General features: G+C 37.8%; 6 protein-coding genes and 1 long non-coding RNA gene across 10 annotated transcripts; 4 read left to right on the top strand and 3 right to left on the bottom strand.

Moving 5' to 3' along the window:
* The first annotated feature begins 1,145 nt into the window (after positions 1-1,145).
* LOC111787539 (aspartic proteinase PCS1-like) lies at positions 1,146-2,665 on the top strand. Of its 2 annotated transcripts, XM_087121087.1 has the most exons (2): positions 1,146-1,728; positions 1,792-2,665. In XM_087121087.1, exons 1-2 carry the CDS (start codon positions 1,307-1,309, stop codon positions 2,567-2,569), a joined length of 1,200 nt encoding a protein of 399 aa, XP_086977213.1. In that variant the 5' UTR covers positions 1,146-1,306; the 3' UTR covers positions 2,570-2,665. The 2 variants fall into 2 exon arrangements, with proteins under 2 accessions (XP_086977213.1, XP_086977212.1); XM_087121086.1 differs by having other exon boundaries at positions 1,146-2,665.
* A 13,881-nt stretch (positions 2,666-16,546) lies between these two features.
* LOC147793611 (aspartic proteinase PCS1-like) lies at positions 16,547-16,954 on the top strand. Its single transcript, XM_087121368.1, has one exon. The coding sequence runs from the start codon at positions 16,547-16,549 to the stop codon at positions 16,952-16,954; it is 408 nt and encodes a 135-aa protein (XP_086977494.1).
* Positions 16,955-28,359: 11,405 nt separating this feature from the next.
* LOC111788367 (uncharacterized) lies at positions 28,360-30,270 on the top strand. The gene is made up of 3 exons (XR_015420039.1): positions 28,360-29,025; positions 29,146-29,203; positions 29,541-30,270. It is a non-coding gene; the product is annotated as an uncharacterized LOC111788367 (long non-coding RNA).
* Positions 30,271-31,725: 1,455 nt separating this feature from the next.
* On the bottom strand, positions 31,726-46,905 carry MLH1 (MUTL-homolog 1). Of its 2 annotated transcripts, none has more exons than XM_023668682.2 (16): positions 46,519-46,905; positions 45,975-46,147; positions 45,729-45,801; positions 45,319-45,453; positions 44,987-45,197; positions 43,876-44,024; positions 42,589-42,687; positions 42,280-42,358; positions 42,041-42,170; positions 39,943-40,037; positions 39,749-39,857; positions 38,937-39,102; positions 38,674-38,835; positions 32,966-33,125; positions 32,189-32,355; positions 31,726-32,005 (listed from the first exon to the last, which is right to left on the bottom strand). In XM_023668682.2, exons 1-16 carry the CDS (start codon positions 46,783-46,785, stop codon positions 31,961-31,963), a joined length of 2,220 nt encoding a protein of 739 aa, XP_023524450.2. In that variant the 5' UTR covers positions 46,786-46,905; the 3' UTR covers positions 31,726-31,960. The 2 variants fall into 2 exon arrangements, with proteins under 2 accessions (XP_023524450.2, XP_023524451.2); XM_023668683.2 differs by having other exon boundaries at positions 42,289-42,358.
* A 762-nt stretch (positions 46,906-47,667) lies between these two features.
* Positions 47,668-57,063, bottom strand: LOC111788366 (uncharacterized). The gene is made up of 6 exons (XM_023668684.2): positions 56,785-57,063; positions 55,581-55,780; positions 50,467-50,568; positions 50,144-50,195; positions 49,888-50,026; positions 47,668-47,861 (listed from the first exon to the last, which is right to left on the bottom strand). The coding sequence occupies exons 1-5, from the start codon at positions 56,873-56,875 to the stop codon at positions 49,914-49,916; spliced, it is 558 nt and encodes a 185-aa protein (XP_023524452.1). The 5' UTR covers positions 56,876-57,063; the 3' UTR covers positions 47,668-47,861; positions 49,888-49,913.
* Positions 57,064-66,893: 9,830 nt separating this feature from the next.
* Positions 66,894-69,015, top strand: LOC111787606 (mitotic-spindle organizing protein 1A). 2 transcript variants are annotated; one of them, XM_023667621.2, is made up of 3 exons: positions 66,907-67,050; positions 67,315-67,344; positions 68,586-69,015. In XM_023667621.2, exon 3 carries the CDS (start codon positions 68,595-68,597, stop codon positions 68,826-68,828), a length of 234 nt encoding a protein of 77 aa, XP_023523389.1. In that variant the 5' UTR covers positions 66,907-67,050; positions 67,315-67,344; positions 68,586-68,594; the 3' UTR covers positions 68,829-69,015. The 2 variants fall into 2 exon arrangements, with proteins under 2 accessions (XP_086977256.1, XP_023523389.1); XM_087121130.1 differs by lacking the exon at positions 67,315-67,344 and having other exon boundaries at positions 66,894-67,050.
* Positions 69,016-70,412: 1,397 nt separating this feature from the next.
* Positions 70,413-71,387, bottom strand: LOC111789420 (ATP synthase subunit delta, chloroplastic). Its single transcript, XM_023670188.2, has one exon. It carries the CDS (start codon positions 71,309-71,311, stop codon positions 70,589-70,591), a length of 723 nt encoding a protein of 240 aa, XP_023525956.1. The 5' UTR covers positions 71,312-71,387; the 3' UTR covers positions 70,413-70,588.
* Between the last annotated feature and the right edge of the window lie 702 nt (positions 71,388-72,089).

The raw sequence follows: 72,089 nt of genomic DNA, 5'->3' as shown, positions 1-72,089 counted from the left end.
GTTATTATGCACACTTTTCTTGACAATACACCGTCTAGTTCTCCTATGCTTAAACTAATAATATTTATTTTACAAAAAAAAGCAAGGTTATTAATGTAATATTGAACAATATATTAGTTGACATGCCAGAAGATCATATTCAATAAATAACCTGATAGGTCGACAAATATTTGTTTTGCCATCATTGTGTGTTTTGACGTGAAAAATGTGAGTCAATAAACTCGACTTGGTTAAAATCATGGATGTGGGAACCATGCATTGAGAAGTTAGTAAGTCAATAAGCTCAACTTGGTTAAAATCATGGGATGTTGAGAAATTAGTAATCATGGAACATTTCGGGGCAATCACGAGATAACTCGGACCAACCTCAGCCCACGATTTCGTGCAAATTTGTTAGAGGCATCATAAACCTGAAGATCATATAGTGGGCATGGCATAACGTATATATAGAGACATCATGCATCATAGAACATGAAAGTAATCACAAGATACATAACATAACATCATATATATGTCTCCTGGGATCCCAAGTAACATAACATAACATCATATATATGTCTCATGGGATCCCAAGTAACATAACATAAATTTAGTTATAACATAACACCATACACATCAAACAGTCGCAAGTACGACACGTGTAAGGGGCATAGAGCACAAGTCGTTCATACTTTGTACAATTCATCTCACCAATCCAATAGTAAAACCACTTATTTGGTTGACCCAAACCGTCACTAAATTTTCTAAGTTGCTATTCGTTTGTTCCTGCTCACGGAGGTTTTGTTTCGAAACTGACTCCCAACCTCATTAAGGGTTGATCCTACTTATCGAGGTTAAATCTACTACATATTATTGTTAAACAAAGATTTCACTCGTTTATCACTATGAACTTAATTCAATTCATTTAATATCATAGTTTTGAACTAAAAAATTACATATTATAATTCTATCACATATAGTCAAACTAAAAACAAATCATTTTATTCTGGGCTACCAGACATTTGTTCAAACTAAAACTAAAACTAAAATCAGTTGATAATACTTCCTTGAAATAGGATTTTTGAATTCTCCACCGTACATTTAATTATGCTCTCTCTCTCTCTTCTATTTTTACTCTCTATATAATCCCAAGAACAGCTCCATCCAAAAACGCGTTGGATATGACCCACTAACAAAATATATCGAGACAACAACAAAGAAAATAGAAAAAGATTTCTTTTTTAGTTGTTTTTTTATTTATTTGTTTCGGTGTATTTAGACGGTGGGTCATATCCAACGTCATCAAAACCGTCACAAACCCATAATCATGCCTCTCTCTCTCCTACTGCTCTCCCTATTCGGTCTCTTATTCTCCCCATCAAACTCCCTCTCCCTCTCCTTCCCTCTGACCTCCCATTCTGTCTCCTCCCAAGAAGCCTCCCTTTCCCTCTCCTCCAAAACCAAATCCCATGGGAAGTTCCCCTTCCAGTACTCCAACGCCCTTGTGGTGTCTGTTCCCATTGGATCGCCGCCGCAGCAGATGGACATGGTCGTAGACACCGGCAGCCAACTATCCTGGATTCAATGCCACGGCAAAGTAAGGAGAAAATCAGTGAAGCCCATGATTAATGTGTTTGACCCTTATCTCTCCTCCTCTTTCTCTTTCCTTCCCTGTAACACCACTCTGTGCAGACCCCGAATTCCCGATTTTACCCTTCCTACTTCTTGTGACCCAACTCGCCACTGCCACTACTCCTACTTCTACGCGGATGGGACCCTGGCCGAGGGTAATCTCGTCACTGAAAAATTCACCTTCTCCAATTCCTTAACTACCCGCTCCCTCCTTCTGGGCTGCGCTTTGGCCTCCACCCAAAACAGGGGTATGTTGGGAATGAATATTGGACGCCTCTCCTTCATCTCCCAGGCCAAAATATCCAAGTTTTCCTATTGCGTTCCGGATCGAACTGGGTCGGATCTAACCGGCTTGTTCTACCTTGGAGACAACCCCAACTCCGCTAAATTCAAATACGTCAACATGTTGACTTTCCCCAAAAGTCGACGCTCCCCGAATCTTGACAAGTTGGCCTACACCCTCCCGATGAAGGGGATAAGAATAGGCAACAACAAACTCAACATCTCGCCCGCCGTTTTCAAACCGGACCCATCTGGGGCCGGTCAGACCATGATCGACTCCGGCTCCGATTTGACGTATTTGGTAGATGAGGCCTACAACAAGGTCAAAGAAGAGATGGTCAGATTAGTGGGGCCCATGATGAAGAAAGGATATGAATACGCCGCTGTCGCCGACATGTGTTTCGACGGCGTTGTGGCGGCGGCGGTGGGTCGGAGGATCGGCGACATGTGGTTCCAGTTTGAGAATGGGGTGGAGATATTGGTCGGGAAAGGGGAAGGGTTATTGACGGAAGTGGAGAAAGGGGTGAAGTGCGTGGGGATCGGACGGTCAGATAGACTTGTGACTGAGAGTAATATAATCGGGAACGTTCATCAGCAGAATATGTGGGTGGAGTACGATCTGAGCAATAAGAGAATTGGGTTTGGTGTTGCTAAGTGTAGTGGATTGAAGGCATGATCATGGACGGTGGAGATTCATACTATTCTTTTGTGTATCTATTTATATTACCAAATTTTATTTTTAACAAAATTTGTTGTAATATCAATACTTATTGATCATTCATTTTATTGGTGAAGTATATGACTATAAAAAAAAAAATAAAACATTAATATCCACATCTTAAATTAAATCATAGGTCATCATAATTTACATGATTAAATGTATACATTTTGTAAGCGGGCTCTCTTTTCACCTTTGGGAGTGGAGAAAATAACTAACCTTGCTCCCCCACAGGCATAACTAACCTTGCCTAGTTTTAGTTGTGCCTAGTGCCTAGTGGGACAGGAGAGATGGACCTTGTCGTGGTTCGCATGGACGACTTCGACGTAGTACTTGGGATGGACTTCCTCCTAGAACACAAAGTTATCCCAATGCCACTGGCGAAATGCTTGGTGATCATCGCCACAAGCCCACAGTAATACCTGCAAGCATCAAGCAACCAGGTAATCTTAGAATGATTTCGGCCATATAATTGAAAAGAAAACTCGCACGAGAGGAACCTACATTTATGGCTATACCTCTGATGGAAGAAATCACCACTAAGGAAACCATTTCCAAGTGAAACCAAGGATGTACTAGACAGTTATGCTGACATAATGCCAGAGAGCTTACCACAAATATTACCACCCCGTCGAGACATTGATCACGAAATTGAACTCCTCCCGGGGTTAAACCCCCAGCGAAGAATGCATACCGGATGGCTCCCCCTGAGCTAGCCGAATTGAGGAAACAACTAAATGGGTTGTTGGTGGCATGATTCATCCGCCCGACAAAGGCACCTTACGAAGCCCTCGTACTATTTCAGAAAAAGAAAGACGTTACGTTGCGTCTGTACACCTGAAGCTAGTGTTTGACAAGCTGCGACAGAATCAGTTATACATCAAGAAAGAAAAATTTGCCTTCGCACAAACATGTATCAACCTCCTTGGACAAGTCGAAAAATTTGCCTTCGCACAAACATGTATCAACTTCCTTGGACAAGTCATCAATTGTGGCCAGATCGGTATGGATAGCGATAAGATAAAAGCTATCCAATAGTGAAAAATTCCTACTTCCATATTCGATGTGTGATCCTTCCTAGGATTGGCAAACTACTATAGGCGGTTCGTTGAAGGGTTTTCACGACGAGCCGCCCCATTAAATGAACTCCTGAAGAAAGACCACCCTTGGTCGTGGTCAAATGAATGTCAAATGGCATTTGAAGATCTGAAAGCAACCATGACGAGGGGTTCTGTCCTCGAATCAATAGATGTTACTAAACCATTTGAAATAGAGACAGATGCTTCCAACTTTGCCCTAGGCGGTGTCTTTATCCAAGAAGGCCACCCCATCGCTTATGAAAGTCGAAAGCTCAATGATGCTGAAAAGAGGTACACTGTCTCCGAAAAAGAAATGTTGGCTGTGGTCCATTGCCTACGAGTCTGGAGACAGTACCTCTTGGGATCACAATTCGTACCTCTTGGGATCACAATTCGTAGTGAAGACGGATAATAGCGCCATTTATCACATTTTTGATAAACCTAAATTGACAGCAAACAAGCCCGGTGGCAGGAGTCGTTGGCTGAATTTGACTTCAAATTTGAACACAAGGCAGGAAAGAGTAACCAAGTAGCCGACGCATTGAGTCGGAAGGGCGAACATGCAGCCCTGTACATGTTAGCCCATATTCACTCAAGTAAGATCTATGGATCGATGCACGACATCATCAAAGAACATTTACATAAAGACCCATCGGCCAAAGCTGTCGTTGAACTAGCCAAAGCTAGGAAGACACGACAATGTTGGGTCGAGGGAGACCTTCTAATGACAAAGGGAAACAGATTATACGTTCCAAGAACAGGAAAACTGAGTTAAAAGCTCATTCAGAAATGTCATAATACTTTGGGCCGGACACCCTAGGTGGCAACAAACATATGCCTTAATAAAAAAGGGGTACTTCTAGCCAAATATGCAGGACGACATCATGCAGTACACCAAGATGTGCCTCATCTGCCAACAGGACAAAGTCGAGAAAGCCAAAGTCTCAGGACTCCTGGAACCTCTACCCCTGCCAACAAGACCTTGGGAAAGCGTGTCTATGGACTTCATAACACACCTCCCAAAAGTCGGGAAATATGACGTCATCTTATTTATCATAGACCAATTCTCGGAATACGCGACGTTCGTTCCCACCCCTAAATTATGCTCAGCTGAACTAACAGCCCAACTATTTTTCAACCACATTGTAAAGTTAAGGGGCATTCCATCGAGCATCATCAGCGATAAGGATGGTAGATTCATTGGCACATTCTGGACCGAGTTATTCGCCTTCTTGGGAACGACTTTAAACATATCCTCGAGCTATCATCCTTAAACTGATGGACAGACGGAATGGTTCAGCTACTTACTTGAAGAATACTTACGTCACTTCGTCGACGCTCGCCAGAAGAACTGGATACAACTGCTAGATGTCGGCCAATTCTATTTCAATTGTCAAACGAGTTTGTCTATGGGAAAGAGCCCCTTCAAAATTGTAAGTGGACGACAGCCAGCCTTGCCCCATATTATTGATCATCCTTATGCAGGAAAAAATCCTCAAGCTCAAAACTTCACCAGAGAATGGAAGCAGACAACAGATATAGCCCGGGCATATTTGGAGAAAGCTTCCAAGCATATGAAAAAGTTGGCGGACAAGAAGCGTCGCCCCCTCCAATTTCGAGCAGGAGACCAAATCCTCATCAAGTTGAGACCAGAACAGATCAGATTCTGCAACCAAAAGGACCAGAGACTAGTTCAAAAATATGAAGGCTCAGTTAAAGTTCTTAAAAAGATCGGGGTTACTTCCTATAGAGTTGCGCTACCCACATAGATGAAAATTCACCCAGTAATTCATGTGAGCAACTTGAAACCCTATCACCCTAACCCAGACGACGATCAGTGAAATGTAATCACTAGACCGAGCATCAATCTGAAACAGAGAGACATGAAAGAAATAGAGGAGATCATAGTCGACAGGGTTAGGAAGATAGTAAGACCTGTACGGAAGATTCGTGAATTCCTTGTCAAATGGAATAATCTCCCTATGTTGGAAACCAACTGAAAACGCGTCGAAGATCTGGACTTCGCCACCACCCACATTGCTAGGTTTGAAAGTAGTCGGTTGATAGAGACGTCAACAAATTAGGTGGGGGAGGATGTCACGGTCATGCTCGTCCAAGGCGTGTTGGCCATGGCGCATGCCCATGACAAGCCAAACCCTTTATGTCTTTTCATGTTCTAGTGTTTTACTTTTGTATTTCTAGAAAGTATGACGTTTCGAAAAAATCATGTCTAGGCCTGCCACACATGAAATGCCTCAGAATGTACTATAGGGGATATGACTAGTTGTCAACTTCTCCCTACCAATAGTTATATATTGTGAGTCGTTGTTGTTACTCTCTTACTTGCATTAACGTCTCTTTCAAAATCTCTCTTTCGAAAATCTCTCTCTACCCTCGTTTTCTAAAACCTTCTTCTTAAACTAAGGCCAGAGGCTCAAGCATACGTCGCTTGGCCGTAGGCAGCGTAAGAACGAATTGGCTTAGCTCACTTGTCGTTGGAAAGTGAGTGCCGCACAATCGCAAGAACACTGCCATCAAGAGTGTGATTGTGACACCCAACTCCTCCCCTACATACGGAGTACAAAGCTTATGGGCTACCTCGATGACATCATTGTCGCACCTGCCAAGCTAGTCCCTTCCTCAACTGCTACTGGTGCTGACCTGGTCTCTAACTGGCCTATGATCGGTGGTATGATCAAGATAAACAGATCCTTAGCGGCCTTTTCTCCTCCATGTCTAAGGAGATTTTTCATGTTGTGGTTGATGCTACTATGTCCAAGGAGGCGTGGGATACCCTGCAACGGATGTTTTCATCGTCAACTCGAACTCGCACTGTTTAGATCCATGTTGAGCTCATCATGTCCAAGAAACGCGATCTGTCTGCTGCAGATTATTTTCGCAATATCAAAGGGCTGGCCACCGAGCTAGCCGCCGCCAGTCCTGCCTTGTGGGATGATGACGTGATCGCGTATCTCCTGCTGGTCTTGGCTCTGACTATGATCTCTTCGTCACCTCGATGACTACTAAGAGTGAAGCCCTCACGCTTGATGATGTGTTTGCATATCTAATAGTGTGTGAAGCTCGAAAACTACAACACCAAGCTGGACTTTAGTTAAATCCTAGATCTTCGGCCAATTATGCTGGTCGTGGTGGTCAGCAGAAGAACCATGAGCGTAGGGATGGTGGTCGTGGCTGTTCTTGAGGTGGCGTGCCCTCTCGTCCTGCTGGTGATCATCGTGATTCTTCTGCTCATCCTTCCTGCCAGATCTGCCACAAAGTGGGGCATACTGTCTTTCGCTGCTAGCATAGGATGAATGAGTCCTATCAAGATAAAACTCGTTCTCTGGCACTAGCGGCTACTTCCTCTTACAAGATTGATCCAAATTGGTATAGCGACACAGGCACCACTGATCATATCACCAGAACTTGGATCGTCTCACTGTGTGTGAACGCTATCATGGAGGTGAACAAGTTTAAGTCGGCAATGAAGCAGGTTTGCAAATTTTGCATACAAGTTATTCTGCAATTAATACTGCTGCTCGTCCTCTTGCATTGTGTAAACCCAAAGGAGATTCTCTTACTATGAATAAATATGACATTTTCTACGTTTCACACAAAGAACATGGTAAACCCAAAGGAGATAGTGGGGCCTGTAACTAGGTTCTAGTACGTTGGTAACGTAAAACAATAGTTCATATTTTATAACCAGCATAACATACACTTTAGGACACTTACCAATTGTCAAACGCATAACTGAGTAAAAATATTTGCTGGATCGCTAGAAAACAAACTATTTTAGAAAAAGGAAATCATGTGAACTGCCATATTTTAGTGTCTAAAGGTCTGTAGCGCTAAAAAGAAAAAAACGGTCAAAGTCAGAGGGGGAAAATGGGCATTTTGCTTCTCAACCCATTATAGGAGACTTAAGGATTTCCCACAATGCACCTGCAAAAGAGAAAAGAGAAAGAAAGAAAGTTGAGAGAAAAACTTGAGAGGAGAAAAGTAACTAGCTGAACTTCTTATCGAAAAACCATCATCGAAATTCACTCTCGACCAAGACTTACACGCAGGAACTTCTTCTTAAAGAAATGGAGGACTTGTGTAGTTGAAGTTACGTTTTCCGTCAAGATCTGAGAGGAATCCGCAAGGTAAGATCTCGAATGTTCCTCTTCATATCTGAGATCTTCCTTTGTGAATAAAGTACTAAAGTTTGATATCATCATCTAGGGAAGATCTGTCGCTGATTTTGTGAAGAAAATCGACCGGAAACGTTGAGATCTGAGAATTCTTACAAGAACGGTAAGGGTGCTAACTGTCAGAAACACTTATACAACTAAGAGAGACAATAATTTTAAAATAAACAAAACCAACTTACTCATATTATTCAACTTGTTACACAGTACATATATAGACAGAATAGCGACACATTAATAACTGCTAATAACTTCCCTTAACCGCTAATAACTTCCCTTAACTGCTAATAACTTCCCTTAACTGACATAATTTGAAATACAAACAGTAAATACAAATGAATTACAGTTAATACAAAATTAAATAAAGTAAGAAATCATCCCCTTAATCTTGTATTTCGATCTTCACATTCTTACATTCTTCAAACCAATTCTTTCAGTAAACGTCCTAACCATATTCTTTGACAAGCAGCTGACGTTGCCGCAATATACTCCGCTTCACAGGATGAAAGTGCCACCATCTTTTGTTTCTTTGAAGTCCATGTAATTGGATTCCCATGCAATTGTTTCTTTCTACTTGCTTTGCTTTCACATAATGACATCCAATATCAATAGTTCATTTCACCAGTTTGATTACTTGTTCAACGCTGCCGCTGCCACTATTATCGCCGCCTTCCTTCTTCTCTGTCTTCGTTTCAATGGGCAACTGCTTTCCATCGACAGTTTTAATTACCTGTTCTACTTGTCTGGCCAACAGCTTTTCCTCAACAGGTTTAATTACCTGTGCTACTTCAATTGCACTGCCGGAAACAATGGCCTCCTTCTCCTTCTCCTTCTTTGCTTTCGTTTCTCCGGTGACCTATTTTTCAATAGCACTGCCATTGTTTCCGTCCTCCTTCTCCTTCTTCTCACCGTCACAGTCCTTCTCTTTTATCTCATTTGCTTTTGCTACCTCCGTTGCCACATTCTGGACCTCCGCCACAACGCCATCGCTCTTTTCCTCGGATTCAAACTTCACAGCGCCAACGATTTTCTCGCCATCGCTCTTCTTCTCTTCTCGCTTCTCTGTTTTTTTCTCCGATTCAATCTTCACAGAGCCATCGATTTTCTCCTTATCGATCATTTTCTCTGTTTTCTTCACAGATGCAGCCTTCACATCTCCACGTCCTTTTATCTCTACAAGTATCCATCTCCGAACTTCACCGTGCTGGTCACTGACTCGTTCAATTCCGAGAACCAACTTCGACAACCAGTCATATGATTGCTGGCTCCCGTATCTAGGCACCAAGTGTTGCTTTTCTTCTCAATTTCTTTCGGGACAACCTTCTTTTCATAAAGAGTCATCTCCGTCAACTCTGGTGAACCGAGAGTTCGGAGTCACAAACTTGTGCTGTAAGTGAGGCTGGCTCATCCTCATCACTTTACGTCTCAGCCAAGTGCGCCTGATCCTCCCATTTCTTCGATCTACAGTCGGATGCATAATGGCCAATCTTTTGACAATTATAACACTTCACCTTTCGACATTCTAAGGCATAGTGGCCTAGGCCTTGACAATTGTAGCATCTTACCTTGCTCTTGTCAACCTTCTTCTCTTGATGAAACGAGTCGTTTCCACGTCCATGACCTCTCCCTCTCCAGCGACTACTGCGACCTCGCCCTCGGCAATGGACTCCATTGTCGCTACGTTCTTTTTCTTTCCACTCTCGTTGAGTCAATAAGACATGCTCAGCATTCTCTTTGTTCCCACCGATCCGTTTCTCGTATGCTTTAAGACGACCGATGACTTCCTCCATGGTCATCACCTTTAAATCGGCAAATTGCTCTATTGCCGATGCGATATGAAGAAACTTAGAAGGTACTAGCGGAGAATTTTTTTCACCAAGTATGCCTCTTCAAACTTGTCTCCAAAAGTACGTATTTTATTAACAACTCCTGTCAACCTTGCTGCATAATCATCAATAGTCTCGGACTCCTTCATATTCATAATTTTGAACTCAATCTTCAGAGTTTGGATCTTTGCCTCCTTTATACGTTCAGCACCTACATGAATAGTTTTTAACGTCTGCCATGCTTCTTTTGCTGTCTCTTTCTCTGCTAACAAAAACATCTCCTCAGGGATTGCTTGATAGATAGCTGCTAAGGCCATTTGATCCTTCCTTTCATCAAGACTATTCAGAGACTCAGTTGATTCGATTGCGTCCCACACCCCTTGAGCATGCAAATAGACCTTCATCTTCATAGCCCATGTTGAGTAGTTGGTTCTCGATAACGTCGGGTATTGGAGTGATACCAAACCTTCCTTTGTTGCAGACTTCGACAACATGATCTTTGGCATGTAACCACGCTCTGATACCAATTGTCAGAAACACTCATACAACTAAGAGAGGCAATCATTTTAAAATAAACAAAATCAACTTACACATATTATTCAACTTGTTACACAGTAAATATATAGACAGAATAGCCACACATTAATAACTGCTAATAACTTCCCTTAACGCTAATAACTTCCCTTAATTGCTAATAACTTTCCTTAACTGCTAAACTTCCCATAACTGACATAATTTGAAATACAAACAGTAAATACAAATGAATTACGGTTAATACAAGATTAAATAAACTAACACTAACGAACCTCCTTCCGACGCTCATAACTCGTCGTATGATTTTAGCAAAAAAAAAAAAAAAAGAAATACTAGCACATAGTTTGTAGTACGATCTAAAACTTTAATGAAGAAATCATTTCGATTTGGATTAAAAATCGAGAGATAAATAAATGAGAATAACGTCAAAAAAGTAATCGGAAATCTCATTTTTTCTGTTAGGAGGAGAGAGAAGGCGACGATGTGCCACGTGTTAACTGGAAAGCGGTTTCCCGTGCGTCGATAGCCACTAGACACGCGTCGAACGCCCCCTGAAGCGACGTGGTTCTATTCTTCCAGGTCATGTGTCTACGGCAGTGCCAACCCGACTCGCGTTCCTCAGCCGACCCGATACCCGCACGATGAACCAAACTGCAGCGACTCGCGGTCCAACCCAACCACCAACGACCTGCAATTGCAGAAAAGTGTGCGCTCGTGGCACTCACGCGTGGAATCTACGATTGGGCTTTTCTTGACGAGTGGCTGCGTGTAAGCATGTTTTGGCCTGTTCGACTTTTGTTTGCCTGATTTTCAACCCGATTCCTATTCTAGCCCAATCTTTATGTGATTTAGGACCTAGTTGCAAAATCGGTATTTTGGACACTCTACTTGCTTAGGAACCCTAACATAAGGGCACACGTCAACCAAGTCACCACACGGTATTTAGGAAGAGATGCTTGTAGGATTCGGGTTAGCACTGTTGAGCATGTTTGTTTATTTTTGCATGAATTATGTAGGATGATGCTAGATACAGTTGCATGCACACTCAGTTAGCTTTCATGAACCAATGTAATGATAAGTTTAGGGTTTTGTGGTTAGAGTGACAAGTCACTAAGTAAATACCTAATCCTTCCCCTATGAGCCTAACAAACCACCACGGCATACAAACCACCACTAGAGTACCCTAGGCTACATGTGTGTGATTGGTGTCATAGCTTTGTGGGGGACCAGGAGGTTCCTGATCAGGACTCAACTTCTCCTAGCCGTTTTAGCATGGGAAACATGAGACCCATGTTGTACAAACCATTTAACTGGATGGGTTAAGGGGCGTAGCTCTCCTCGAAGGGGGGGGGGGGGGGGACTATTATGGACCTAGGGGGTTGCAGCTCACTTCCTAGGTAAGATACTAGGTAGCCTCAGAGCCATGTCGAAGTAGCTACTCGCAAGGCGCCAGTCAAACACAGGCTAATATAAGGGAACTCTTAGGGTTTAAATGAAAGGACGAAGAACCAAAGAAGCCCAAAGGAGCTAAGACCAGAACTAGAAATCCTAGAATCAAAGAAAAATCCATGGAAATTTGTTAAGCTTAAGATGTGATAAGAGACTACAAGTAGGTGACTTACTGAGTATAACTTTTCTACTCATCCTTGTTATATCTTCCTTTTTCAGGTACGTGAGGCATTGGGTCAAGAGAGGGCGTGATGAGGGATGTGGATTGTCACTAAGGAAAGCATATCCCAGGGCGTCAGTCTGGTCTTACCTTTTAGTACACTTTCTCCTTCATGTTATCTTTCATTGTAAAAAACTAGTCACATATAGATTCTTTGTATTGAAACGCTCTTCTTATGAAATATACGATTGATTTTTTGAAATGATGTTTTCTTTTGAATTTTATGCATACACACTACACATCATTTTCATTTTTAGTCACGACTCGTAGTAAATATTGGGTCGTGATAGTGATAATAATGTGGTGTCACACATCATCTTAACTTTATTTTCTTAACCTCTGTCTACTATTTAGATCGATTCACCTATTTTTATATCCGTTCTTATAATGATTTTTTTACTTTCAAGAAAATAGACTAAATTTGAGACCTACGTAAGAAATTTTAGGAAGAAATAGCTATAGAAAGGTCCTCAAAAGTGATCCCCGAACATAGGTTAAATGGTAAATCACCGAATTTGATGACCTTTACTCAATATTCAGATTGTTTTAACACCTATTTAGACTAGTTCTCATAAATATTTTTGTTGGTAAAGAAATTAGACACTATTTGCAACATACCCTAGAAATTTGATAGAAAAGGAACTTTAGGAAGACTGTGAACCAAGCACCCGAACATACTCAAACAAGTAAGTAGCAATATGGAACAAGCTTCAAATAGTACTTGTAGGAGTCGATTAGGACAAGTTTCATATGATTACAAATCATATCTATGGACGAAATTGATATATTGTCATGATAGTTAAACCTAGAAACGTGTATTGTTTACAGTTTAGCATAGTTTACAGCTTTATAGTTTTTGCTTGCATGTTTAGAATTCAAATATTCTTAACATGTTTATGAGCTCTCCAGCATGCTTTGGTTGATTTTATTCCCTATATTGTGCCTTCTGAGTATGATGTATGTTGTGATTGTCATTAGATGCATGTCATAGGAGTTCGGAAACCTGTTTATGCCCAATTATAAGTTGGACAATCGATAAGTGCCCTAGAGTATCTGTTATGCTGGTTATAGATTATGAACCGCTATTTTACGTTACTAAGGTACTAGAACCTAGTTACAGGCCCCACTGTCTCCTTTGGATGTACTTTGTGAGAACGGACCACAAAAGGGTCAAATTTTATGAATAACTAAGGAGGGGCATAAAATTAGGCTAATGTGGTCAATTGAGTTCAACTGGCCACCTCATCATCTTTTTCCTCCCACACGGGAAGAAGACACACGTGCCACTGCTCCTCCATCTGAAAACAGACTTCGCCAGCTCATTCTAGGGTGTTTCTCGTCTCGATTTCTTTATGAAATGTAAAGATGGAGTGTCATGGAAGAGATTGGGATTCGTATCTCACTAGTTCACGACTTCAACTCAAGTTATGGACGTCCAAAGTTGAGAGGAAACTTAGTTTGTCGCCAAAGCAAACCTAGAGGGTGTGGTTATTGGGCAGGACGATACAGGTACTATCAGGCCACACTTTCATCACCAAAATTCTTTCTTATACTTCACTTAAGCTAGAGGAATGGGATTGAGAACACGACTTGACATTTTGGCTAAAGTCTCTGAAAATCGAAAAATTTCTTCCCCACGTCTAAGCTAATCCTTTAAGACTTGTCTGTACATATTCATGGAAAGAAGAAAAAATACTTTGATGAACGAAACAAAGGTTGAAAGTCGCCAGATGCAAAGAAACCATAGGTTGTCCATCGGTAAGCTTTCGAGTTTAGAATTTTAGAATTTTTATTCTAAAATTCGACCTCTATTGTACAAATCGCGACATGGGTCTCATCATACCTTTAGATTTAGGAAAAAATATAAACAATTTTGGTGAACGAATTGAGAGAGAGAAGATCTAAATCAGCTAAACCAAGAACATGAAACAACCTAAAATTTTGGATAAGTACAACGTTGAGTACCCAATTTTGACCCTTATAACTTGCTCGATTACAAATCAATTTAAGTAGAATTTATCTTAATTGAACTGTGATATGTAGGACTATAAATTTTGTGAAGAACTCATGTAGAAATATTCGTTGAATCGCTGGAAGGCGAACGAATATTCAGAGGAAGAAAATCACGTTGACTGCCTTGTTTCAGCATCTTAAGTTCAGAGACGATGATGTTGCAGTCTATGAGATAGATACACCTATTTTGAGATCGGTTCTTATAATGATTTTTTATGTTTCAGAAACTAGACTCAATTTAGGACCTACTTAAGAGATTTGAAGAAGAAATAGCTATACAAAGGGCGTCAAAAGGGATCCCCGAACACAGGTTAAGAGGTTAAGCACTAAATTTGATGACCTTTACCCGACTGTTCACTCTTGTTGTTCTTCCAGACACTAGACACAATTTGCATCCTGCCCTAGAAATTTGGAAGAAAAGCAGCTTCAGGAAGACTCTAAGCCTAGTATCTAAACACACCGGAACAAGTAAGTAGCCATATGGAACAAACATCGAATAGTACTTGTAGAAGTCGATTAGGACAAGCACATATGATTAGAAATCATATCTAGAAACCTAATTGACCTAGTATCATAATAGATAAATTAGAAATGTGTATGATTTACGGTTTAGCATAGTTTACAGCTCTATAGTTTCCGCTTGCATGTTTGAGAATTCTAATATTTTTACCATGTTTATAAGTTTTTCAACATGTCTAGATTGATTTTATTCCTTATATTGAGCATGTTGAGCATGATGTATGTTATGAGTGTCCTTGGATGCATGCCAAAGGGTATGCAAAACCCGTTTGTGACTAGTTTTGCTTTAGACGATCCATATGTGTCCTATAGTCTCAATAAGTTGGTTATTGATTATGAACCATTGTTTTACGTTACTAAGGTACTAGACCTAGCTACAGGTCCCACTTTCTCCTTTGGGTTGACCTTGTACCTTGTAGGGATGATTAGGGTGCAACCCCTGTTCATGAACTAGCTAAGGGGTGTTAGGGTCTATGTAGTATATATAGTCGAGTTGTCACCCTTAGTGAGTTACAGGAGTCATAGAGGGTATGTTATTCAGGTAGTTTCAGTTGTGCTTAGTGGGGGAGCCAGATTAGTTATTATCTTTACTTAGAAGGGTGGTCGATAGGTAATTTACTGTTCTAGCACAAGATGGGGTGCGAACAAGTAAGTTACTATCTCCATTCGAAAGGGCGATGCGACAAGTCAGTGACTGTTTTAGCCTAAAAAGGTGATGCAACAGATAGTTATAGCCTAGCACCACTAGGGGAAATCATCTGGTATGAGCTTCGTATATAGTCAGGTGTGAAGTATGTATAGTACATTAAAGCAAAAGGGCTCCTCCATACTTACTAGACTTACCCTAGGCCCGACCTTTTCAGTTATAACCCAGAGTACTCCTTAGAGGAGGTATGTATAGGGTTTTGGTGTGTAGAGACCTAAAAATGTCAATGCATGTATTTTCAGCCTCACTTTGGCTAACTCTAGGGGTAGTATGAGCACATAGCTTAAGATTCCATGTACAGGAATAAGTTTGATAAGAGACTATAAGTTGGTTCCATACTGAGTATTTTTATACTCGTTCTTACTACATTTCATGTTTTTAGGTGAGTAATAGATCACGGGTTACTGTGGGGGGGCTCTGTGGCTGTGGAAGGGACCTCGTTGACCTAAGTCTTTTGGATCATATATTTATTTATATGTCTTTTGTATCAGTTTCCAACCGTAACTAATCTTTGTATTTAAAATAGCACGCCCACAGATGTATGCATTTAACTTCTTATAATTTAATGTATTACTTTATTTGTTTTATGTCTGTATTTAAAAAAAATAATAAAAAAAAATTATATGACCTATTTCATTAGGATGGTTCAATGCTAAAATGAGTTGAAAATAGAGTCATTACCTATGATAAAATATGATAAAATATGATGAATATTTTTAAAAAAATGGAGAGTGGACTAAAGTATAGAGATTTATGGGTAAAGAAACTATGAGTGGAAAGATTTTAGGGTGGTCTCACTTTCCAGTTCAGGCTGATTCGATGTGTATTACTTCTTTACACATTGTATGCACACATGGACATGGACCCCAAGGTAAACTCATATATGTAACCCTAGACCAGGTTATTGACTAGCACACTTTTGCGCTATCGAAAAAGTCATGGAGGAAAAGAGCGGGCATAATACCGTGGTGTACACAATATTGTATTGAATGCATTCGTACTCATCATAAGGGAGAACTATCCCGATACACATGAAAGTAATCACAAGATACATAACATAACATCATATATATGTCTCATGGGATCCCAAGTAACATAACATAACATCATATATATGTCTCATGGGATCCCAAGTAACATAACATAACATCATATATATGTCTCATGGGATCCCAAGTAACATAACATAAATTTAGTTATAACATAACACCATACACATCAAACAGTCGCAAGTACGACACGTGTAAGGGGCATAGAGCACAAGTCGTTCATACTTTGTACAATTCATCTCACCAATCCAATAGTAAAACCACTTATTTGGTTGACCCAAACAGTCACTAAACTCAACATCTCGCCCGCCGTTTTCAGACCGGACCCATCTGGGGCCGGTCAGACCATGATCGACTCCGGCTCTAATTTGACGTATTTGGTAGATGAGGCCTACAGCAAGGTCAGAGAAGAGATGATCAGATTAGTGGGGCCCATGATGAAGAAAGGATATGAATACGCCGCCGTCGCCGACATGTGTTTCGACGGCGCTGTGGCGGCGGCGGTGGGTCGGAGGATCGGCGACATGTGGTTCCAGTTTGAGAATGGGGTGGAGATATTGGTCGGGAAAGGGGAAGGGTTATTGACGGAAGTGGAGAAAGGGGTGAAGTGCGTGGGGATCGGACGGTCAGATAGACTTGTGATTGAGAGTAATATAATCGGGAACGTTCATCAGCAGAATATGTGGGTGGAGTACGATCTGAGCAATAAGAGAATTGGGTTTGGTGTTGCTAAGTGTAGTGGATTGAAGGCATGATCATGGACGGTGAAGATTCATACTATTCTTTTGTGTATCTATTTATATTACCAAATTTTGTTTTTAACAAAATTTGTTGTAATATCAATACTTATTGATCATTCATTTTATTGGTGAAGTATATGACTTTTTTTAAGTTTCATACTTCCTAAATATAATTTAATGGGTTAATTTATAAAATAAATAAATAAATAAAACATTAATATCCACGTCTTAAATTAAATCATGGGTCATCATAATTTACATGATTAAATGTATACATCTTGTAAGCGGGCTCTCTTTTCACCTCTGGGTGCGAAGAAAATAACTAACCTTGCTCTCCCACTAGACACAACTAAAACCAACCTTGCTCCCCCACTAGGCACAACTAAAACTTTCTCAGTAAAGTACCCTTTATGACTCATGAACCTTAACATGCTTCGTTCGTCGATGAAAGATTGGATTGGCAGACAAATAGGTGGCACCATTGTCACATCATAGGCTAGGCACTCGCACTTACGAAATCTCGAGCTCATGCAAGAGGACTTGGATCCAGATTAATTCGGCCAGTGCCATCAACAACCGCCTTGTATTTGGCCTCGATACTAGAACGAAAAACTGTCGATTGTTTCCTTGAAGTCCAAGAGATAAGATTACCACCAAAGAAGAGATTCATAACCTAAATCTTGAAAATAAAGTCATTAGAGAGGGTTACCAAAATCAAGTCTTAAACTTAGCTGTTATTAGAAACTTCATGTGACAAACAAATCAAGAGTTTCGAAATGTATATATGTCAAACAAAAAGTGATGGCCTCCTCACCAAGGTCTGTGTAGAGGCAAACCCCATCATACACACAAGACGAGAGTGTGTGATATGAACCAAGAGACATCAATCATACAATATATTTCATTGAAGATGTGAAGAAAATGTTTCATTCATGCCACATTGAATAAGAATCAAGTTTCACACATGGTATGAGAATGAAGTTTCATTGTTATAAATTTTGGGTGATATGAACCAAGAGACATCAATCATACAATATATTTCAAGATGGGTGGATCATAATTTAGAGTTATACCTTTCTTTAAGGATTATTTTCACCCTTTATTAAGATATTATTAAAATATTTTTTGATAAGCGTCTACAAATGCTGGAATTTGCAAAGCTAGAGGTCCTTCTAAAATCCTTGCAAAACGTTCACAGAGAAAGCTAACTTAACGGATTGATTCCAACCAAGAGTTGGTTAGAAGATGAATGACTTTTAGATCGAACTTGGAATCTATGATGATCACTCTTAGATACCAAGAAAATTTAGTGTTTGTATTCAAACATGAATATTACATGTCTCTAAATGGGCCCAAAAGATAACCCTGACATAATACAAAAGATAACCCTGACACAATAAAGTTCAGCCACCAACTACACATCACTAATAAATGCATTAATGAATGCTATTAAATGCAAAATGAATGCTATTAAATGCAAATTGAAGAAAATAAGGCATACATACAAACTATTAATAAATGCTATTAAATATAAATTGAAGAAAATGAGGCATTCATAAATACTAATGGCAAGTCTTCTAATCATTTTCCAATCTCAGCCACTCCATTATTTTCTTGATTTGATTCTTGCATCTTCTTTGTATTACTTCTTGTAATTGCTCGTTCGGGTACATGAAAGTGATCAGTGGTTGGATTCATATCATCCCCCATTTATTTAAAAGGATTTGTCCTCAAATCAAATTCTTCGTTCTTTCCGGACAACAACTGAATATTGTTTTTTTTTTTCACTTTTTTTTTCCTCATCTTTACCTTAGTTTCTTCTCTCCACTGCTGTTCTTCATATTCTCTTCTTTTCTTCTCTAATTTCAATTGGTCACAATGTATTTCATATGGAGACAATGGAAGTAAAGTAAATTTCTTCCCACACAAAGTAAAAGTATACTTGTTCATCAAACCATCAAATGTTACCTTTCTATCATATTGTCAAGGTCAGCCGAACAAGATGTCCCCCGCATGCATTGGTACGACATCACAAAGAACTTCATCTTTATATCTTTCAAGAGTAAAAGAAATAAGAGCTTGGGAGTTTACCTTAATTTCTTCATTGTTTGTCAACCATTGAAGTTTGTACGGTTTTGGATGGGGATGGACAGAAAGTTGAAGTCTTTTTACAAGGAAGTCGCTTACCACATTTTTGCAACTTCCACTATCAATCACCAAGCTGCATGGGTTTCCTTTGATCAAACATCTTGTGTGGAACAAGTTTTCCCTTTGATTTTCAAATTTCTCTTCCTTGATTTGAACATTGAGTACCCTTCTTGTGATCAAAGATATGGAATTACCTTCTTCAACATACTCATCATCATATGCTACGATTTCTTCCACAAGCTGTGAATCATGATCCTCACATTCATCATCTGAATCAAGTATGCCATTCCTTATCACCATAACTTTTTTATTAACACACTCTTTGCTCATGTGTCCAAACCCTTTGCACTTCCAACTAATAGAACTAGACTTCTCCTTTACCGTCTTTGAAGCTTCATTCTTTTTACCATTGGAACTCTCAGCCTCCACTCTTTTAGCAGCCACAAACTTTTCTTTTGGTGACATTGATTCATTTCTATTCACAAAACTATCCTTGTTCCAAGTTTTAGAATTTGAAAATGTGTTAGTTCGTGATGTGTACCTTATTGAATGCTCTTTTTCTTCCTTCAATTGGTCTTCAATTTTGAGAGCATAATAATACATGTCTTCGAGATATGGTGGTGGATTTCTGTCAACAAGATGAGCAATTTCTCGATTCAAACCTCCAAGGAATCTAGACATGGTATCTTCTTCTTCTTCTCTAACATTTGCTCTTTCCATCATAGTTTCCATCTCTTGATAATATTCCGCCACACTTTTTGTTCCTTGCCTCAAACCTTGCAATTTAGTTTTCAAATTTCTTTCATAATGTTTTGGAACATACCTTTTTCTCATGGCTTCTTTAAGTTCTTCTCATGCCTCTATTGGATCCTCCTCTTTTCTTCTTCTCTCAGATTTGAGATGTTGGTACCAATCACAAGCATGATTGGTAAATTCAGCAATAGCAAGTCTCATCTTCTTATTTTCACTATAGGTGTTGCAATCAAACACATGTTCTATCTTTCTTTCTCATTGCAAGTATGCCTCAGAATCTGTCGTTCCACAAAATGGTGGGATTTTCAATTTAACTCCTTCATCTCTATCTTCATGTACTCTTTCCATCCTTCTAGGTTGCATAATAGTTGCATGGTTATTTCTTCCTCTCCATCTACCATCAACTTGTCTTTCTTGTACTACTATACCTTCATCTTCTTGTAATGTTCGTTCTTGTCTTTGTTGTTGCGCCCTTCTTTCTTGTCTATCTTCCATCATCATTTCCATCATACCTTGAATTGCTTGAAGAATGGTTGTATTAAGATCTAGTACTGGTGGTACTGCTTCTCCATTATGTGATATTTTGTTATCAAGGGACCTCTCCACACTTCTCACAAAAATTTCACTCAGGGACACTCGTGTTTAACACTCAAAGGTAGGATTTTGGTACTAGGTCAAGAATGTAAAGGCTGGCTTTTTTTTTTTTTTTTTTTATGCAATCTTGCTTTAACCTTCATTATAATCAATTCAACGATTAATTCTAACAAGCTAAGACTAGTATCTCAAGTATCAAGAGCTTGAAAATAAATGATAAGAACTAAATATTTTTTTTTTCTCTCAAAATTGATTTTTTTTTCTACTAATCTTTTTTTTCTTTCTTTTTTTTTTCGATAATCTGAGAGAGAAAAAAAAATTGATACAAAAGAAAAATAACAATAAAAATATTTCACCTCTAGAGCGGCCAAAGAACGTCGACCAAAAGCTCTGATACTAAATGATAAGCGCCTACAATGCTGGAATTTGCAAAGCTAGAGGTCCTTCTAGAATCCTTGCAAAACGTTCACAGAGAAAGCTAACTAACGGATTGATTCCAACCAAGAGCTGGTTAGAAGATGAATGACTCTTAGATCGAACTTGGAATCTATGATGGTCACTCTTAGATACCAAGACAATTCACTCCAGAATTAGCTTGATCAAAACTAATTCAATGAATCGGTTTAAACATCAAACCTAAAGCAAGGTTTGAAAAAGAATAACACCAAAAGGGTATCAAGAAAACACAAAGATTTTTGTCTGTATTCAAACATGAATATTACATGCCTCTAAATAGGCCCAAAAGATAACTCTAACATAATAAGGTTCAGCCACCAACTACAAATCACTAATAAATGCTATTAAATACAAATGGAAGAAAATAAGGCATTCATATGAACTATTAATAAATTCTATGAAATATAAATTGAAGAAAATAAGGCATTCATAAATTGTGTTAATTGGTAGTTCAACTACCAATGGCAAGTCTTCTAATCACTTTCCAATATCAGCCACTCCATTATTTTCTTGATTTGATTCTTGAATCTTCTTTGTATTGCTTCTTGTAATTGCTCGTTCGGATACATGGAAGTGATTAGTGGTTGGATTCATATCATTTTTAGTTATGCCTAATGGGGGAGCTAGGTTAGTTATTGTCTTCGCCTTTAGTTATGCCTAATGGGGGAGCTAGGTTAGTTATTGTCTTCTGTCACGGTCATGCTCGTCCAAGACGTGTTGCCCATAACCGCATGCCTATGACAAGCCCAACCCTTTATGTCTTTTCATATTCTAGTATTTTACTTTTATTTTCCTAAGAAGTATGACGTTTCAGAAATATCATGTCTAGGCCTGTCAGACATGAAATGCTGTCAGACATGAAATGCCTCAGAATGTCCTATAGGGGTACTCTAGGGGATATGACTAGTTGTTATTGTAAGTCGTTATTTCTCTCTTGTTTGCTTATATAACGTCTCTTTCAAAAATTTCTCTTTCGAAAATCTCTCTCTGCCCTCGCTTTCTAAAACCTTCTCTTAAAACCGAGGCCAGAGGCTCGAGCATACGTCACTTGGCCGTAGGCGACACAAGAACGAATTGGCTTAGCTCACTTATCGTTGGAAAGTGAGTGTCGCACAATCGCAAGTCCACTGCCATTAAAAATGCGATTATGACAAGTGGTATCGAAGGCTAACACAATAGGGAATTTATTGTTCACAAGAGTGGTGCAAACAAGTCCATTATAGTCGGTGACTATTTTTACCTGTTGTAGGTAGTTAAAGCCCAGCACAACTAGAGATAGTTAAAAATCAAAAAGGGTGATGGGACAGGTCAGTAATAGTTTTCTAATTACAGTACATTTTTGTTAAAAATTAAGTTTTAAAATATTTTGCCAAAGCATCTCAGGTCATTTATGGTTTTTACCCTTTTTAATTTCAGAATGGAACATTTCCATCTATTTTCGCTAAACCTTTCATTCATTTGATGGTTTCAACTAAATAAAATTTTCGTTTCTTTCCTTCTCTATGTATATATATACATGTATATATATATATATATATGTTTGGATCTCATTCCACATCTTCATTACCAATTTTAATTTTCATAAGAACCCAAAGGAACATTATGGAGTTTAAACCTCGTCTTTGCTTCTCCCTCTTGCTCTCATTCACCCTCATTAGCTTAACTCAAATTGTGCCTCACCCAGATACACAAATCATTACTAATTCAAATAATCTAGATTTATGTAGCTTATCCTTTTAATAGGACATAATTTTAAGTCATTCATTTGGTATAAATTAAATCTAATAAGTGAACAAAACATCTCATATAATGATTGAAGTTTCACGAAAATAAGGGATGACAACGGTGGTGATAAATGACTATGGTGAACCAAGAGTTAATAATAGACATGATCCAAGGCTTCCACTACCACCACAGTTTAACGCTTCTACCGTTGCCGATGACGAGAGCAATAAGAAACCCTACACAAATTTGTTTATTGGAAAACAACTTGTTGGCAGCCTCACCAAGGAAACTTAAACAAAGAACTAATGGTGTACTAAAAATATTATATTATTTATGTCAATAATGGAATAATATATGTTATCAAATATCCATTAAACTTTTTTATGAATGGAAATCTCTTTATGGCTACAAACATTTACGTTTAAGAGTTGGGGATATTGATTCATATCTTAGGCTAATTAAGACAAGGAATTTTAACCATCCTCATAGTTTATAATGGATTACTTCAATCGCTAAAGACACGTCATCCCTTTCACCTCTACATAGAGCTCTTCCATCTTTGCGAAGAAAGGAAAGGATGAGAATGCGTGAAACATAAAATGCCCTTTGAGCTTCTCCGTTAGAATTTTTTGAAATTGAGCATTTTTTTTTAGCAAGAATTATCTTGTCTTTCATGTACCAAAAGTTTCAACCGCTCAAATAGGATGTTTTTCATGAAGAGCAAAAAGAAAAATAACCAAAGGAAGGCCGTGAATTTCTCAGTTTAAGTTTCAGCCAAAGTTTCTGAAAATCAAAAAATTTCTTCCCCACGTTTAAGTTTATTCTCTAGGTTGTTTCTTGCTCTTGGTCTTATACCATTAGCTTTCGGGGGGAAATATAGACAATTTTGCTCAAGGAATTGAGAGAAGATGAACTCTAAATCAACTAGACCAAGAGCAAAAAACAACCTAGAGTTTTGGATAAGTACAGCGTCGAGTACCTTACTTTGACCCCTTATAGTGCTCGATTACGAATCAATTTAAGTGGAATCTATCTTAAATGAACTGTGATATGTAGGACTATAAATTTTGTGAAGAACTCGAGTAGAAATATTCGTTGAATCGGTGGAAAACAAACAATTTAGAGGAATAAAATCACGCATACTGCCCTATTTCAACGTCTAAAGGTTAAGGACAATGATGTGGCAGTCTGTGACCCAACTTGCTATGAACCAAGGCATATCAATCATGTAATATTAATGTCATATTAAGGAGAATCAAGATTTATTTATTCAACAAAATCTTCCTGATACTTCAAGTGGGGGTTCATTTATTCTTAGATGGTTACAAATTTATGATTGATAATTGAAAACTAGATTTATGGTGTTTCATTAATATATTAAGTCTTTTTATTTATTTTTAGATTACATTTACATAGTGGCTAATTATGGTGATAAAGTAGGAAGGTTACAAACGGTTGAAATGTCTCATGAAGGTCAAATGTTTCATTTTGAGGCAAATAAAGTCATGTATGTTATTTTTGTTAAGGAGACTTCGAAAATATGGGAAAATGAGCATTTGTACTCTTCCTTAGGCAATAGCTAAGTTTTTTTTTTGCAATTCTAAGTAGTTTAGGTTACATGATCATTCAAGTTTGACATAATCAATATTGCTTGTGGAGTGATTTGAATCTTAAACAAATGTTCTTACCTTAGCATATTTGATCAACAAGATAATTTGAATCTTACTTGTGTTTTGGGTTGATGTCTTATCAGAGCCACATCATCTTAACTTTGTTTTCTTAACCTCTTTGTACTATTTAGACTAATTCACCTATTTTTAGATTGGTTCTCATAATTATTTTTATGTTCTAGAAAATTGACTCAATTTTGGACCTACCTAAGAGATTTGAGAAAGAAATAGCTATAAAAGAGTTGTGAAAAGTAATCTCGGACATAGGTTAAGAGGTACAACATTAAATTTTCTGACCTTTACTCACTGTAAAGACTGGTTCACTCATATTTAGACTTGTTCTCTTAAAACTGTTTGTTATTCCAAAAATTATACACAATTTGCATCCTACCCTACAAATTTGGAAGAAAAACATCTCCAGGAAGACTGTGAACCTTGCACCCGAGCACATCGAAATAAGTAAGTAGTCATATGGAACAAACATCAAATAGTACTTGCAAGAATCGATTAGGACAAGCGGCATATGATTAGAAATCATATCTAGGAACCTAATTGACTTAATATCATGATAGCTAGAGGGATTAGAAACCATATGAGAATCCTTACATACATGCCGAAAGGATTAGAAACCCATTTATAACTAATTATTCTTTGAGCCTTTGATATGTGTCCTAGAGTATCAATATGTTCGTTATAGATTATGAACTATTATTTTACTTTACTAAGGTACTATAACCTAGTTACAGGTCTCAATGTCTCCTTTAGGTTGACCATGTACCTTGCAGGGATGATTAGGGTGCAACTCTATTTATCACGACTCAATATTTTATTACAGTCCGTGACTAACAACGGCACATGAATGCACAAAATAATTTAAGTATGCAACAAAGAAAAATCATTTACTTCCAATAAAATTTCGAACGACAAACAAAAACAATTAACAGTTTGGAAACAAATTACAAAAGAATGCAGATACAAAATAAAGACTAGACTGACGCCCCGGGACAACCCATTACTCTGTGACAATCCCCGTCTCCATCACGCCCTCCTTTGACCGATGCCTCGCGCTCTTGAAAAGGAAAGCATAGGAAGGATGAGTATAAAAATTATACTCAATAAGCCACCTACTTGTAGGCTCTCATCGCATCCTAGCTTAACAGGTTCACACAGTCTCCTAATTTGGTTCTAGGGCATCTGGTTCTAATCTTAGTCACTTGCGCTTTACCAGTTCATCGTCCTTTCATTTGATACCTAAAGGTTCCATACGCCGAGTTGATATGACCGGTATCTCTGTATGAGGCGCTACCTCTGCATGGCTATCTGAGACTACATAGTATCTAGCCTAGGGGTGTGCTGAGTACCTCCTAAACCCATATCGTCCCCCTATGGGGGAGAGCGACCCAACCCGTTCCCATGCAGCTAAGGAGCTGTACGACGTGGGGACACATTTCCCGTGAGAAATGGCTAGGAGTAGTAAGAACTAGTCAGGAACCCCTAGTCCTCCTACGAAGCTATAGATATCGTTAACACACTAGCAATCTATGAACACTCCTGAGGTACCTCGTCAACGTGGTAATTCGCTAAGTTCCTAGGGGAAGGTTAGGTCTAGCTAGAGTGACTTGTCGCTCTTAACTGCAAATCTCTAGGCTTATCATAGTAATTGATCATAGAAAATAACAGAGTGTGCATGCAACTGTCGTCTAACATCATAATATATAATTCATGCAAATTAGGCACATAGGCTCAACGGGGCGATGGCCTCCATCAAGCACCTGGAACGAGAAGTTTGCGCTCAACGGGGTGAAGTCATCCATCAAGCACCTGGGACGCGGAATACACAATTCCAACATGAATTAAACACATGCATACGTACAGCGGAAATTTAAAGCATGATCGCACGCTCAAATAATTCACCCAAAACATCGCATATTATTACACATCATCAGCTCATAACAATCCGTCATAGGAGGCTACTACCTAAGGCGAATAACTAGCATGTATGTAGTCCAAGCGAATCTTACAAGTATTTCCTCCTAAATATCGGGTGGTGACTTACCTGGTTGACGCGTGCCCTTTCGTTAGCGTTTCTATGCCCGTGAGGTGTCCAAAAATACTGATTTCCTTCAATTAGGTCCCTAATTACATAACAATAGTATTAGAACTGGAGTCGGGACAAAATTCAAGCAAACAGAGGGCGAACAGGCCAAAACGGGCGTATCACGCGCGAGGAAGCGTGTCAGTCACAAGTCGCACACGCGGTTGCTTCTACGCAGTCGCTGGTCGGGCGGTCCGGTTCAACTCGGGGTTTGCAGGCGACACGTGTGGTCATTTCACTTGAGTGCGTTGCTCCAACCGACGATCGATGCATGTCCGGCGCCTGTCGAGTTAGCCTCCACCGCTCACCGACCGACATGTGGCTGCCGAATTTTTTTTTTCTCTTCTTCTTCTCACTCCCCTACAATCCGTAACATAGTCATTTTTTTTATTTTCATATCTTTTGATTTGGAGTTCGGATTGATATGATTTCTTAGGCAAGGTTCTAGATCGTGTTGCAGGCTATGTCCTGGTATTTTTTCGTAATTCTTGCTTAACTACCAGACGAGTTAAGAGCGTCAGAAATTTGCTTACCGTTCTCAGATCGAGATTTCGGCCACACTTCTTCACAGATCGTGTGTAGAGGTGTTCTTAGGTGAATATATGAACATTTTAGGACTCGATTCACATAGGCTCAGAAATGTAAAATGTCATTCAGAACCTTACCTCGCGAAACATTCTTGGATCTTGACGGAGTGTCGACCTCGCTAGCCTATCAGTCCTTGTACAGGTCTCGTCTGACCGTGGATTCCAGCGGTGGTCCAACGAAACTTTGCGGCGACTCTTTTCTGTTTCTTCTCAATTTTCTCTCTAATTTCTTTTTTCTTTTGCAAGAGATTTGATTGAGTTTTCCTTGAACCCCTATTATGGCTGGAGGGGTAAAATGACATTTTTGCCCCTCGGTTGAGTTAGCAAACTTTTTTTTTTTTTTTTTGACATTACAAACTCTCCCCTCCTTAGGAACTTTCGTCCCCGAAAGTGGATATCTCTTGGAAGAGCTCGGGATAATCTCTCCTCACGTCCTTTTCTCGTTCCCAGGTTGCCTCTTCCTCACGGTGGTTACCCCATGAGACCTTCACCAAGGGAATAACTTTGTTGCGCAATTGCCTAGTGTCTCGAGCCAAAATTCTGCTAGGCTTCTCCTCGTAAGACATATCTTCCCGAAGAGGAAGCGTCTCGTGCTTGATCACATGGGTAGGGTCTAGAGTGTACTTTCACAGCATGGACACGTGGAATACATTCTGCACAACGGCAAGGTTCGGTGGTAGGGCAATTTTGTAAGCCACAACCCCAACTCTCTCTAAAATCTCGGAGGGGCCTATGAACCTTGCGCTTAATTTGTCCTTCTTTCTGAACCTCAACACCCCCCCCCCCTACAGGGGCTACCTTCAGGAACATGTGGTCACCTACCTCAAATTCGAGGTCCTTTCTACACAAATCTATGCATAGCTTTTCTATTGGCTCGGTGCGGTGAGTATCCTCTGCTTGATTTTCTGCACTGCTACATTGGTGACCTGAACAAACTCTGGTCCCAGTAGTTGCTGCATGCCTACCTCTTCCCAAAACACTGGTGTTCAACACATACGCCCATAAAGTGCCTGAAAGGGGGCCATCTGGATAGTCGCTTGATAATTGTTATTGTAGGAAAACTCCATCAAAGGCAGATGTTCGTCCCAGCACTAGAGAAATCTAAGGAGCAGGCTCGCAACATATCCTCTAAGATCTGATTCAGCCTTTCGGTCTATCCATTCGTTTGAGGATGCAACGTTGTACTGAACCACAAATGAGTTCCTAGTGCTTTCTGGAGACTTTTCCAAAACTGAGAGGTGAACTTAGTGTCCTGGTCTGATACTATGGACACTGATACCCCGTGTAGACGTACTATCTCCTTGATATATAAATGAGCCCACCGATCCACTCGATATGTAGACTTGCTTGGAATGAAGTGGGTCGTCTTTGTAACGATAAGGGTTTCAAAAAGGCACAAAAAAAAGCCTTAAATCTCGCCGAAAATCATGGGATTTTCGGTGAGGCATGCCTTGCCAGCAAGGGCGTATTAATGCCTTGAGTCCCCATATTAAACCCTAGGTAAACTTAGTAGCTGACTTTTCCTTTCGAGTCATTATCGTACCTGTGAGGGAGGAGCCGAAAGGTTAGGTGAGGGATCGAAAACGTCGAGAGACTTTGGACTTCTGGGAGCCCGTAGGGAGTAGCAAACCGACGCCAGGGTACTTCGGGACAAGCGGGACAGACGCATCGCCAAGGACGACGGTGGTCTCATCGGCAACGGCAATCAAACTCTGCAATTAAGGTTCATCGGGATCCTCAGGTGAAGAAGATGCAAATTCGGGTAGGGTTTCGGCCTCTAAACCGGCCGCGGGCCCTGTGCGTTTCGGCCCAACACGGACGCGCGCTGCAGCCTTGACCTCGGCTCTGCACGCGTGCTCTCGGCTCGGCTTGACGTGTACGGCAGCTCGGCTCCGTCAAAACCCGCAGCTCGGCTCCGTCAAATCCTGCAGCTCGGCTTGGCGGCTTAGTTGGTCGGCTCGGCAGCTCGGCTTGGTGACTCGGTATCACTATAATATATCGATTCCAAGGTTTTCAACTCTTTCGAAGCCATTTCTGCCCTTATTTTTACCATCCGAGGTCAGTATGGTTCCTAAACGTTAAAGACAGATTAGGTCGTGGGTTTATTTTGATAAATAGCATGAGGTTTAGCTAGGGTATGTCATGAAAGGTTCCTAAGTTTTTATGTGGTTATCATAGGACATATTTAACCGTTGGGATTAGCTCATTGTGAGTGACTTCAACCGAGACCATCGAGGTAAGTAACCTTACTTTTAGCGTTAGTTATGTATGTATGTTGGTGCGTGCTCTGTGGCCCTTGCATGCACCATGTGTGTTGTTGATGTATGCTAGGTTAGATGTTTCTTGTAGTGAAATGCTATGTATGCCATGTTTATGTATGTGACTCTTGCAGTGAAATGCTATGTATGCCATGTTTATGTATATGATGTTTGTGACACGGTTTGTTACCCTGTATGTATGAGCTTGATTGACATGTCATGATTGTCATGAGAACCCCGCATGCCATGAATGAGATGACTAGTATGCTATGATATGCTTGCTCGATGTTGACCCAGTTATGCTATGTAATGCAGCAAGGGGATGGAACGTTGTATGTATAATTTCATGGAGGTAAAGCCTAAGAACCTCATGCACGCTATGGTTATGTACCTGGGGCACTCCCCCGTTATGCTACTGATGGTATGGACGCGTATATTCGGTATTGTGTTCGCCACAATATCATGCAGGCCCTCCTTTGTCCGTGGCGTTCAATATTGTATGTCATACATACCCGACCAAGCCAGGCCCAGGGAGTTCGCTTGCGAGCTCGCCTGGTGAGCCCACAGTCACATACGTGGGCCATGTGTGGGAAAGTACCATGCATCCACCCCCGCCCGGACAAAGCAAGGGCCTAAGGCCATGGGAAGGAATGGAAGACAGACCCCTCTCTCAATTTTCTTTCTTTTGACACTTGTGCTTATGTATGTGTATTGTATGCGATCGTGTGTATCCTAATGTATGATTATATGCTTGACTCCAACAGTGGGGCAACTTACTAGGTATTTCATATAATACTCGAGCCACGTGCTACCCATATTTTTAGGTAAGGGCAAGGCCCCCATGTACGGCTGATGGTGGATGCTGCGAAGGCCATGGAAGTCTTAAGGAGGGTTTGTAGTGTCGTAGACGTCTTGTTGGATTCTCTCGGTTATTAGTTATTGCAATTGTCCCTCTAGTTATCCGTTGTTTATTTCTAGGTTAGGCTGTCGTTATTGTTTTCCCCAGGCATGAGCTGCTTATAATAATGAACGTCTTGTCAATTTTGAGGCTGTCTTACATAAACTATCGCACTTTCGTTATATGATTACAAGGTAACGTCGCTATTTAGGATAGAGAAAATTAGGGGCGTTACAATCTTGGTCAGTCTGTCTACAACTACCGAGATGACGTTGAAACTCTGCCTTGTCTTTGGCGAACCCGAGATGAAGTCCATACAAACTGCTTCCCATTTCCACTGAGAAACATTCAAGGGCTATAGCAGTCCTACTGGGCATTGCCTCTGGGCCTTCACATGCTGGCAGGTCAAGCAATGGCTTACGAAATTCGCTATGTCCCTCTTCATTTCGGGCCACCAATAATATCTTTTTAGATCCTGATACATCTTCGTGGAACGTATAAGATGTATCATGGATTTTGGTCATAATATCTTTTAAGATTCTCTCGTCTCGGGGAACGCACAAGTAGTTTTGCCGCAGCAGGCCCCCGTCTGAGGAGATAGAATAGGGTTTGTCTTACCACTGATACGTAAGACTTCATTGCAAAATATTAACGACATGGTAGTCTTTTATTGATTTCGAATGAAAGTTAGCATAAAATAATTCTCAACTTTTGTTAAGTTGCTAACCATAAAAGAGAGAATATTGGCAATATTATTAAGAGTTCTTTATTGGGATGAGAATTCATAAGATTTTCTCTATCACATTTGATAATAAAGTTTCAATGACGTAGTTATTTTGTATATTATGAAAAGGCTTAAAAAGTTGGAATTCACTTGTATTACACATTGTACCCATATAATTAACTTGATTATGAATGAAGAATTTAAAGAAATGCATAAATCCATGTCTAATGTTTCCAATGTAGTGAAATATGATAGAACATCTCCCTAAAGATTGACAAATTTTAAAGATTGTGTTGAACTTGTATGTTTGGATGATTGATAATGCCTTGAAATTTAAAAATGAATTAAATAATCTTACTACCATTATCATTTTGCTTTTTAAAAGATGATTGAAAAAAAGTTGCATGAGTTGGATTGAATTACCAATCTAACCAACCCAAACTTGTCGACCCATGTACCTAAGACCTTTCGGATATTGTAAATTGTTTGGAGAGGCTTGTTCGGCACCTACAATCCTGTCCAGATCTTTTACTAAATTATCAATGTAGACCAATTTGTTCAAATGAAATTAATGTATTCAAACACTCTTTTTTGAAACCCTTCATCAAAATTATGAGCACTTTTAGCCGTATGATGTGATAATAAACTAATTCATTCCATATCTCAAAATTAAGAGAAATAATTTGAATAGGAAAGCACTATAAAGCTAGCAATTTTTCATTGTTTATTCATGGAAAAAAAATTGTAAAAGTACCTTGTTGTAGTATCTAACGGCCTCATTCAAAATAATGTCCAAAATCATCCAAAAGGGAGAGAATTAACAAATTTTATAAATTTCCAAATGAAAACATTAAACCTGTTGCAAAAAGAAATCAAAATTTTTAAATTTTGGGCATAATAAACTCACCCAAAAATGATGGTTTATAGGTACTTCAGGATTTACATGAACATCAAAAGCTGTTAGTAGACATGCAAAATTATACAAATTACTGGAAAAAAAAAGGGAAAAAAAAAAAGGAGAAAAAAAAAAAAAAAAAAAACAGGTCGTAGGTACAAAATGAAATAAGCTAACCCTGTTTCAAGAAGCGGCCTCAGATGAATGACAATGTTGCCTCAACATCTCTCAAAGATCTTGTAAAGTTTCTCTAATGATGCAACCTGTGAAAGTCAATGATATCACACTAAATAAATACATACAGATCACCCAAGGAAAAAGCACACACACATTAAATGGAGATTATGGTCTACAGATGAAGCAATTGGCAGGTAAGGATGGTCAATTAAATCCTCGTATCTATTCAATATATCCGCAGGAATTATTAGATGTGCTGTTGACGTTACCCGAATGAAAGATCCATTTTCAGCGAGAGAATGTGGAGGCTTGAAGAAAAGTTTCATTGATGGGATAAGTACATGCTGTATTGACCATTCACGTTGAGCCCATATGGTTTCTGCCTCCGATAGTAGACCGTGGTCGATTTCATTCTCCATTGTCATCGTATCATCACCTGTAAATGCACCTTAAGACATCATCAAAGGTTTCCTTATTCTTGGTTAATAGTATATTTGATATATTTTATCTTATTTTCATTGAATATTTTCTCTTATTTCTAAGATTTAGTTGATAGCTTGTATCCTATTTAAACGGACTTTCAATCCCACCTCTGTTTCTCATTCTTAACATGGTATCAGAGTTTCTCATTCTTAACTAGAGAAGGAAGAAGGAAATAACATTAGATACGGTAAAATTACAAGACTTGATCAGCAAACATCAAGCCTTTTGGCTTTTCACTTACAAAGCAGCCCCAATGCACATAGACATCCTAAGTTCGTGGGGGAGGGGTTCAAGTGCATTCGAGTTGAAACATGTGTAGGAGGTTTTCTTTAGTAGCCAGGAACATTGAGAGCCATACATACATGATTAGGAAGGCTAGGTCATTGGTTGTAATTGTAAGCAGATGGTTTGATAGGAGGATTAAGAGAACCCATTGTTTCTCAGAATGTAAAATACAGCAGAGATTAGCATACTCAATGATATGTTACGAAAGACATCAGCCACTAAAGGATCAGGACATTGGTAACCAAAAATTCAAGAAATCAATATTGGCAAACAGTTACCTATATTTTCATCTTCAGGATTCCCGGATGATTTTATCCTTTTGTAGAACTGCAAGCCATCACCTGATGGATTTGGCAGCAAGGGAGGATGCATGGCATAGAAGTTCCCAATGGCAGCTGAAATCGACTGGATACAATTTTTCTCATCTTCCCAATCAATCTACAAATTATAAATACAAGTTAAGCAGATAATGTATTCCTCAAAGATGTGTTGAATTAAGAATCGTTGACTGATCTTTGAATTCCAGGAAATGGACTATTTGTTTCTAGAATTCAAAAGAAGTGAAAATGTCTATTGACACGGAGTATTATAACATCTATTTTATAAATATGCATTACCTTTATCCATTTCAAAGATAATTATAACAAAAAATTTATTTTAGCATATGGTGCTAATGCATTCATGGTACAATGTTTTATGTCAAAATGTCCTAGATAGATCTAACTAAATTCTCCATTTTATAAATCATTTAACATCTTAACAAAAAGAAGAAGAAATTTAATAGTCGATAAGGTTTATACATCGATACGGATATAACGTGAAGGGAAGATTTAGAGAGTTTTCCCTCTTTCCCAACACTAAACTCTCACAAATTAGCTAAGCAAGAAGATGCCCCTCCAGCTCTCGTCCTCTCCCAAACTAACTCTTGGCTCACTGCCCAATCACCCAACAATTTTGTGGGCCCATCACTAACTTGCAACAACTTTCTATTCCCACTTTCTTTCCTTGTTTAGGGGTCGACCATACCCAGTTCCAAAGAGCCACCTTGTCTTCAAGGTGAAATTCATGAAATTGCACCAACATCATTTTCACCCCAGTGATGTTCAGTATCATGTGGTGGAGTATACAATTCTCATGGATTGATGTTGTCATTGCCTAAAGAGAACCAATTGTATATTATTCATTTGAGTACTCTCATACAAAGGGATTTCATCCTTCTCTAGATACATGTTGAACGATTATGTATTCCGCACCTCAAAACCCACATAGTCAGCCCTCACGTTTTCCAGGACATAATTAATTTTTGTATTCTCTTAATCGTGTTTCTTTAATTCAATTGTTATAATAGTTAGACTTTTGAAAGATCTCGATGTTCAAGGAGAAATTGAACATCGTCATTGTCAATTGTCCATGATGTAGAGTGGAGGGAATTCATAGTCCAACTTATATTTCATCCTCATAATAAATGTCAAAATTAGACGAATTAACTTCTGTAATCTCATATATGAGATCTTTTAGTTCATCATAGCTCACAATGCTTGATATTTAAATCCCTTTCAAACGATCACCTCTATAACAGTTCTCCTCCTCATCCCAACAATTCACAGTGATCAACACGAGAGAGTGTGTGTTCAGAAGAAAGCAATTGTGAAATAGTGATGCATGCACCAATGAGAGCGAGAGCAAGAGAATTGCATTTGGAATAATTCAGCGTAATCTACACAATTTAGGGTTTAAAGAGAGCGAGATTTCCAACATGCTCCAGTAAGGGGTTGATATCATAATATCACTTGAGGAATGATGCCAGCCAAACTTTATCCAACCTTATTTTGAAAAGGTAAGAAAAATATTGGGCCCCAAGTATTTGGGCTATCCATACAAATTTCTCAATGAAGTTGTGGTACTAGAACAAGTGCACCCCACAATTTTTTTTTTTTTTTTTTTTTTTTTTATTGAAATTTACAAAACACCTTTCCAATTTGCAATGAGGGAGGTATAACTATAGGAAGTAAAAATATTAGATAGTTTACACCAAGTATAGCTCGGTAAACAACATTGTCGAAAAGTTTTGTATAGGTCTGTGTCTTTTCTGCAAATATTCTCTGATTTCTTTCTTTCCACATATTCCAAAAGAAAGCCATGATGAGATTTTTCTATGGTAGGCCTTTTGCATTCTTGAAAGGGTGGTACGTTAAGGTCATATCTAAAAGATCTTTTACATCCCTAGGAAATATGAGATGTCATCTGAATATATGGAAAATCGTTGTCCAAAAATTTTGAGCGTATGTGTATTGCATAAACAAGTGCCTTTGTGGTTCGTTTTCTTTCTTGCATAATGGACACCAATAAGACATTCTTTTTTGAAGATTTTCACTTGTGCTGATGGCTTCATGCGCTATTTCCCAAAGGAACAACTTCACCTTTTTAGGCTAATGTCCTTTCCATACTGTCCTTGCTAGTGTGGGATTTATTCATCAAGGATTTTGTAAAAAAGACCCCGTCGGCGCTCTTGTTTGACAATACCACAAGGGCAAGGTCAAGGCTTAATTCAACTCATTCCGTTGCTTCATTATCCTTAAATTCCTACCAAGCTTCAGGTCCCAAAATTTGTTAACAACATTCCACATTGCTTTGATCCTGGCTTTATTGCTATGAGATAACCGATACAAAAGTGGATACCTCAGGGCTAGCGTGGTGTTTTCAATCCATGGATTGGTCCAAAATGATGTGGTTTCTCCATCACCCATCTTATGACAAGTTTGGTGGGTGATGAGGTTTTAATGTTTCTTTATGTACTTCCAAGTCCCTTTCGTAGAAGATGGAGGGGTGATTTTTGTTTGATATAAGAGTATATTTAGCCTTTATAAGATTTCTCCACAAAGCCTTTTCTTCCTGATAATGTCTCCATATCCACTTGGCAAGGAGAGCTTTGTTCTTCTTCTTTATCGAGAGAAGACTGAGGTCTCCTTTTCTGTAGGGAGGCTTATAATATTCCATCGAACAAGGTGTGGGTCATCTTTCCACAAGTAGTTTCTGAATAATTTTTCTATATCCGCCACCACTTTTTGTGACATTTCAAATAGAGACATGTAGTAAGTGGGGAGGTTGGATAATGTGGCTTGTATTAGGGTGAGTCTTCCGCCTTTTGAAGTATAACATGATGACCATATTGACAACCTTTATTCTATTTTTTCAATAATAATCTTACAAAAGGAAAAAGATTTGTGGTCTCCTTTTAGAGGTAATTTAGGTACATATTTGGTTATTCTCCCTTATTACAACCATATATGCTAGCAAATTCTTCAATAATCTCTATGCCCATGATCTTTGTTTTTTGGAGATTGATATTTTGTCCAGAGAATCCTTCGAAGGTTTCTACCGTCTCGATCATGTTTTTTGTGGAAGAGGCATCTGTCAAGTCAAAAAAGAGGATTGTGTCGTCCGCGAACTGAAGGTGGTTGATGCTCAAGCCTTTATTACCAATCTGAAAACATTTTATCTGCCCCGTTCGCATTCTGCTTTTGTCAGTGGGTGACTGAGTCAATCCATTACTATGATGAAAAGAAAAAGGGAATAGTAGATCTCCTTGTCTCAAACCCCGTGTGACATAAATCTTCCCTCTCGGTCTTCCATTGATGATGGTGGAGAAGTTTGTGGATGAGATGCCTCATTTTATCCACTTCGCCATTTTGAGCCAAAGCCTTTTGCCACAAGAATGTTTTCGAGGAAAGTCCAATCCACCTTGTCAAAGGCCTTTTCCATGTCAAGCTTAATGACTTACACCTTTTTGCTTCTTTCTTTTCCATTCATCTATGAGTTCGTTTTCCACGAGGGATGCATCAAGAATTTGTTGCCCCTCTACAAAAGTTATTTGTTGCCCAGTTATTGTGAAGGGGAGAACTTGTGAAGTACAACCCACAACTTCACCATCGCCCAGTTAGAACAAGTGCCACACCAATGGTGAGATTTAACTTGGCACTCAGATCCGCCACTTCAACCCTGAGCACTCCAAAGGCTGCTCTTAAGTCTTCAAAAATTTCTGAAACCACCTAAACGATCGCTTGTGGGGCATTGTCTAGGCCCTCGATATGTTCTTCCCTCGGAGCAACAAAGTCCATCGAGCTATCCCCACACTCAAAGCCACCAGCAATTGTGTTCTTGTCTTCTAGGGCCTCAACCCTAACCATTCATCAACCATTCATTCACATACAGACATTGCCTCAAGGCAGCCACCCATTTCGTCGATCCTGTCAGCTTTAGCGGCAATCTCGTTCATGCAAGACTCCACAACCTCATTCCATCAGGAACTTCACTCAGGTAGAGCAACTGATCTTCAATCTCAACCAATCGATCAACCAGAACTTGCCCAGTTGTTTTGCAGCGGACATATTTGATTACTATGATTCAAGGAGCCAACGTAGCTCTGATACCATTTGTCACAATCGCACTCTTGTGGCAGTGGATAGCGATTGTGCAGCACTTGTTCTAACCCGGCGAACAAGTCAACTATATGAAAATCATAAGTCACGTTCAATTTGGACGTATGATTGAGCCTCGATCATGTTGAGAGAATGTTTCAGAAAACATGACCGAGGAAATGTGTTGAAAAAAAATTGTTAGAAAACAATGTTATATGCTAAAAGCAAATAAGCAACAACCACAACTTTAATAGCATATAAAACGGGTAGGAAGAATCAACGACTAGTCACATCCCCCTATAGTACATTTTGAGGCATTTTAGCCCTGGAAGAGACAAGTATTTGGAACAGGCATGCAGTCCTGGACAAGTATGACAGAGACATCTGACATACGGCCATAGGCAACACGCCTTAGACAAGCGTGATTATGACACTCTGGAGTCAATCAACACCACTACCCACTTTGTCTTTCAACAACTTCAGTGTTCCAAGCCCCACCATGGAATTCAATGCTAACTCCACTATTTCCTCTTTTGTCTCCCTCATTTTCGGTCATACCCCTTCGCGACTTTTTCTTTAACCCCTACCTCTAAATCATGTATGACCATCAGGGTAAATCGCATTTCACAATAAAAGCAGAGGTCTTTCTTATGATGGGTTTAGAGATCAGATTCTATCAATCTCTAATATGATAGTACCTCCTCAGTCTTCCCTATTCCATTTCATTAAACCTAGCCCCCAAGTGACTTGGATAAACCGAAATTGAACAGGTTGTTGCTCCTACTCCATATGTCATGGGACTAGTATTCGGTGTTGGCCTTAGGCCTCCAGACTTGAGATTTAAGGCAGCTTTCTTTCCTTCCTGATGGGTCAGCTTATCTTCTGTCATTTGAGCCATTTCCATCCGCAAAGTAATCTCAACTGGCAAGTTTTACATACATCTCGATTAATCCTAAATCATGGACAGAAAAGCTCAACATATAACTTGCTCCTGGCTACTATATTTTGACTCAGATATGGATTTCTATGGATTCTAACTTCCCTCTTTACCTCAACATATCTATCATAGTTAACTTGTGCACTTTATATTAGAGACCAATATAAGTTTTTGTCCAACATAAATAGGAAACAGAAATCCAATCACAGAAAAGTGAAATTCCATATGGAATCCACATGTATAGGAAACCCTATAATATAAAATTCGATCATTATTAGCTATATTGCTGGCAGATGACGATAGCTCCTAGGAGACAAAAATGTCGTCAGCTTGTGTAAAGAGGATTGTGCTTACATAGCCAATTCAATTTGAAGCAAGAGCTACTTCATCATGATCATTTTTCACAATAATTAAATTGCTAGGAAACTATGGAGTATGACTTCGAAGTAAGTGTTCAGTAAAGTTTATGCCTAAACCAATACTTAAGGAATGCCAAGCATTGTAGAAAAATGAATACTTGAAATTATGACCGAAAGGAGAATTCTTGAATTTATGCAAAAATGAACAAATGGAACAACATAAATAATAATGATGAGGATGATAAATTCAGGAGAAGGAAATAAGAACTTACATCATTAGCCAAAGAAAGTACAAATTCAGGAACACGGTCCATATCAGGTGTGTATTGGTCAAGTACGACTGGTAGTCTAGCCAAATTTCCATTTATGTCAATATGTATGCAGAAAAATTCCTCGAGCATTTCAGCTTTCAACTTGAGCAGTTTTGTACTCGTCTAAAAAGCAGCTGCAAGGTTAGCTGTATAGAGCAAGCTAAAACTGAAAACAAGCAGTACTTTATGCCTTAAAGGATAGATCAGAGAAGACACCTCATTACCTCAGCTACCTTCTTATTAAAATCATCATTCTCATTAGACTCTGAATTCACATCTTCCTCCCTCAGTGCCAAACTAATTAACTCGTACAGAGGGGCCGGGTTGCTCAATTGTATTGCACTAAAATGTGCAAATCGACATAACACTTGCTGATACATGAGTTCTTTGCTACAAAATACAATGGGGAGAGAACAGGAAAGCAAAATAATACGTCACAAAAGTAGCATATCAAAGTAATCAGACATCCAATGAGATATACTGGCGAGTTTTTATATTTTATCCGTGTTTTATGGACACTATTGTTCTTTAGAGATTATCCATTGTGTCCCAAATTAGGATTCTTCAACTTATTACAGGCCCCAACATCTTGACCATTCTTCTTGGCCTCCCAGCATCTTTCCCCAACTCATCCACTAATTCAGACCATAGACCCAACCTTAAACATTTTCAAGGTTTAACTTTGCAAGAGATCCTCTAAGGAAAAACTACAAGTTAACTCCCAATCCAACGAGCTTTCACTCATCTCTCAGCTCCTGCTCATCTCAATGTATTGGAGCGTTTGATAATTGAGAAGAAATTAGCCCACCAAATACCGAATAGTGGTAATTCAAAGAGGAACCTAAATAAGGTTACTTCAACAATATTCTAATATTGGGAATAGAACATTTCACAAATGGTTACAAAAGACACTGGTTGGCCAACTAGAGCAAGACTACAACATAAGTGTCATATGGTTAACAAAGTTTATGGAACTTCATAAAAATGTTACACAATAGATTCGGATTAAACTTATTACTTTCTAAGGTTTTTTTACCTCAAGCTCACAACATCTGCTAGATAAAGATGAGTATCGTGCTGAAGCAAAGCGAAGACGTCATCTGCCATTCCAATATATACACAATGTCTTACAGTGTTAAGGAGACCTGCAGTTGGCAACAGCACTTAAAACTAGTTCAATTGAAATCTCCGAAGCTTTCAGATAATTCAAAGATTTAACGAGCAAGCTACCAGCATGACAATTCTGATCAATTTCTGCAACAAGATCTTGAACGCTAGTAAGATTAGCAGCTTCCTTTGGATTCCTTCGCATTCTAACAAAAGACCTAAAAATACAGTTCTTGTATTAGACCAAGTAGTTAATCTTTACAAAAAAAAATAACAATACAAATTAGGAAAAGTATGATTCCACAATTTTCTTGCAGAATTATATAAAATCTTGAAGCTTTAATTTAATTGTACTGTCCAAGAAAATATATTCTATTTACGATAACAATAATTTGTAGGATGCACATTGCACACAATGAGCAACATAAAAAAGAAAAAAAAAAGTAATATAAAAAGAATATTGCGCATATGAATTACAACTGGCACATATATAAAGAGGAGATAATAAGAACTACCAAGACCCAATCTCGCATCATTTTGAATTTCTTAAAGAGCACGAACTTGAACCTGAACATTTTATGACATAAATATGGATAAAACTACTAAGATCCATGTCATTGTCATTTTTCTTTGAAAAGAAATGGAGAGAAAACAGAACACTGATTGGGGGCTTCTTCTCTCCATCTCCTTCCTCATACCAACCTTTTCCTTCCTCCCTCCTACTTCACCCTACCCCCTTGTCATGGCTCCTTTCCAGAATCTACCTCATTCAAGCTAAAACATATGTATATATATGTGTATATATGTCCATACATACATATACATATATATATATATATATATATATATATATATATATATATATATATATATATATATATATATATATATATATGTATATCTATATATGTATATCTATATATGTATATATGTATATCTATATATGTATATATATATAGGTATATATGTATATCTATATATGTATATTATGTATATCTATATATGTATATCTATATATGTATATATGTATATCTATATATGTATATATATATAGGTATATATGTATATCTATATATATACATATATACATATATATACATATATAGATATACATATATACATATATATATATACATATATATATATATATATGAGAAAGAAGGAGAGAGAGAGAGAGAGAGAGTACCAAGTTAGCTATATGCATTGACGCTCTTGTGGGTGCCATCTCCTAAATTTCTGTAGGGGAATAAACTCATACTCCTAGGACTTTGTTCTTAATTGCTAATTTGTGACTTTCAACATATCAAACAAAAAATCTTGCTCAATTATGGACTGAATTGGTTAAATTAAACATCTCTAATTAAAGCAGCCTATGAAATAGCTTCCTGAATGTGAGTCAGTCACCTTAAAAGTGAAGAGTAACTGAAGAACGGGTCCCATCTTCTAAAGTAGTAAAGAAATCTTTTTTTTTTTTTTTTTTTTTCATGCTTTGAGAGCAATAAAGAACTAATCTGGTTAGCCGAACTGTCTTCAAGACTACCAACAGCGGCTATCATGCACTTTAACCATTCCTCTAAAGGACTACCTGGAAGATTTTCTTACAACACTTTTTGAAGACAGTTTTTCATAACGTCTAGCAAGCTGGGTATGATAAAACCTAGAAAATCTCCATTACCTATTCCCATGGATTTGAGTAACTTGGAACCTCTCTCAAGCCTAAACCAATTGCTTACCTTCGCCTAATTTCAGTCCCTCAATTTATGACAACTACTAGTTACAAACTCTTAGCAAACGAATAATATACCCTTAGTACCCTGACAATATTTCTAATCGTACTAACGGTATTCCCAATCCTAACACAAATTTAACACAAAAAATTAGAAAATTACCCCTACTACCTTAAAAAATTAATGTTTTAACCGTCAAAATAAAATGAAGGATAGAAATCTCACAAAAGAAAATAAGCAATTTCATTGATGTAATGGTTTCCCGGAAAGAGAGACGAAAATAACTCACAAGAGAAATGAACAAAATGTAAGTTACTTTTCTTCTTAAATGAGTAGAGCTTTGAGCTAGTGTAAACAATAAATAAATAACCAACAGAATTACAACTAAATATCAACTTGGTTAGTCAGCCTTACAAAAAGTCGCATAAAATGCAGTCTCAATGCAACACTTAGATATTGAAAGCTCCATGCTTAAATCCAAAAGCAATTCATACCTCACAGTATTCAAGCTAGATTCAGGGAGGCCAGGAGGCTTCATTTGCAGATATGCGTGCAACCTTCCAGCTGGATCTGTTGAATCTGTCCTAACCATTTTTTGCACTGGAACCTTCTGTGACTTTGTTCCTACATGCATTATAACACTCAGACACTGAAATGACTGATAAAAACCCAAAGCATGTACAACCATAAAAACTAAAAATAAAAAGGTGTCACACCAAAAAAAAAAAAAAACCTGCTGTACCAGACTGCGAGGAATTCTGAGTATAGTCACTGCTAATAACCATTTGACTAGCCGCAGAAGATTCTACATCCTATTACATGCAGGTCAGATGAAGTATGAATCAATAACTGAGATTCAATAAATTAACTATAGTGATTCAAATATGTTTGCACATAAATAAACTCTTAAGAATATCACTGTGAAGATACTTATCAAACAAAGACCAAAGTTGAAGAAACACATCCTAAAAGATTTGATATTATTTCCTATTACCAATTACAATCCAACTTTCAGATCTTCAGACAAAGCTTTTAAATATACCTGTTCTTGAAATGTCCTCGTGTCATTAGAACTTCTCAATTTTGATTCCACAGCTGACTGTATCCTCTCAATAATAACTTCCTGGTTCAGGAGGCTTACCTGCAGATGGATAGAGCTTTCAGCAGAACAATATAACACCACACAATGAACGAGATATTTGAATTCTTTAGTTATAGAGAACATTTTTTTTTTTAACAAAAATTAAGCATACAAAAGGAACTCCCATAAGAAGTTTGATAGCAGCCACATCTCATAATATACCAAATCTAATTTGTAAAATAAGCTCATAATCTCAATGTCAACTTTTCAACATTTACCCATAAGCCTAGAATTCCTGAAACTATTTCCAACACCTTGAAATTGCCAACTCCTCACTGCCAAACAACATGACCTCCTCAATCTCACTTTTAATGGGCACCCGTATCAGAAGGAAATCAGAATTATAAGCCTCATTTTACTAGAGCCTCTTTGGTCTATATGGCTTGAAAGAAATAGAGGCGGTCTGCAAAGAAACTAAACTTGACACTCCATAGGAGAAACTCTTGCTCGTGTTAAACAGAAAGTTGTTGGACATGTATTCGACATTAATTGGATACAATTATAGTACTGGCTATACAATAGAAATGTCAGATATTAGTAACTAGCAAATTGAATATGAATCCAATATTTAGGCACGGGACTTGAACAATGATTAAACCACATGAACTAAAATGTTAAAAAATTTATTCATTTATTTACTTTCTAAAAAATGAACGTACATTGAAGTATAGGACAAAAGTAACAAAATCTGAAATAAATTAAACTTGTTTTCTAAGATAAATACAGAGGCTTATTAACTTCAAATTTTCTTCTTGTAAAAACATAATATACATTTAAAATAAGTATGCTAGAATAAATATATTCTTGTCAATTCTAGGATTTTAGAAAATAATGTGTTCATCATGTCCAATGCCGTGTCATTCATGTTTCATGCCTGCACTTCTTTGGTCACTAAATGCAAAAGATATAGTTCACTTTCGTAACTTATTTCTACTTCAGTCACTAGTCGGAAGACCTTTTTGTAATTTCTCAATAAGGGATCCCTTTTCTTGTCCATTTCATTTAATCAATCAACTTCTCTTAATAAACTACATGAACATACGCACATACATAAATATATAATCTACACTTAACATTTTCATTTTCATTCAGTTTGGTGGGCAGAAACTATGGCTACCTTAAATCCATCAAACAGAAATACCTGCCAACAAGAAAAGATTAGAAAAGATATCCTGCACAAAAATTCACCTCTTTTTTGGTTGGATGAACATTCACATCAACATGCTCAGGTGGCAATATAATTGACATATATATGAAAGGTTTGGATGCTTTGGGCAAGGTTGCAGCATAAACAATTTCAATAGCTCTTTTTAAAGCACTACAGTCTACCATTCTTTCTGCAATAAGAAAAATTAGAAAAAAAAAAATTTAAAAGTGAAAGCAATAACAATTATCTATGCTAAACTATGATCCATACTCTTCAAATAAAATTAGTAAAAACAAAAAAAAAAAAATTCATTGAATTACACTATTAGACACAAGCTCTTATAGGTTATTGTAAATGTAATCTTTTTAGTTCATTCTTAACACTTCCTCAGTGTGGACTTAGATAGGCTTATTATGAGACCTAGGCAATATGAACATGAAGAATACTCGTCTCATTGACTAATTCTAAGGTACAGAAGCATTCATGTGGAATAATTCTCCAAAACAAAGATCCCTACTCCTACTAACTATAACCTATTCTGAAGCAGGAAAGAAAATTTAATTATTACGTATTCATAGATGTACGAAGAACAGAAAAAATAAAAGAAAAATGTGGATGTTATACTCAAATTGAATCTGCTTGATCTAAAGAATAAACTTCACTAAAGTAATTGAGATAAGGTGAGATCAGAAACCAAGAAGTTAGTTGGTTGCTAATATCTTCTTATCTTATGTCAGAGGTTTTGATGTCAAGGGCAAGAGCAGGAGACTGTGATGTCATTGTTTATGATTCTCATATCATTATTTGAAAGAGAAATTGGGCAATTTCCTTGGTTGTTCATTAAGAGATAATAGAAGGAGAAGATTTTGATATTATATTTTGAAAAGGAACAGACTTTTCATCAAAACACTGAAAATTTACATAGTCCGTAACTCCTTTAGGAAAATAATAAAATCTAGGATACAACAAGAATAGAGAAAAACCTGAAAAAAGAAAAAGTAAAACAAAACCTCCTTGGGAAAGTACACACTTGAAAAGATAAAAACTCACAAATTGATCCTTTCCCGTACAGGACATTTTCAACAAACCTAGAAGAGATACTACTTGGACATACAATGTATTGCTTACAAGATAAAGAAAAATAGGAAATACCATTAATAAAGAGCACCATTGTGATCTTCTTCGCAATATAATTTGAGTTCGAGATTAGACCATCCATTTTGAAATCTGAACAGGCTTTGTCATTTTCTGAAACTTCTATTTTCATTAGATTGCGAGCAACTGATGCACCGTAAACTGTACGAATGGCATCCAACCTTGAAGTTGACCCAACTGAGTGAACGTCTGCTCTAGCAGCTCCATGCTGACAATACAGTAACCAGCATATCTCAACTCACTAAGTACAATGTAAACCATCAAAACATCTGACCATGAAAGCAATACCAAAGTAAAAACATAAGAGGTTGACTAATTATTGAAATAACCTTTCTGCAAGAAAAGCTGATGTTTATATGATGAATGGCAAATCGACTTAGGAGATCCACAATCTTTGTGTAATCATCAGACACGTTTTGTAGTGTCTTCCTCCTAGCACTCATGTTGTAGAACAGATTCTCAACCTGGAATCAGACATCCAAGAAAACTCAAGTTGTCAATTACAATGCAGGATGATGAAATTTAAAATTCTGAAGTGTCTAAACAAAAGTGTCTCTGAATGAATTAAAGACAAACCTTCATCTCCTAACTCTAACTAAGCATGTATCAATATCATACCAAACATAATAACAGGAGTGCTCATCATGTTGGCGTAATTCATTTAGTTAAAAAAATAAATCACTGTTAACTCAAGATACTGTTATTTTGCTATGGGAGTAGTCTAGACTGGTTCATGTACCGTTATTTGAGTTCCTTTTACAGCAGCACATGGCTTGGGCTCATGCTCCATCACTCCATCTCTATAGGATACTCTGTCCCATTAAGTCCGAAAATGCAGTAAGATACCAAAAGAAATTCACTCACTGAACGAAAACAATTACATACAATCCACATAACTCTTATTATTTTCCCTACATTTACAAATCCCTGTATAACCCAATACGAAGAACGTGAGATGTAGAGCCATAGCTTGTATTAATTTAACCTGTAACCGTGAAGTTGTCCTTTAGTAATGGTGGTGACCGTAACATGACCTACATAGGTCATGCTCGCCAGCGCCTCTCCTCGGAATCCCATCGACCTTATGGACTGTAAATCCTCAAATTTTGACAGCTTGGACGTCGTGTGCCTCTCGCACAAAATCGGCAAATCTTCATACTGGGGGGGAAACGGAATAAGCAAAAAATTTGAAAAAAAAAAACAGAAAATTAATACAACAAAGTTGCTGAGTTTCCTCAAATTATAGCCACTTACATAAGGTTCTCTTAGTTTTTAAATCTATTAACATCATAAAACCTTCATCATGAATGTAGACAACTACGAATGTAGATTACTTAAACCAACATCATAAATCTATTAACATCTAGAAACTTGCTACAAATAACTTAAACCAACTTAATATGCAGACAACTAAGAATGTAGATTACGAAGAATGACTATCTAATTTCAGTTAGAATCGTTTTCCTTTTCCTATTTGTTTCCGATAAGCAATCAGTAAATAGAAAAGTCGACTAAGAAAAGAAACAAACACGGATGCCGTGGCCGTCGTCAGAAACTTGGATGAGTTTGAGACCGCCGTCTTTGACAACGACGTTAACGGAGGTAGATTGGGCGTCGAGGCTGTTTTCGACGAGTTCTTTAATGGCGGACACTGGCCTTTGAATGACCTCTCCGGCAGCGATACGATTGACGACGGAGTTGTCGAGTCGGAGAATTTTGGGGGGTTCTTGACGAGGAACTTCTTCTTCCCCACCCGTGTCCATGGGAATAATCTCGTCATCCGCGTGGGGTTCCATGGGAGCTTAGACAGATGACTACCAGGAGCTCTACTTCTGCACTTCACTTTTTGAGAATGGCGAGAAGAAACCGCGAAAAACAAAAATAAATAAAAATAAATAAAACTGCAAACGTGATGAAATGGCCTGACAACTACAAACACCGTTCACAAATACTTTGTTATATTAACCCAAAAAAAAAAAAAAAATATATATATATATATATATATATATATATATTATTTTGTTTGAAAATAATGCTAATTTTTTTTTAAAATTTAAAAATTTGTAAAATATCATCCCTTACACTCTCCCATGCAACATCATGGCTATTTAATTCTTAAACATTTTATTCTCATACACCATTTTTTACACGGGCATCGTAAACGACCACTTAAGGAATATTACGAGGATGTAATTGTGCACCTAGCACAACTATAGCCCAATACAATCTTAACCTAGATCAACTTTAGCGTGTTGAAAACATTGTATGGTGTAGTTTTTTTTAAGACCACCTTTTCGAATTATAAATTTACTATTGAATCGCTTACTATTTAGGATTGCATCAATCGTTGGCATCGGTTAGGTAAAACCAAAATGTTCTACTAAGAAATCAATCCAAAGAACTAGCACACTATAATCATGAATGAGCAAGAAGGTGGCCGATTCAAGTGGATTATATTATATTACAACAGAATAATCAAAATAAATAATTAATTAGGAGACTTTAGGACATATCCCAACGTCAAAAGGAGATCAATCCCATATAAGGCAAGTTTAAAATATTCAAAGTTTAGCGGTGCAATTCTTCCCCTAAAGTGAAAATTAGATTATAATTCTCGTGCCTTTATTTCGACCCGATTTTTTAGACTTTCAAATTAAAGATCAACAAACAACACCAAATACAAAATAAAATTCAATTATAAGACTATGTTGTTCAATTTTATTACAAATAAAAAAAAATGGGTTGGGGATACAATTACAAAACGAAATACAAACGACTCAAAATATAAAAATGGACGACGTTTCAAAACGACCTTCTCTATAATCACATAGCTCTTGAACGCTCCCCACCTCGGTCAGCAACTTGCAAACACCTGAGAAAAAAAAAAAAAAAAAAGGAAAATGAGTGAATATAATAAAGACTCCGTAACCAATCTACTTATAAGCTCTCATTGCATTCTCATCCTAGTAGGTATCCACAAGTTTTTCTCTGAGCTCTAGGAAGTTTGGGTCTAGTCTATACTCCTATTTGAACATATGAGATGCCTCAAAGTTTCGAGCATTCTCTGATTTGAAGCTTACCCCCAAGGTACATGCTTTTTTAACTTTTCTGACATTTGACTTCGGTAGCTCGCTTTGCTTATGCAGTGAATGACTAGCGATCTAGGTTGAGGTGTTACCTCATTAAGTTATGATGAGATAATATGGTATTTTCTAGTTTAAACATCATCCATGTAATGTTAGTTAGCAGACCCTCCTACAGGGCCATATAGTCATCAAAGTTTGGAGGATGTGATCCCCCGTGTGTCGGTCAACTACTAGGATAACCTACACAGTCTCACACTCCCCCTCTTAGGGGCGGGATTAAAACACAGTGCCCTTATTTAGGAGAGCCCTAGCCACTTCCACAAGGTTAGGGCACGCACTACCCTAATTGGCTTATGCCTAACTCAATAGTACTGCTATCGAAGTGGAAAAAATAGTGGAGAATCTAATGACCATGGTACTGCTTATAGCCTAGAAAGCTACCTAGGTGGTCCTTTGAAGCCATGGAGGTCTACTAAATTCTTAGGGGCACCTAAGCAGTTTGTATCTTGTCTCTCGTTTCAAGGATGTTTAAGACTAACTTCTCGAGCCAATCCATTCTCTGGGTACACATGGGTCTCAATCTCTAATTGTCATTCACAACCTTAGGGTGCTCGGTTTACTGAAAACATATTGTCTGAAAACATATTGTCCTAGGTCAACTTGAAACTACTATATTTCTAGCGCTTTAGTCTTAGCTCGGTTCTCTTGTGCAGGCCTTGTTAGGGAGATAATCCTATCGATCTTCCCATATGAGGTGTGTTTGTGGCACAATTGTGTTCAGAGCACTTCTTAAGGAGATTATCCTATCGATCTTCTGATATGAGCTGTGTTTGTGGCACAATTGTGTTCATAACAGACCCTGACTAATCAAGCTCTTAAAAATCTACTATTAAAGAATGTAGACCTTATCATTGTGATAGGTTCAATAATCGAAGCTACCGACTTACTACTAATCCCTACAACGTCATAGAACACATAGGGGGTGACCCCATATATGATGTCAACATATAGATCTTCATCCCCTCCAGACGAGTTCATTAAGCCCCTTAACAGTCTCCTTAAGGAAATTTGTCGAAACTATGGATCACGGGTTATAAAACAAGGTTAGACATCTAGCATAACCTAAATCATCTACATTTTCAAGTTCCAGAACTTTAACGTGGTAACTAGCTCTTATGCTCTTTATGAGCCTCCTAAAAGATCCCTTGGATCCGTATTGTACTGAGTACAAAATCTAGGAGCAGAACTGAGCATCACGCCCTAACGTGCATTCAAGGACCAACTACTATTTACTGGGATTTGGATTCCAGACAAGATGGATCGTGCTTTTAAGGACCATTTTTTTCTGTTTCCTAGGCTCTGGATTCTAGACAAGAGGTCAATCTTAATATAGTTAGAAAATGATATTAATAAGATTATATAATATACTAAATTATATTATATTTGAATTCAATTTTGTACTAAAATCTAAAACTAAATATTTTTTTAACCAGAAAAAAAAAATCAATGATATAACGAAAAAAAAAAAGTTCAAAAATAACGAACTCCACACAAGATACAAAAAGATAGAAAAAGAAAGCAGAACAAAACTCATTATTTTTAGAAAGGATACGAACATATGTATATATAATATTAATTGAAAACACAATTTTTTCGGTTCTTAAGCTTCATATTCCCAAACACAAAATTAACACAACACAAGTGAATTCCATATGCAAGAAAGATTCAAATAAAAGTTTGGCCTTACAAGTAAAACAGGATGGAAACGAAGTGTATAAAAGAACAAAAAAAATGGCTACTCTACTTTCTTGCAGTTATGGCAAAGCTGCAAGGACAACTCAAGTTCCTCCATGGCGATTATGGAGTACCGATCGGTATAAAGCAGCAACATAAAGGAAGCAGATGAGCAGTATAAAGGCATCATCCATCAGTCCAAATAACCCTAGTAATGCTGCACATAAACATTCAAGCCAAAAGGAAAAACAAATCCATAAGGAAATCAATGATTACACTAAAATGCTGACATTTGATATAGGCTAGACTCACTGTCGATGGGGGGGAGATTTACCTTCGGGTATGATATCGATGGGACTCACAGTGTAGACTACACTTAGAAACATCTGTAAACAAATTACAGCAGTTACAATTTATAATCAGGAACAAGTACAGCTGCTTGACATTCAATTGACCAGAATTTTCACACTGATTGAAAGCAATTTTTCATGAAAGAAAATAATAATAAAGGCCCACAAAATAGAAAGGGCCAAGATGAAAGCAGGGAATACAAAAATAACTCACAAACAAGATTTTTGGTAATAAAAACAGAATAGTTAGAAAATGAAAATTTCTAAGCAATAGTTAATGTTAAGAAAGTTGAGTCATTCACTTAACTGCAGTGTAAACACGTGCTCTAATGACAAGAGGAAGAGATCTCTGTGGATTGAGGAGTTCCCGAAGCAATCTCCGTAAGAGAAAAGGAAGGTCTTGCAGCCGCTGTAGAGAAGGAAAAAATCATAAATAAATAAAAATCAAAAGGATCTAAGTTTTTGAAAATTAAGCTCATGAACACGAATGAGTTTCTCTGTTTTGTTGTTTACGTTTTGCAATGTTTTCAAAATTTAAGTCAAATTTTAAAAGCTAAAAAAAATTGTAGATAAAAACTTGTTTTGATTTTTTTAATTTGGTTAAGAATTCAGATGACTCCAGAAATATAAAATTGTGAGAAAACAAGTCTAATTAAAAAAGAAAAAACAAAATTATTATCAAATGACACTGGCCTGAGATCCAGACTAAAAGGGATTTGAATTTTTGTGATATTTATTAGCTAAAAGAAATTGAACTTTTCCTAGTAAAAAAAGAAAACTATATTGATCAAAACCATTAGTTCAGTATTTCTTTTATCCAAGAGCCACTCTACCCAATTTGCCACACTATAGGATGAGTGCTAAAGAGTATGCTATCCTTCAAGAACAAGTACAAGAACAACTCCATAAAGGACACATTCAACCAAGTTTAAGTCCATGTGCAGTACCAGTACTTCTTACTCCATAAAAAGATGAAAGTTGGCATATGTGCGTTTGTCACACTGTTCGGGTTATCAAATGCGCCAAGTATCTTTATGAGACTTATGACCCACGTTTTACAACCCTATCTTAATAAATTCATGGATGTATACTTTGATGATATTCCAGTATGCAGTAAAACAAAAATGGAACGCCCAAATCATCAACACATACGGTTTTCCACTTTAACAAAACATGAACTGTACATAAATTGAAAGAAATACTCCTTAACATAAAGCATACATTTCCTAAGATTTATTATTATTGTTAGGATCACAGAACAACACATACTCGATCTAGATGAACACAAAAAACAGGAGAGAAAAAATACAAGGAGAAATATTGGCTAGAGATTTATATTAATGACTTCAATAAGAAAGATTACAAAGAATGCATAAAATATGCATAAAATACGTTTTTAAAGCATTGTCTAAAGGGATATATATATATATGGTTCCATTTACTTTATATAACCAGATATAGTCATCTACTATATATATCTATCTACTATATATATCTATCTCCTGTATATAGCTTTTTACTATACATAGTTGTTTACTATATATGACCATTTACTTTATATGCAATTTACCATATATAGTTTTCCTTTGAGTAAGCTATAAATAAGCCGGATTCCATAACCTAACAATTCTCCTACTTGGAGACCGATCACGTCAACCAAGAATTTCATTCTCAAACGACCATCAATATCTTCACTGCACTAAACTACTTAAGGCTTTACACAACCTCAATTTTCCAACATCAACACATTTTATTAACATGTCTGCTGGATTCTTTGCACCCTCTATCTTCTTCAAACACATATCACCTTCTTCCACTATCTTGCGAGTGAAATGGTATCGTCTTCTAATGTATTTTGTCTTTGAATGATAGACCGGGTTCTTCACTAGCTGTATGACACTCTGATTATCTGTATAAAGGATCTTCTCACACTGCTTCTTGCCTAATTCTTTTAGATAGTCTGTCATTCATATCATCTCCTTTTCAGCTTCAGTTATTGTCACATACTCAGCCTCAATAGATAACAGAACAACACAATCCTAAAGCCTAGACATCCAACTCATCCCATCATCCATGGCTTGCTCCCACTTGGTTGTATCCTCCAACTATAGGACCTCATCAAATGACTTTGGTTTCCCTTCATTAATCAGCAGCAAATAGTGTAATGAAGGTGAATACCTGTCTGGTACTCTGATACTTCTGGATAATCTTCTCAACACCTGCTCAGGTGTCACTTGCTTCACCTCTGGTTCCTTAGCAATGGTCTTAGAAGTTTCTTGAGTATCTGCTACATCACTACGTGAATTTTTCTGCAACTCAACCTCAACTCCCACTTGTTTCGTTGTCTCGGAACCTTTCTTCTCTTTGTCCTCGTACAAGACATTTTAATCAAAAGACACGTCACAATATCTTAGGTTTGTTCTATTTTTGTCATCCCAAAACTTGTACCCGAACATGTCAGAACTATAGCCTATGAACCTCAGTGTCAATCTCTCTTCTCTGAATCACCATGAACGTACGCAGTGTAACCAAAAGTTCTTATGTGATAGTACTTGAGTTTTTTTTTCCTGTCCATACCTCTTCTGGCAACTTAAACTCCAAGGGCACTAACGGCCCTCTATTGATCAAGTAGGCTACTCTATTTATAGCATCAACCCAGAATGTTCTTGGCAATCCAGAATGAATCCTCATACTCCTCACCCGCTCATTCAATGTTCTATTCATCCTTTCAGCAATACCATTTTGCCTTACCATATTGGGAACTGTCTTCGTTAATCTAATTTCCTCAACTACACAAAATACTTTGAATTCTGACTTGTCGTACTCTCCTCCATTTTCAAACCTTAGGCATTTGGTTTTCAAGCAAACTGATTTTCAACTTCAATTTTCCACTTCTGGAAGGTGGCAAAAGAAAAAAGGGGAAGGTGGCAAAAGAAAAAAGGGCAAAACCAAGGAGACTTTCCATCTTCTACAACCATTTTTACACGCTCAACATCCAACGGATTTGAAAGTCACTATGGACCAAATTCTTTTTACAAAAATTCTCAACCGAAAAAGGTTCAATAGATATTAAATCCTCAAACCTAGAAACGAAGTGCCCAATTTCTTGTCCTCCATTTCAATTGAAGTTGGAATGAATGCATAAGCGTTCTTCTTCCCCTCTATGCAAGCAGAACAACAATCCAACATGTTTAGAGTCTTAGAAGAAACACTAATCAAACCCCCAAAATACACTCCAATTACTTTGAAGGTTCTCAAATTCTTGGAATGGTATGTTCATAATTTTAATCCATCCGCCATCACTTACACCAAATTCTGGTTTGCTAGGTTTCTCATGATCCCGAGCTTCAAATTTCAGATGGAAAATCCCAATGTGCATCCATTTCCCTTTTGAACTGAGGTCCCCATGAATTCTTCCATCCTCCATTTGAACTAAAGCTTTATCAACCCAAAAAGGGTTGAGCACAAAGGTAGCCTCAAGCTGAATTACAATAGGCAACTTAATTTCGTTCCAATCTTCATGTGCATCGGCCTGGAAATTACCATGAAGAAACCCCAATATAATTCTAATACATCTTTATCTTTTCGATTCCAATAAGAATTATGAGGTATAGAGGGATTACAATGATGAAGAATAGGGGAAAGAAATGGTCGGATGAGGGGATTGGTGGTAAATGCTTTGCCTTGGGCTGAGAATCTGAGATGGATATCTCATATTTTGTGAAAAAAAAAAAAAAAAATCTTCAATATATTCTAAAAGGTGAGCCATCTTAAAACAACCAACTGACACTCTAATCAGCTTTCTTCCACCCATGATTAGCCACACTACACATTCAATAAGCCAACCAAAATAAAATCTTCCCTTTTGAATTCAAGAAGTACCGATTCATCCATCTCTTCCTTGGAGAAAATCGAAATAGGACAATACATTAGCTCCATCAAAGATTTCTCAGACCAACGTACTCGCAACAAAGAAAGAGGAATGACGAACCTAAGATCCATATCTTCAACATAAAACCACTTGTTTTCAAACCAAATTCAGAAATACTTCTTTTCAATGCAACAGCTACAACAAACCATGATGAAAAACATTCAAGTAGTGAGGGTTCCTTTTGCAGCTTCAACAAAGCAATGACGGTATATCATTGAATTCAAATGTGAGGGTTCCTTCTACAAATGACATCATTTTCCGTGAAATTATTTGCAAGGTTATTAGGTTAATGAGCTAGGCTCATTTGGTTGGTTCTTAAATGACTTATTTTAGATGGAGTTAAAATTATATTTAATTTTTTTTAACAATTTCTGTGTTGAAGTGATATCTTTGATCTATTTTGAGGCATGCCCTTCAAATGTAAAGAGAAGGCCACAAATCATAAATGTGTATCAAGTAAAACGGGTTAGGGGATGCCATTCGGTGGAGAGGAAGGTTAAGCTTCTTGTGAGCCCACAAATCATAAGGTTAAGCTTTTTGTGAGGAAGGTTCTCCACATTCGATCAACTTTTGAGGAGGTTGCTCAATGTAGCTGGGTTGTTGTGTTGCATCCATCGTAGGCTGGTAGCTGAGGACCTTGATCGTATCCTTTCAGGTTGTGAGTTAGCCTACATTGTCTGGAGTTGTTTCTTTGAGAAGTTTTCATTAGCTTGGCTAGGCATCGAGATTGCAAATTGATGACTGGGGAGTTCCTTATTCATCCTCATTTTCATGTGATATGAGTGTTTTTTGTGGTGGGTTGGGGAGTGTGCTATCTTGTGGAGTTTGTGGGGGGAGAGAAATAATAGAACTTTTAGAGGGCTTGAAAGATCTTAGGGAGACGTGTGGGACCTTATTAGGTTCAAAATGTCTGGGTGGATCTCCATGGTTAAACCTTTTTAAATTACCCATTAGGTCTTATTTTGCTTGGTTGGAGGTCTTTTCTTTAGAGTGATTCATTTCTTTTTCTTATTCTCATTTTTTTGTGGGCTCTAGTTTTTTTCCAATGAAAGTTCAGTTTTTCATTTAAGAAAAAAAAAAAAAGGAGTTAAGGGAGGCCATAATTGTAAATAAAATCCCTTAAAAAACAAGAAAGAAACAAAAATTAAAGATAAAGAGAGAAAAAAACACATTGAAGGCTGAGAGAGGGGGTGGGGAGAGAGAAAGCTCTGGTTACGACTTTTTTTACTCTCAAATCCTCATCAACCAAGCCTCTTTCAAGTTTTATGCAAACAGAATTTTGACGAAGCAAAATTATCTTCAGAAAAAATGATGAAACTGCCATTTATTTAGTTGACAAGTCACTGAAACAATCAATATTTACAAAAATCCATGACTCGTCAATCTTGCATAAGATATCAACCAAAAAATATCTAGACAAAATTTCCAAAATTCAACAATAACTTCAACTAGCATTTTCATTCAAGCAATTATGTAAAGAAGAAAGCCACCTGATTTAAACCAGTTGAGTTGCCACCAAAATGACGGTTATAATTCCTTATATTGTTAAGAACACGAGCAACCTCAGGGTCACTTTGCTGCGTTGCTGAAGCCTCAGAAGGAACCAATAAAGTGATCTGTCGGCGACATAAGGGGCATTTACATGGCTGCAGTGGTGATCCATGATCCCAAACAAGCATTATGCACCTTCCTGCATACAGGGAAGCACCAAATTCAGTGAGCTTCCGAGAAGACAGGGAAGAAAGAAGAAATCAACTATCTTAAAAAACACAGCTCAATAATGTGAGTCTAGAAAAGAACATCACAGCCTAAGACCGTACAAAAGATGAATTTCAGTAAAATAAAGCCCAGAAGAGTTGAGTTTAAACTCACATGAAGGCTCTTTCCCTGAATAAATGTAAATGAAAGGTATCTTTTCTCAAACTATGAAATTCAATCCAATGTCTTGACAAGAGGGAAATAGTTAAGAACATAGTTTTCTAAAGAAGAATTAAATTCGAGACTTTAGGAAGAAAAAACATATATAATCATAGTACCTCCACTTCAAATTCAGTCCTCAAGTCAATGTTCTAAAAGGATTAATGAAAGAAACTAAAACTTGAAGATTTACATGTGTTTTTCATCTTAAATCTTTTACAAACAAACCTCATAAAGGTTACATTGATATAACTAACGATTAACAAATATAGGGGTGGGTATAGACAGCACTTTTTCTTCCAACATTGAAATATTTCAGGCCTATCTCATGATTTAATGCACTTTTACATATCAACTTCCCAAAGCGAGTAATCATTCAAGTAAAGCAACAGTTCCAGAGACGACGAAGTTCCTTTTCTGATCCGACAAACTCGACTTACTCTCACTTAATTTGATGGGATTGTCTCCATTGTTCTTGTTCTTAGGTAGTTCTTGTTCAACTATTACTGGTGAAAACATAACAACCTCTATTTCAGGTGTTGGTTTAATTTAACCATTCGTGGAAGTCCTGAAGGTCTAAGACATGTTACCAAGGCCTGGAAGAGAAACTCTCCGTCTGTTGACTTATACGTGGGCAAAAACAAGGTAGCTAAAAGAGACACTTCTGAAATCTCAACAAAATCTAGTGACAGTGCAAAGAAACGAAACGCGAATACGAAACTGATGAACAAAAAGAAAATGGAGGAATTATGAAAAGAATATGAGAAGGGAACCAACCGCAGAACCAGTGCGAGCAGTTAGCTTGGCAAGGGGTGTTGAATCTTCCATGGCAGATCGAACAGATATCGCCCGCAGGGGGGCCGTCCATATTGGGTATCAAAATCTTCCAATTCTGATTTGTGGAGAGTATGAACGTATCCCAAACTTGGAATTTCAAACCTGATGCGTGTTCCTTGAGACCAACTTCAGAGCCGTGATTTCTTTTCTTACCGATGAAGTTTCAATCCGTGTTTGATGTACAAGAACTGCCCAGATTCTAAAATTTATTATTGCCTAATCTAATCTTCCAAGTATTTTTCATTTCTGCCCTACTAACATCAACAAAAACATTTTTGAAACAGTTAACTCGATCATAATTCATAATTCAAATTTATCGATTCAGAAGTTTAAATCTCTGTTAAGCATAATTTCAAAACAATTTCGTCAATTTTGTCGTTGAATTAATACATATATCTCAATTCACGAATTCAAATTGTACTTTCAAATTTTAAATAATTTTTTTTTTATATAGTTAGCGAAATAAACAATTTAATCACATAATTCTTCAAATTATGATTTCTTAAGATGATGTAAATGCCGACATGTGACGTTTTAATGGACAACATTAAGGTATGTGTGGTAAATTTGTATTAGGTGACACAAGAAACTATAAATAGTAGTGTTCATGAATATCATTTTATAAGTGACATTGACATTCATAACTTCGTGAATATTAATAAAATTTTTAATTCAAATTAAAAACGAACTTCAGATATGGGAAAAAGTAGTTTGGGTATAAGATTTTGTTATTGTGTGTTGATTTGGAAAGGAATCACTTTAATAAAAACCAAATAGGTTTGTAACATACAAGACTAAAATAAGAAGTGTAATAAATAAAATGTACTTATTTATATCATAAACTCTTGGTATTAATTATTTATTTTTTTAATAATAATCATAATTATTTTATTTATAATTTAATAGTATCATTATATAATTTTGAATCATATAAGGTGGACTTATAAGATGATTGTGTCGAGAAATAACTTAAAGGGTTTATAATATGTGGATAAGGTTAGGTGTATTGTTCGGATAATATTAGACTTACTTTATACTTTTGAGCATGTGGTAGAAGAGAAAAAGGCCTCAATAAAAATACAAAGAAAAATAATTAAAAAATTAAGAAAATTGGTCAAAGTCAACCGACTTTGGAGGGGTAAATTGATCTTTTTGACCCGTCATTCTAATTAGGGATCTGGATTAGCCTAAGAGACTTCTAACGAGGAAGAAAAGAGAAGGGAAAGAGAGAGAAAAGAAGATGAAGATTAGGGTTTTTATGATAGAGTAAGAGAAAAAGTCAAAATATGCTCGACATTCGGAGTTTGAATTTTACTAGAGTTTCTTCACAACAATTTATCAGTGCCCCAGTAGAACCATTCTAGTCTTTTGAATCACTCAATTCTATCAAGAATCAAGGAAGAACATAAGTATAATTTTCGAGTTCTTCATCCCAGTTTTCCTTGAAATTTGAGAGCTTCTCTTTTGGAATGAAGTTCTGAATTTTTATTATGTTCATATTGGAGGGATTTTGCACCAGGTTTATGAAGGAAAAAAGTTGATTCGGACATGTTATGAGAATTTTGGACTTCGGGAGGGCGTTTTTGGATAAGTATGTACTGTATGTATGTTATGGTAAAATTACTATTATGCCTTAGGTCGAGATTTCTAATAAACATGTTGTTTTGTGTATTATTGTAAGCTAGAAAGAGAATATGCATGACTAAAATCCGAGTTGGGTAATATGGATAAGTATGTTATGCATGATTTAAGAAATTACCAAAATGCCCCTATATTGAGATTTATGATGAATGTTGTTTTATGTTTTTATATGCTTCACTCTATGTTAGAAAGGAGGATAGCCTATTGCGATATGTGCTCCTAGTGATTGATGGATATTATCTCCCCGTTGAGCTTGTTTACATAAATGTGTGCATGATATAGTATGTGTTAGCTCCAGGTGTTTGATTGTGTGTTCTTCGTATGGAGCGTGTTTATTTGCACAGACCTAAGACGTTAAAGTTAGGTTGGATAGATGATGACCTAAGTCAGGATGCCTCCAATAGATTGACCATTTTAGGATCATGAGCGATGGTCAGTAGGTCTAGACTCTAGTGCTCCTAGACTCAGAAAGACTTGAGGAGTCAGAACGGAGTAACCTGGAACCAAAACCCCGTGTTAAGCCACCTAGCTGCTCTAGGAATCCAATAAACCTCTTGAGCTTATAGATATGACCATGACGAAGTTTATATTATTGATTACGTGCTTAGGTGATCGATAGATATATCTCCCTAAAAAATCATACTTGAGAGAATTCCTTTAAGATTAGGGCACTACAACTAATGTGATTTACACGTTAACCTCAGTAAAAACATTTAAAGTAGACCCTACACTTTAGGATAGTGAGCGGCTATCAAAGGTCTAGTTTTGAGTGCACCTAGGGACTTGGATTAGCCCTAAGGAGCTAACCTCGAGCATTTTCGAAATGAGAGATGAGATTTATATTGTCTAAAAGCCTCTAGGAACCTAGTAGACCTCCACGACAACCAATGACAACAAAGGTAGTTCTCCAAGTTGATAGCAGTGTGATGGTGTCATTAGAGTCTCCACTATCTATTCACTTCGATACTCGTTCCATTGAGATTTTACTCTAGTATCCGTAACGTCGAGGTAGGCACATGTCAGATAGAGGAGGTGCAGAGGAGGTGCGTCAAGACAACTAGGTGCCCCAACCATGTGGAAATGGCTAGCGGTCTCCACAAGAGGGTCTATATTGTAACAACCCGGGAAAGAGAGAAAAAAATAATATATATAATAAATAAATAAATAAAAGAGGAAAACGAGAAAACGAGAAAACGAGAAAACAAAAAAAAAAACTGTCGCCGGAAAACCCGCAAGTTTTCCGGCGACCGACGAGTTTCGCGGAACCCACGCGAAACGACGGCCACAGCACGCCCAGCCCTCAGCCCACGACACCCAGCATCTTCAGAACACCTGCAAAGGGAGAAAAGATAGAAAATTTCGAGAGAGAAAGAGAGACTTCAGAACACCTCCACGACAACCAATGACGACAAAGGTAGTTCTCCAAGTTGATAGCAGTGTGATGGTGTCATTAGAGTCTCCACTAGCTATTCACTTCGATACTCGTTCCATTGAGATTTTACTCTAGTATCCGTAACGTCGAGGTAGGCACATGTCAGATAGAGGAGGTGCAGAGGAGGTGCGTCAAGACAACTAGGTGCCCCAACCATGTGGAAATGGCTAGCGGTCTCCACAAGAGGGTCTATATTGTAACAACCCGGGAAAGAGAGAAAAAAAATAATATATATAATAAATAAATAAATAAAAGAGGAAAACGAGAAAACGAGAAAACAAGAAAACAAAAAAAAAAAAAAAAAAAAAACTCAGTCGCTGGAAAACCCGCAAGTTTTCCGGCGACCGCCGAGTTTCGCGGAACCCACGCGAAACGACGGCCACAGCACGCCCAGCCCTCAGCCCACGACACCCAGCATCTTCAGAACACCTGCAAAGGGAGAAAAGATAGAAAATTTCGAGAGAGAAAGAGAGATTTCGGACAAACGTCGGCGAGTGTCCAGTTTCTCCGACGAGCCCTCAAACCACCCTCAAACCGACACCAAACAACCTGTTACCACCATGAGAAGGATCTCTAACGAAAGCACAATAACTCAGGATGCGTTTTGTGATATTTCGTAAGCGTCGTCGTCGGTAATCGAGGTCGGAAAATTAGATTTTCTTAATCGTTCTTAGATCTGTGGCTTTTAGGAGCTTTTAGGCCGCAAAACTCCCAGAAAAGAAAGAAGGACGACGAACAAAGAGAAAAAGGGAAGAAAGAGGACCAAAATCGGCAACAGAAACACCGTGGGAAGGAGAGAGAAAGCTCGCCGGAAAATCGGCCGAAGTCGGGTAAGGAAGACGAGATCCACGGATCCGGGTCAACCCGAACCCAAAACCCGAGAGAGCCAGCCCATTCCTCCCTTGGCCTCTGCCTTCGACCCAGCCCAACTACAGCGGCCCAAACTTCAAACTAGCCCAGAAGCTACGGTTCAGTTGAACCAACCCAGACTAGACCCACGGTCCAATTGAGCCGGCCTGCAAACCAAACACTTGCGGCCCAACCCAGTAAGCCGAGGCCCAACGATTAGTCTTGGCCCAGTAGCCTTCCACAGCCCGCGATCCGAACCACGACCCGAACCGGACTGCGACCCGCGCTTCGACCCGAACTACCGCTTGACGTGGCTCTCTCTGCTGCCGCCACGTGTCACACAGCAGCGTAGGCAGTCCCTCAGCTCGGCTCGGTGCAAACGGCTCGGCTCCCTCCGGTGACGCTCCAGCGGCTCCTCCGGCGGCTGTTCGGCTCGGCTCACCTGTTTTCAGCCCGGTTCCGGATCTGTTTTTGGCCCCGATTAAGGTATTCGAGGCCATTTTAGAGCCGTATTTCACATTTGTTAAATTATAGGTAAATTAATTGTGAAATACTAATGGAAAGTGGTGAACGGTGTGATAGGAAACAAACCCCGGCGACGTAGGAAGCAGCTCTCACGGAACGAGAGCTTACGTTTAGCTATTTAGGGAGTACTTCGGCCAAGGCCAACCAAGTAAGTGGCCTTACTATAGGATAGGCTAAATAATTGTATGAGTTATGATGATGTGTGGATTATGATGCTTGATGATATGTGTGGTATATACATATTTTGTTGAGTGATGCTTGATATGTTTGACGCACGTTGTGGCATTATGATGAGCATGATGATTGCATGATTTTTACCTTAATATGATGATGTTTTCCATATTGAGCATGCTAGATGATGAGTGTCATATTGCATCATGTCGTTAGATCGACGTAGGACACAACCCTAAGAGCATGAAAATGATATTAATATAAATATCCACGAGTATGCGTTACCTAGAGTAACAAAGAGATGAGACTAGAGGGTTGTATCAGAAGAGACATTACGATGGATTTAGAGGGACCTCATGCATTTTGTATGTTCATAAGCATAGGGCTACTTCCCCTAGAGATGATGAGTGCGGACGCGCACCTTATGATGAGCGCGAATGCGCACAGGTGCGAAAGCACACAGATGAGGGTGTTCATGAGGCGCATGACATTATGGGGTTCCGCTGACCTCTGGACGTTGCTACAGATTAGCTTGACCAGAGGGTCCAGGGGGTGTGCGAGCGCCCTGGGGACTCACACTCGCACGTGTGAGTCGTGTGTAGGGAAGTACTACACATCCAATTTGTCCGAGACTGGAGGCCACCCCTAAGATGATTAGAGATAGGTCCCTAAATCCTGATTGCATGTGTTTGCATTTGCATGGCCCCTATAGCGGGGCAACTTACTGAGTATTCTTTGAAATACTCAGGCCGTGTGCCACATCATTTTTCAGGTAAAGGCAAGGCGCACTTGTACGGAGGACGGCGGCATCGCGAGCAGAGACTGTGGCACGTGCATAAGTTTGATTCATATTTAAATTTCTAGTCTTAAGTTAGAATAGGTTGTTTTGCATTTCATTGTTTTAAATTATTTTGTATTTGTTTTTGTTTTCTCTAAATTTCAGTATTTCATATTTAAACACGTAAGACCATGACTGTGTTTTCTAGAGAAGAAGTTGTTTTAAACGTTTTTTTTTTTTAAGTTTACGTTATCAACTATGTTCATGTAAGAGTTATATTTCCGCATTATAGATGAGCATGAGACGTTAGTAGCGACTCTAAGTATGTGGAAATTTAGGGTCGTTACATATATGTTGTAAACTAGTTCCTAAGAAAGGAGTGTGGGACCACATAGGTTGACCCAGTAGCTATACGACACACGGGGGTCACTCCCTCCAAGGTTTGGTGACTTTATGGTTCCGTTGAAGGGTCCGCCAGCCAACCATCAATGGATGATGTTCAAATTAGCACACATTATATTGTCCTACAGAGTATACGAGGTCACGCCTCAATAATGGTCACCAATAATTCACTGCATATGCAAAGTACGCTATCAAGGTTAAAGAGTAGAAAGATTATAGCAACTCAGCAAGACACAGATAGCCTCTAGACCGTTAGGAGTTGGTACGGTGTAAACATAACTTCCACTTTTTTTTCCACAGCAGTTCGAGTACTGTTGAGCCAGGCCTATGCTGGTTAGGGTTGTGTGACCAATAATTCAATTGGATTATCATCTTGCACAACATATCCGTCTTGAGAGGAGACTTAGAATTATTGTAGGTAGCCGACGGAAATGGCACGTAAAGGGGGTAGCGCTCCTAAGCCTGGGCGACTACCTGGCCTATGGGGATGGGTATGTCAACTACCTCCTATGGATAACGAGCAAACTAGCACTCACCATATTGTCACTACTTGTTAGAGAGTGTAGGTAGCACCTCAACACCGGATACCAATTACCACTACGTAGGCTAAGCTAGCTACCCAAGACTATACATAACAAGAGCAATATACCTAGAGCGTAGAGTAAAAGCTCATGGTCACCTGCTAGGTCATGGATACAATGAAAGCCTACAAATAGGTTGGTTACAGAGTATATTTTTATACTCACCCCTTTCCCTTTCTTTTTTTGGTATTTGCAGACCATCGGTCGAGGTGGAGGAGCATTCGAGAGCTGTGCAGTAAAAAAGGGGGTCGTTCCAGAGCTTCAGTCCATTTTTACATTTTAGAGTCTTTTATATTTCATTTTATAATTGTATCTCAAACTTGTTTCTCAATTTATAGTATATTGACCAGCTTGATTGTAACGACCCTAAATTTCTACTAACCTAAAATCATTTTTACATTTTAGAAATTATTGTATTTCATTGGTCATGGCTTGATGCGAGGGAGAGACCATGGAAGAAGGTATCATAATTTACAACAACGAGTTCCTTATGATGATAGAATTGATCGTAACGTGGGGAGCATCAAATTAAAACTTTCCAAGTTTTATGGCAAAACCGATCCAGAGGAGTACCTTCAATGGGAGAAAACGGTGGAGTCGGTGTTCAACTGTCATAATTTTAGTGATAAAAAGAAGGTACTGTTATGCATTGCTCAATTCAAACAATATGCTCAAATTTGGTGGGATAAATTGATGTCAAGTAGGAGAAGAAATCTTGAAGCACCAATTGATTCAATCTGGTACGAGTTCAAAGAGTCCATGAGGAAGCGTTTTGTTCCACAATATTTTCAACGAGACATGGCGCAAAAGCTTCAAGCATTGAAACAAGGACACAAGTCTGTGGAAGATTATTACAAGGAGATGGATACATTGATGGATCGACTTGATCTCGATGAGGACATGGAGGCTCTCATGGCGCGGTTTCTTAATGGGTTAAACACAGAGATTGCAGACAAGACTGATTTACAGCCTTATTCTAATATTGAGGAGTTGTTGCACATTGCAATTAAGATCGAGAGGCAAATCCAAAGAAGGTCTCAACGGTATTCTTCTAAAACTTTTCCCAATTCTACTTCTACATGGAAAAAGGATGGTAAGAATATTGATTATAAGCATAGAAATCCAGAGATTAATGAGAAGCCTCAAGCTAAATTTGAGAAAGGGGAGAGTTCTAGAACAGGGAAAGAAAAAGTAGAAAAGTCTAATGTTCGAAATAGGGATTTAAAGTGTTGGAGATGTCAAGGGGTAGGACACTATAGTAGAGATTGCCCAAATGCAAGAATTATGACCATCAAGGAGGGAGAAATTGTTACTGATGATGAGGCACATGACGACATAAATGAGGAAACTGATGAGAGTGAGGAGTTTAGCGAAGAGGACCCTACACATATATCTTTGGTTACTCGATGAGCTCTAAACACCCACATTAAGGAGGACAGCCTAGACCAAAGAGAGAACTTGTTTCAAACTCGTTGTCTTGTTCAATCTGTACCTTGTAGTGTTGTCATTGATAGCGGTAGTTGCACCAATGTTGTGAGTTCCATTCTGGTCAAAAGACTTAATTTAAAGACACAACCACATCCAAGACCCTACAAGCTTCAATGGTTGAATGATTGTGGGGAAGTACGGGTAACTCAACAAACTCTTGTTTCATTTACTATTGGAAAATACATTAATGAAATACAATAACTCTAAATTGGAATCCACCCAAAATTTATAACAATCAAACTTCATTCCTCTTCAATGTGGCATGAATTGCAACATCTTTTGACAATTTTGACAACATTTTCTTCACATCTTCATTGGAGTATATTGTATGATTGATGTCTCTTGGTTCATATCAGCTACCGTTATCTTAATCTAAGCTCTTATGTGGTATTTAACTATTAAAACCTCATCGTAAATCATAACTTCATCTTTAAAAGCATAACATCAACTTAAAACACTATCATGGTTTTATGGGTTCAAAAACATAATTCAAAAACAAGGTAAAACAATAATAATAAATAAAGTAAAAACATGAAAAACAACCTATACTAACCTAAGTCTAAGAATTTTAAAATGCTACTAGCCTATGCACGTGTTATGGTCTCAGATTGCGATGCCTTTGTCAGTCGCACATGAGCGCCTTGCCTTTACCTGAAATGATGTAGCACACGGCATGAGTATTTCGAGAAATACTTAGTAAGTGACCTCACTATAGAGGTCGTGAAAATGCGAACACATGCAAATCATGCTCTAGGAACCTATCGTTAAAACCATCATAGGGGTGGCCTCTAGTCCAGACAAAATTGGATGTATAATACTTCCCTACATACGACCACACATGGGAGCATGAATCCCAGGTGGTTTGCACCTTCTTGGACCCATCATAGTCGAACTAGCTGTTTGTAGCGACATCTAGAGGTCAGCAGACCCCTGAGTCTCATGCGTGGCATGATCACCATCATCATCATAGTGTATGCGTCCGTACTCATCATCGTAAAAGGGGAAGTAACCTTATGTTTATGTACACCCAGAATGCATGATGTCCCTATGGTTTCTCATCTTTAAAACATCTTTGTGACACAACCCTAATTTCATCCTTATATTACTCTAAGTAATATATGTGCATTGGTCTTTATACCTTCATCATCATTAACATTAACTAGGGTTGTGCCCTAGGAAAATCATCATCATAATGCAATATGTCATTCAAAACATGTTTTTCATCTTAATATGGAAAATAACGTCATATCAAGAAAATTCCATCATCATACATCGTCATATTAGCATGCATCTTCATCATCATATAACACATCATAATCATCGTAAAACATCATAAGGTATCATCATAGAACTCATTCACGTCATCATAAGTCATACATCATAAGTCATTATCAAGCATCATACGTATAAAACATAAATGACACCTGTAGGGGCCACTAGGCATGTGTTGTCAAACATCAAGCAATTGTCCAACATATTCTATAGTAATGCTACTTACTTGGTTGGTCTTAGCTGGCATTTTCCTAAATTCTAGTACGCAAATCTTTCGTTCCTCGAAATTGTTCCAAATGTTGCCGAAAGTTGTTTTCTATTATGTTGTCCATTTTGTTTCATTAGTATTTCACTATTCTAATATAATTTAACTTGAACTTTGTGAAATAGGGTATCATACCGACTTTAATTACCTTAATTAGGACCAAAATCAGAGTTGGGAGGGTTGGAATGGTGGAAAACAATGCATATTGTTATCCTATCTTTTAACTTTCATGATCATTTTAGTATTCACTATCATCCATGCAGGAACACTTTACTTTTACCTGAATTATAACGGTAGCACATGGGTTGAGTATGAAATAATGAACCAAATAGATGATGAAACACACACATAAATGATGAAACCTCGTTTAGTGTAAGGTATGGTTGAGTATTAAACACACACATAGATGAAACCTATCCTTTAAAACTACCATGGTTCAGCGTTGTAAATTTTTTCAACCCAAACCACTCTTATTAAATAATGAACAAAATCCTAAATTTTTAAAGTTGGGTTGGTTCATGTTGTCCGAGTAATTTATTCATATTTTTTTTTTTTTTGTTTTTAATAATAAAAAAAAAAATTATTCCGTAAAATATTAATTTATATATTTTAAAGTTCTTAGAAGAAAACAATCAAATAATAAAACTTTTATTTATTTGGGTTAATTGTCGTCGCTCCTCTCTTTCGGCACTGATTATCAATTTCCTTCCCATTCCAACTCTACAGAGGAGGCAGCAAAGTTGTGTTTACCATCTCCTCTCAGCAGCACCAAATCTAGGGTTTTCTCGCCCCTTCTCTTTCGGTACTCTTATCATTTCTTTTTCTTTCTTTCATTTCAATTTCTTTGTCTTCTGATTTGACTGCTGGTAATATATGTTCACGTTTTTCATAATTGAAGTACCGATAGGCGTTGTATTGTCCCACTTGGTGTTGATCTCTGCAATCTTCCAATTTTCTCTGTGGATAACTTGTAATTGGGAAGATATTGTTTTCGTTTATATTTTTGTTTCATTGAGATACATAATTTGTTTTTGGATGGAGTATTCTGAGGCGAACTTTGTTCCAGCTTTCATTCAGCTTCTGCGTGTGCCTAAAGGTGAGCGACGAAAGAGGATAACAAATTAGGAATGCTGCTTGCTAATTCGTGTAAATGTTATCTCATTATGTTGTCACTGATATCCTAAACGTTTGAAAAAAAGGTAAAGATCGGACTATAGGGATAAAAACTTATGAATTGTTAGAAATACAAGGGCAAGGTACATTGGAATCAAATAAGCTGGGGATAAAGTATGAGGGAAGGAATGAATTTAGTAGTTTCCAAAACAAGATCGTACTTTCTTATTAGTGTCTGAGCCCGTTTATGCAAGAAAAACTCGGAGAATATTAAATCTTTGGTTGGTGGCTACTATGGCTTGAATCCATTTTCTCTTATTCCTTTAGGATCTACAACATCCCTTATTGACCACTAAACCAACTCTATTATTCTCTAACTCGTATGAATCAAACAAAATGATACAATAAAAAATGTTGGTAAAATGCCCAAATGTAAATCAGCAGTTAAACTACACCTTTGTCATATATTCCCTACTTCAAAATAACTACATATTATATTTGTAGAATATAATTTACTTTCCAGACACCTTGTTAGTGAAATGGTAGACACATGAGACTCGAGAATATCTGATAGAACTCGATTTTTATAAATAAATGTAATTAGAGTGGTACATTGTCAATTTTTGGGTCCTTGGTGCCATTTCTATTTTTTGCGTTGATATGTTAGATTAGAAGAAAATATGTGTATGTAGGAATGGGCTTGATGCTGCAAATGAACTGAGAATAAGTAAATGTAAACGGAAATGGACTCATAGAAATGGTAATTGTGATAGATGGAGAGGAAACCTTGTTGTGTTTATATTATCTAGAATTTTGATATCTCTTTTTTACTGATTTGTTTTTTCCCATGACTGGATGTGAGATTAGATGTGTTCTATGATTAGATGAAAGTATCAAATATGACATTAAATAAGTCGGACAAACTCTGATGTCTACTAGCTTTCTAAGACATTATGTTCAAAGTTGTTATTGATTTACTTTTTTCATGTCCTTGTGTTTTTGATTAACAACTTGAATAAAAGTTGCACTTTGTTTTGGCCAGAGGCTCAGAGGAGCCTTTTGCCTTTTACTGCAGTGGCTAAGAAAATTAGAAATCACACTAATTTCTACCTTAATGCGTCGCTTTGTCTTTGAAGACCACAGTGATAAACTGACTGTGGTTACATTAAATGTTTTGAACCAAAGAAAAACCATGTGAATATATAATTTTCTCCTTTTTTTCAGGTCTTCTCCATGGATCCAGAGGCTGCACGAACCGCTCGGGAATCGCTAGATCTTGCCTTTCATATTTCCAACATACTCAATACTGGGATTGATCGCCACACCCTCTCCGTCCTTATTGCTCTTTGTGACATGGGAGTGAACCCGGAGGCTCTAGCTGCTGTTGTCAAGGAACTACGTCAAGAGCCACCTTCATCGGAGGCCATCATCTCCAAGAACTCGCCATCACTTACCCGACCAACGTAACAAGTTTATTCTTCTGCTGGTTTCAAAGTTCACGTATCCTTTCAAAACAGTACTTATTCACTCCTGTACTTTGCCTTTACTCTGTTTAGTTTCTTTGCATATTAGCTGGCAGTGTCAAACGAACATCGATTTAGTCTCTACAAAATTGCTGATGCTTCAAAATCAAAATGAGAATGGGATGTTGAAATGTTGATTGTATATAAAACATGTAATCTTTTTTTTAAAAAAAAAAAAAAATTCTATAATAGTCAAATTTGTTTGAAAAATCTGCAGAAATGATGTCAACTAGCATATAGTCGATGTTTAATTATTATATAGTTTTACACCGTTCTGATGACTAAACTTCTTTTTTTTCTTATTCAGTTTGTTTTTTTTGTAATTGTAGGTTAATTATCATACTGTTTTGTAGTGGTGTTGTGTTGTTTATTATGTTCTTCTTATTCCAGTTTCATTTAAAAAATGAGTAGTTTTATTACATATAATGCTATATATATATATGAAGTACATAAGTTGTACAGGTGTATGTGTTCAATTACCGAATAATAAATATACATTATGCAGTAGATTATTTATACACCTCTTTATTCTATGGAAAATTCTTGAAAATATGTATACTATGCAAATATATTACATTCTGAAATATATAAAATTTAAAATGTATACTAGGACATTCAATGTTGCAAGACTGGATGAACAGTGAGAGATTTGGGTTTGAACTGTCTGTCGCTCCTCCCCTCTATTTGTGGTCGAGACCAACTGGGGTTGGGTTCGGCTAATCTTGGGTGCATCATTGGTTAGATCCAAGCACTTATTTGGTAAGCTTATAGTATACTTTATATAGCCTCCAAACACTTATTTGTACAAGAAGGAGATAAACAAACAATCATTTGGAAATATTGGGTGACATCTTTCACACTTAATTTGATTCAACTAATTTAATCAATTTGAATATATTTGAATATAGTTTAAATTTTAAATGCATATTTTTATTTTGATATTTCATATATTAAATACAATAAATATGAAACGCCAAAAAAGAGAATGGTAATTATTTAATTTTCAATAAATTTGTTGAATTTTTAATAATTTATTAAAAAATAATAATAATAATAATAATAATAATAAATAGGATTACGGCCAAAATTACATTTGGTCTAGTTCCAAATCGAAGCATCATCTGATGAAATTCCACAAATACCTAGTCTCACACTTGAGCAAGTATTTTGAAAAAGCTTGATTTCATCTTATCATTTACCTCGTTCATGCTTGTGATATTTGAGTAAAAAAGGACTATATGAATAAATCGAAATCGAAGGTGAGTGATTATGAATATAAGATAGCTAAAAAATACATGAAAGAATTGAAAGCTACTCCATATACCAATAAAATATATTTTCCTTTTGAGTAACTTAATCATGAAAACTTCAAACTCAAGCATACTTTACTTGAATGATTTTATGTTGACTGACCTCAAAGGATTGTAACATTACCATGATGCAAGAGAATACTAGAGCTATCAAGTATCAAGTTTACCGAACCTTTAACATTGATTCTAGTATTAATTGTAGCGACGGGCAACCAGACTATTTAAAATATTAATTACGAGTTATACAATATTTTATTTCAATACAACTAGGATTATTTCCAAGAAATAGATACACAAGTTCCGAATTAAGATTTCGAACCAATTCGAATAAATTACATCACATATAGAGTAACAATCACCACTCAACAAAAATTCAGAAAAAGCATTGTAAATTTTATACCGTCAGTTGAATGTTGCCGAGATCAAGCTGAGTAGCGATTTCCTCAAGCTGCTTCTTAACGCTCAAATCAATGAGTTTCGATCCAGAATTTCCAAACCTCACAGTGAATCCAGCCACAAGACTTGGATCAATCTGAGTCTTGATCCTCACATTCTTCGCTCCGCTCAATTTCTGCACCTGCTTCGCGATCTGCGTCAAATGCTGCTCCTCCAATTCCACAACCGAACTCACCACCGCAAGTTCCGTGTTCGTCAATTTGTTGTACACTGTTTCGAACTCCGTCACGATCTCCTTCACGATGTCGATCCTCTTCGCGTCCACCAGGATCTTCAAGAAATTTTCCGTATGCGGCTGTAGAGACAACGACGAAGCGATCTCATCAACCACCTCCAGTTTCTTCTCGACCTTAATCGTCGGATTCGCGAAGAAATCGAACAGCTGCGGATCCGCGAACACGCTCTCGATTTTCTCCACATCCGCGCTTGTGACCTCGAGCGTGTCGTTTGAGGCGGCGACTTCCGCGAGCGCGGCGGCGTAGCTCCCGGCGGCGCTGGTGGACATTTTAGTGGCGGCTTGAGAGCGGAGGTGGCCGAGGCGGAGTCGGCGAGAAGGAAAAGTAGCGGAGAAGGAGAGGTTTGCAGGTGTGGTTCGGGAGATTCGAATGGTTGGAAGGAGCTTGGCCTGGAGAGAAGCGGCAGTTTGGTGAAGGGCGGCCATTGTGATGGCTCCGGCGAGGTTTCTCAGATGAGGAATTTGAGTTTGCGAGTGTGTTGTTGTGGTAAATTGAAGGCTAAAGAAAAGGCTATGGATTATGTGGTGGAGATGGACGGCTCAGATTAGAAGGAAATAAGGGATCCATGGTTGAGGATTCATGGCTTATCCTAATATCTGAGGTGCTGAGAGGGCTTTGGTTGAACTAGATAAAACTGGACACGTGGAGGTTTGGGATGCGCCATATTTATATATTGCTTCTTTCACGAAACCATTCATTTTGCTTACTTTTCTTTTTTTTTTTAAAAAAAAAAAATCAATTTTGTTTGTTTATATAAATATTTCATGATCACATACATTATATATTTAATTTTACCAAAATAAATTATTTATTTAGTTTTAGAGAAAAAATAGGTTTGCATGCTAGCCCGTCTTACCGATCCGAACAAGTATTATTTGAAGAAAGTATTACTTGAATGACGCGTGGCTTCTCGAGTTAGCTTTTCTATTTGTTGGAAGCCTCGAGTTCTCTCAAAATTTACTAGTTAATTGAAATTAAGGTTAGTATCTGGGGTGGAAAAATTCGAACAGGAAGCTAAATAGGCAAAAACATTGACCTCATGAGTTGTCACGTGTCTACACACGTGCAAGAGGGGTCCCATGTGCAGTTTCACATGTCACTTGCACTGATTCTCCGCTCATTTTTATTGCGATTTTTTTTCTTCTAATTTTTGTATCCGTAAGTAATACAAATCAACTTGGTTTATTCACCCGAGCATAGAGT

The sequence above is a fragment of the Cucurbita pepo genome, chromosome 2 (assembly GCF_057944985.1).
Source record: "Cucurbita pepo subsp. pepo isolate OVF chromosome 2, ASM5794498v1, whole genome shotgun sequence".
Classification (NCBI taxonomy): domain Eukaryota; kingdom Viridiplantae; phylum Streptophyta; class Magnoliopsida; order Cucurbitales; family Cucurbitaceae; genus Cucurbita; species Cucurbita pepo.
The sequence above is the reverse complement of the archived record's forward strand: the minus strand, read 5'-3'. Positions and strand labels throughout refer to the sequence as shown.

Bases quoted from the DNA above. Each gene is read 5' to 3' on its own strand.
- LOC111787539 (XM_087121086.1), top strand. From the start codon at position 1,307: ATGCCTCTCTCTCTCCTACTGCTCTCCCTATTCGGTCTCTTATTCTCC.
- LOC147793611 (XM_087121368.1), top strand. From the start codon at position 16,547: ATGATCGACTCCGGCTCTAATTTGACGTATTTGGTAGATGAGGCCTAC.
- MLH1 (XM_023668682.2), bottom strand. From the start codon at position 46,785: ATGGAACCCCACGCGGATGACGAGATTATTCCCATGGACACGGGTGGG. The intron at 40,038-42,040 runs GTATGAATTGCT...CTGTATTTTTAG, and splicing joins TCTAGCTTGAATACTGTGAG to GTCTTTTGTTAGAATGCGAA. The intron at 33,126-38,673 runs GTAAGTTCTTAT...TATAATTTGTAG, and splicing joins TACTTTCTTTGGCTAATGAT to ATTGATTGGGAAGATGAGAA.
- LOC111788366 (XM_023668684.2), bottom strand. From the start codon at position 56,875: ATGGACGGCCCCCCTGCGGGCGATATCTGTTCGATCTGCCATGGAAGA. The intron at 55,781-56,784 runs GTTGGTTCCCTT...CCCTGTATGCAG, and splicing joins CTGCTCGCACTGGTTCTGCG to GAAGGTGCATAATGCTTGTT. The intron at 50,196-50,466 runs GTTAAGTGAATG...ATTTGTTTACAG, and splicing joins GAGCACGTGTTTACACTGCA to ATGTTTCTAAGTGTAGTCTA.
- LOC111787606 (XM_087121130.1), top strand. From the start codon at position 68,595: ATGGATCCAGAGGCTGCACGAACCGCTCGGGAATCGCTAGATCTTGCC.
- LOC111789420 (XM_023670188.2), bottom strand. From the start codon at position 71,311: ATGGCCGCCCTTCACCAAACTGCCGCTTCTCTCCAGGCCAAGCTCCTT.